Consider the following 72089-nt stretch of genomic DNA (forward strand, 5'->3'; position numbering starts at 1 on the left):
GAAGTTAATAGGCCGATCACCTTTAGATTCACTAGATGGGCAATTTCCAAGCTTGTAAACCCTAACCTAGGCCGATCACCCTTAAGTTTCCCTGGCCTGGGCGATTTCCAAGCTTATAAGAATTAAGGTTGGGCGATTTTCAGGGCTTCACCTCTAGGCATAGGCGATTTCCAAGGTTTCAGATCCAGGCATAGGGATTTCCAGGTTTGTAAATTCCATCATGGGTCGACCACCCCTAGGGTTTCCTTGCCTTGTGTGATTTCCAGGCCTACACATCCCATCATGGGCCGAGCACCCCTAGGGCTCCCTTAGCCTGGGCGATTTCCAGGCTTGTGAAGTTCATCATGGGCCAACCACCCCTAGGGCTTCCATCATAGATCAACCACCGCTAGGGCTTCCTTAGCCTGGTCGATTTCCAGGCTTATAGACCCTATGATTGGGCGATTTCTAGGGTTACAAAATCCAACTCTAGCCTGCATTCCCCATGTCCTGGGCGATTTCCAAGGTTCCCAAGCCTGGGTGGTCAGCCCAAACCTTAGCATAGGCTGACCACCATACTCCTTGGGCGATTTCCAGGGATCCAAGATCTAGGGTGGTCGGCCCAACCATAGGCCAACCACCTGGGACCCTAAAAAAAAATTTCCTTCAGTTTCTTCAGTTGTGCTCCTTAGTAATGGATATGCCCCCAGATATTGGCTTCATTATATTGATGTACTAACTTTAATCTTTATTTTTCCTTTATTGCAGATGTCCAGCTGCCATTCGTCAGATAAGTTTGTAAGTGAACGTACTCCACAGGAGTTATTGGAAAGGGTGAAAAGGATTCTCCCTCGCTCCACTTTATATTTATTCAGTGAGGAAGATTTTTTGAAAAGCTATAGCCCAATGGCGAGAGTAATACAGACAACTCAGCAACCCTCTGAAGATAATCCTCATATTGTCAGGCACATCACTCAGGGCTCTTCGTCTGGCTCTTCTCAGATCTCTTCTCAGCATAGTACTCCCCGTGGCTCTCAAGGCACATCTCAACAAAGTCATTCTTCTCAACGGAGTCTGCCCGGTCAACGAGAGTCCTTGCAACGCCCTTTTCATTGGGATACCAGTCGGGTTACCCATTGCAATCTTGGTGTTATCTGTGTTGTACATTATCTATCATCATAGAAAATGGGCTGGTTGTTGGAAATGTGCCCTGAAAGCATATGTAATAGACATTGTTTTATGAAATAAATAAATGAATTGAATTTGTTATGCATATATTTTATGGACTATATTATTCTATGATAATATTATGTAAATATCAGGAAAATTCCTAAGTTCATATATGTGATCTCAAACACGTATTGGTATGGGAGGATTGTGTTTGAGATAAATGAACTTGAATAGTTCGCAGTAAAATAAAGTTATGGAATCTTTAGATTAATTACTGCAAGTACGGTCCACTAGTATTATGAATACATATGATCTAGATCCAGATCACTAGTGTGGTAGGACACTTTAGTGGAGGTGCTTTATATATTAGAGAATATATAGAACTGGACCAGATATGTTTATTAATACTTAGTTAAATACCGTTTCGAAGTATTAATTAAATATATCAACTGATGATCATATACAAATAGATCTTAATCCTGAAGTTACTATGAACTCCTGTTTATGTTATATGAGTTCTTTGATTCACTTGTTAGGGTCTGTCAGAATGATCAGGCTAAAAACTTTTGTTTTGGGAACTCATTAATATAGATGACTGGGGACATAGTATACAGATATGGAATCTATACCTTCTCGCAAGAGATTGAATGATGGTTCTCTTAAGGGTTGACTTTTGGGACTGAAAGGTTATTGAGCTCAAATTCATAATTTAGTTATGAATTAACCTTCACTAGTAGAGTCAATGGTACTTAAGGAAACAAGAGATAATTAAAAAGGTAAAACGGTAATTTTATTCCCGATTAATTATGAATCATTGTTAGAGGGTCAAGTTGTATGCAATGATTATATCAATGGACACTTTATGAATATAAAGTACTCAGTAAATGAAATGTCTATAATTACAAGAGTGCAGTCTCATATTTATAGTGGAATAATCATGAGATTAATAAATTAAGATTATTTAATTAAAGAGTTTAATTAATAATCTCAAATTTATTGGAGCTTGGAATTATAGGTCCATAGGTCCCCATAGCGGCTCTATCAACGCTGTTCAAGGTAAGAGTTAATATGAAGGGAAAATAGTTTAAAGACATATTTAAGAAGAAATTTGTTCTTCAGGCCAAATATGCAATTATATGATAATAGTGATTAATTAATTAATTACAAATTAGTTGTAGTTAACAAAATTAATTAATATTTAATTATTGTATAATTTTCAAAATTATATTAAATAATTAAATTAATTTTCGAAATTTAATTAAATAATTAATTAATTATAATTTTCGAAATTATAATAAATTAAATATTTATTTTCAAAAAATTTGGATTTAATTAATTGGTAGAATTAATTAAATATCTTTATTTAAGTGGGAGATAATGATCTGATAAGTTCAAATTGGATTTGAATTTAAAAGATTAATATTTATTCAAATAATTAATTATATTTGATAATTAATTAAAAAGATAATTAATTTGAATTCAAATTTGAATTAGTTATCAGGTTGTTAGATCTTATCTGACAAAGTAATTTAAATAAATAATTAAATAAAATTTGAAAAACCAATATCCCTATAAATTAGTAAGCTACACGTTCACACATAGTCCAGGACTGTGTGTGGCGTGTAAGGCCAGCCTTTTTTAGGGATGGGATTTTCAATTTTATTTATTTAATTAATTAATTAATGGATAATTCAAAATTTGGTTTTTGGATTTTTTCATTAATAGAATAATTAATTAATTAAAAAATAAATTGTAAAATGGTTACAGATTTTTTTTTTTTTTAATTTTGAATATTTTCTGTTATGACTGATCAGAAAATTATTCAGATAACAGAAGTGAGTGTGAGACAACTCTGAACATTCGCTATGTAAAAAATAGAACGATAGTTTTCTCTCCCTGAAAATAAAGAACCAATTCTCAGGCATATTCTCTTGATCTCATGAGTTGAGTACATCAAGTAGAATCACAAATAAACTATCCTTCATTCTCTAAGTGCCCACGCATTTCTTGAGGTGTAGAGAACGCTTTGGAAGATCTTGGTGTGAGTACGTGGGAGCGGCTTGGATAGGAAGATCGTTCTAAATACGAAAAGATAGCAAGGACACTTGATAGGCTTCAAAAGGTATGATTTCTATTATTATCTTGCTTATGATTAATGTATGTATATTAATGGATCCGCATATTTAAAGGTAGTTTAAATATGTTACAAATTTTTTGTTGTACACTGGGCCAACCACACCACCATTCCGCTGCGTATTAGGAAACTCGTTCCTAACACTGCTCCAATACCTCATGAGATCAATTACTTATTTTATTTGAAGACGAACCCTTCTCAGCGCAACTTGGGGTACTTCCACTTCCACCATTATATGAGCAAGGGTACCGACACCTTCTTGGAAGAGATCTCTGGAAATATCAAGGTGTTTAGATATGTCAACAACTATTTCTTCACTAAGGATGATGAGGCCAACTACTCCAAGTTTCTAAGCACAACGGGCCTTTTTATAGACCACTCCTGACCCAGGCTATGACTGTTAGGGCTAAGGCATTGATTTCCATGACCCCTGAGAAGAAGAATGTCAAGACTCTCGTTACTTCAAAGAACCTTAGGATGGTCGGGTTGTTTCCTTCTACTATCGTTGATGTTCTGGATGAAGATAGTCCTAAGCCCGTGAACGCCAAGACTCCTCGAGACCTATTTATATCGAGGAGGTACCCTCTTCGCCCGTGCTAGCTGGACAGGAGGGTGTTGAGGTGGGTGCATCCGTGCACTCACTACTTGCTTTAGATGATTTTGATGAAGCCCTGTTCAAACTTGAATCTCATTCAGAAGGTTCAACACTTTTATCATCTTTGCTTTGTGTTTCATTTGTATTTGATATCCCGCTAATATTTGATCTTCTTTTTGCAGGTTCAGATATGTTCGACTTATTCACACCCAACAAAGGTCGACTCCAACTGAGACTAGCCCTTCCGTCCGAGAGGCCAAGAGGCTAAAGTTAAGGCTAAGTCAATAACGAAGGTTCCTCCTGAGGTGCCTCTTCTGACTCCTTTGGCGTCTAGTCCTGTCGCAGAGGTAGAGCCATCATTTCCTATGCCAGTTCCTCCCAGTATCATTGATGTGGATGCCTCCTCTTCTGCACCTGCTCCCTTATCTGAGCCACACCAGCCTACCATAAGGAATTTAGGTGCCATCATGGACCAAGCGTCCCATCTGGAGCAGACGACAAGGAGTTTTAATGGGATTAAGAATGAGGACTTGAGCACCATCCTCACGAAGTCACTCCTTGACATTCAGAGTGTAAGTCCTCTACAGTTTTCTTTTTGTCTGGTTAGCTTGTGTGCTGACGTTATCTAACACTTGTATGTTTTTTGCAGGCGTTGATGTTGGTCTCCCATGTCTGTGATAGGTCTATAGAGTATACCTCTACGCTTTCCAACCTTCATTCTGAGCTTGAAGCTGTCCTCCATGAGGTGCTGGACCTTAGGCGTGTTATTGGCTCTAGGGATGCAAACATTTCTTTGAAAGATGAAGAGATCAGCACTCTCCGCAATACCGTGGAGCTTAAACAATAGAAAGTGACTGAGTTGACTCTCAGAATAATCCAGATGGAGGGGAAACTTGCCGATCAGCTCAAACAGTCTGAAGTTGAGAAGGAGAAGTTGATTGTCGACATGGATCAACTACGAAAGGATGCTCTTGTCAAGAAGGAGCAAGAGGTCAAGGCTGCCCGGGACAAGGCTCGAGAGGAGTATTCAGAGACAGCTTTCTCTTGCTTCTACATGATATGAAAGTCCAACAAAGATCTGAACTTTGATTTCCTTCCCGAGAAGATGCGAGCGAAGGAGCTTAGGAAGTGTCTGACTCGTGAGGTTGCCGAGGTTCAGGGTGGTCTTTCAGATGATACTCCTCGCCCTAGTTAGTCTTCTTTTGGTCTCTTACTCTGTCTTTCCTTTAGTGCCATTGGTGGGGCACCTTAACTTGGCAATTTTTACATATGACATTTTATGCCTTTATGCTTTTTTGTTATGAGTACTCAGTGTATTGATTGAAAATTTTATTTCTAATGCTTACTAAGTATATCAACTCACAACCCTCATTGGTTCAGGTATCAGTATACTCTAAACTCATGTATTTCACATGCCATACTAACCTTGCTCCTTTACATTTTTCATGCTAACAACCATGGTAATGTGAGTAGTAACGATACTTCACCAAACCATGAACAAAAAGGTCAGGTTGACCACCCCTGGGTGATAGGTCGACCACCCTATAGGGTTGATGGAATGGTCGACCACCCTATAAGGGAGATGGCTAGGATTTTCCCTACCAATTCCTTTTTTGTTTTTGTTTTTTTCACTTTCAGAACATATGTTGAACAAATGTCGCAGAAAAATTTGAGCTTGCTTAGTACTTAGGGTCACATCCTCATTGCTTGTGTATACCCCAGTCGGTATGTACTATATGCCCCCCAAGTGATCATGGGTTTAAAAGCCTTGGTCACTTGCTACTTGATCATGCCTTGCTTCGAGCGTTTAGATACATAGTATTATCCTTTTCACCCAATGATGCAAGCAGCAAATGCTTGTCCCTCATTGGTAGTTGGGTGATGGTTTCATACTCAGTAGTAATGATACCTATACATAGATGCAAATTGTGTAGCAAGTCTCAATCACGATTCATGTAATCTCTTGTGTAGTCATTATAATGATTGTAGACAGAAGTGTCCAATTTGGACCAATCGGGTCTTGTTGGGCTAATCGAGCCTGTAACGAGTCTTAGCTCAAATTATCGATTATTCCCTCAAGAACCAGATTCAATTATGATCTGATGATGGCGACTGGTCTTCGGACCATTCTTTTTTTTTGATCATATGGGTTGATAGGTTCCTCAAGAACCAAGATCGATCGTGATCAAATAATGGCGACTGGTCCTCGGACCAGTCTCTTTTGTTGATCGTATAGGTCGATAGGTTCCTCATCAACCAAGATCGAACATGATCAAATAATTGGCGACAAGGTCCTTGGACCAGACTCTTGTTTGGATCGTATGGGTGATAGGCTCCTCAAGAACCAAGATCGAACATGATCCATAATTTGACGACAAGGTCCTAGGACCTGTCTCTCTTGTTGATCATGTGGGTCGATAGGTTTCTCAAGAACCAGGATCGAACATGATCAAATAAATTGGAAACAAGGTCTTTGGACCAGTCTATTGTTTGGATTGTATGGGTCGATAGGCTCCTCAAGAACCAAGATTGAACATGATCCATAATTTGACGACAAGGACCTAGGACCTGTCTCTCTTGTTGATCGTGTGGGTCGATAGGTTCCTCAAGAACCAAGATCGAACATGATCAAATAATTTGGAGACAAGGTCCTCGGACATGTCTCTCTTTTGGATCGTATGGGTCAATAGGTCCCTCAAGGACCATAATTAAACATGATCCGACGATTTGACGACAAATTCCTAGGACCTATCTCTTGTTGAATGTAATTTAAAGAATTAAGATAAACTTAAAAAATTAAATCATTCGTTCATTGAAGTCTAATGGATATTACATAGATAATTTGAAAATAATACATTTGCAAATTAAAACTTGTGTCGCTGCTGAACAACTTCACTGATAGTATCAGCGGAGGTGTTCGCCATTCCAGTAGTTTTTTATTAGTTTTCCATTCAATTGAGCTATCTTGTATGCCCCTGGTGGGATCACCTCCTCCACAAGGTATGACCATTCCCAATTAGGTCCTAGTACCCCTGCTGCAGTGTCCTTATTGTTTAGGAACACCCTCCTAAGTACTAAGTCTCCAACTTGTAATTTTTCGATCTTTCACCCTGGATTTGAAGTATCTAGTGACTTTTTGCTGGTGTACTGCTACTCTAAGACTCTCCTTTTCTCGTCTTTCTTTGATTAAATCGAGCAACTCTTCTATTAGTTGATGGCTCCTCCCTTGATCGTATGGTTCACGTCTATACGATGGAGGAGTGAGTTCAACTGGCAACATGGCTTCATACCCAAACGCCAAAGAGAATGGCGTATGGCCTGTTGCTGTTCGAGCTGTTGTTCGTTGTGACCATAGGATCTCCGGAAGTAATTCTGGCCAGGCTCCTTTGGCTTGTTCAAGGCGTTTCTTCAGAGTGTCTTTTATAGTCTTGTTCACTACTTCTTCTTGACCATTATCTTGGGGGTGTGCTACCGAGGAAAAGAACTTTGTGATTCCATGCCTCGTACAAAATTCGATGAACATATCACTGTCGAATTGAGTCCCGTTGTCCAAGACTATGTACTTCGATAGACCAAATCGATATATGATATTCTTCACCACAAATTCTAAGACTTTCTTCGAGGTGATGGTGGCGAGTGGTTCTACTTCAGTCCATTTGGTGAAGTAGTCTACGGCTACAACAACAAATTGGACTCCTCCTCTTCCAGTGGGTAGCTTCCCGATCAGGTCGATTCCCTATAAAACAAAGGGCCAAGGGCTTTGGATTTGTGTTAATTCATTAGGTGCCGCCTGGGGTATCTTGGAGAACATCTGACACTTGTGGCATCTTCTGACATACTCCATCGTGTCTTCGTTCATCATTGGCCAAGAGTATCCTTGTCTTAGGATGTTCTTTGATAGGCTCTGCCCCCCAACGTGATCTCCACAAAACCCCTCGTGTACCTCGATCATTAACAAATTTGACTAGTCTGGTGTAATGCACCTTAGCAGTGGTAGGGAGTACCCTCGTCGGTACAGGACCCCTTCGATTATCATATATCGTGCAGCTTGTCTCACCAACTTCCTTTCTTTGTTCTGATCACTGGGTACTACTCCTTAGTTGAGATAATTAATAATAGGAGTCATCCATGTATCTCCTAACTCAACAGGTAGTGCCTCATGCTCGGTTATGCTTCTTTTCGCCAAGTATTCAACGGGAACGACATTCAGGGTGTCCGCATCTTTGGCACTAGAAATCTTGGCTAAGGAATCAACATTGGCATTATGCTTCCTCGGGACTTGTGTAATTGAGTATCTCTTGAACTGTGTCAACAAGTCCTTCACCTTGTTAAGGTACTGCACCATCCTAAGTCTCTTGGCTTGATACTCCCCCAGTACTTGGTACACCACTAGCTGGGAATCGCTGAATATCTCCAAGGATTGTGCATGCACATCTCGAGAAAAGTGTAATCTTGCTAATAATGCCTCGTACTCAGCCTTGTTGTTTGAAGCGTTGAATCCAAATCTGAGAGCGCAATGGATTCGATAATTCTCTGGAGTGATCATGATCACTTGTTTAAAGGAGCCCCCGGCTCCAGTAGAGTGTTTCTTTCGACGTCAACTTCCATGTTGACAACTTCATCGGTTCCTTCATTCCCTTCGCAGCAAGTTATTACTATGTTGTTTATGCATGGTCCTTTCTATTCCTTGACCACTGACGCATTATAGCATTCATGTGCCTCACTTTGGTTACCATGTACGCATCCTTGCCCTGCGCTTGTGGGGAACTTCAAAGACAAATGCCAAGTAAACACTGCTGCATGTAATGCCATCAAGAGGGGTCTCTCGAGCACTATATTGTAAGCGGATGAGCAATCTACCACCAGGAACTCTGTCATCATAGTCTCCTGCCTAGGGGCATCCCCCACCGTGGCCGGTAGTCTAATAGTTCCTGCTGGTGCTAGGCATTCTCCCGTGAACCCATATATCACTTGGGAACAAGGTGTCAGGCCCTTGATCGTGAGCTTCATCCTCTCGAGGGATGATTTGTAGATGATATCTACTGAGCTTCCTATATCCACCAAGCACTTGGGCATTGGCGATTTGAATGGTAAGGACCAGAGGGTCATTGTGGGGGTACCTCACGTGCCTGGCGTCATCCTTCGTAAAACTGAGAGTTTCACTTTCATACTTCAAATTTTTTGGAGACCGCTCCTCGGCTGCCATGCACTGGGAAGACTCCCCTACCTCATGTCATTGTTATTGTTGCCTGCTATGTGGGGGCCCCACATATGGTGTCCAATGTGAAGTCCACGGCCGCTGGCTCTAGTGGTGGATTCATTTTCCTTCGGAACTCTGGATTCCTGCTTGGGGTTTTGGTCTTGACTTGGTACCTCGAGAGTTTACCTGATCGGAGGAGAAACTCTATCTCATCCTTCAACTGTTTGCACTCATTTTTTTTGTGCCCATGGTCATTATGGAAACGACAAAACTTGTCTTTGTCCCTCTTTCCTTTTAAGCGCAAGGGTGGTGGCTTTCGGTATGGTACCTCCTGGTACGTTGCTAAGTAAATCTCAGCCCTTGATGTAGTCAGAACAGTATAGTTGGTGAACCTGGGCTGGTAGGGTTGATGCTTAGGTTATTTGTCGGTTGGTGCTAACTTAGCCTTCTTTTCTCCACTTTGCTCGGCCCCTGAGGTACTCCTCTTCTTACCGTTGCCCTCATTGCTACCCGGAGGGTTTGCACCGTTCTTGCCTGCCTTGATAGTGGTCGGATGGTTTATGTCATTTTCTTCTTTCATGATAGCGTCACCTAGCTGTATTTGTCTGGTCGGTTCAGGAACTCCTACAAGGTGTTGATGGGGTTCCTATGTATGATATCCCACAAGGGACTACAATAAATTATTCCTGCCGAGATGGCAACGAGCTTCCCTTCATCTCCTACTGTGGATGCTCGGTTTTCCTCCCTCGTGAATCTTTGGATGTAGTCCTTCAAGGATTCATCATTCCCTTACTTAATGTCAGCTAGCTGATTGGCATAAACTGGTTGAATCCGTCTGGCACTGAAGACCTTGAAAAATTCTTTCCTGAACTGCTCTCGGGAAGTGATGGATCCAGGTTTGAATTTTCAATACCATTCTTGAGTTGAGTCAGAGATAGTGGTAGGGAATACCATGCACCTATAATCATGCTCCACACCGAGTAACTCCATCTGATCCTCAAACTTTCCAATGTGTCGTACTGGGTCCACCTTCCCAATGTATGCTGGAAGTTTCGTGGTCTTGTATTTTGGTGGTGGTTGAGCAACTTGGATCTTGGTACTGAAGCGACTTCCACTTCTATGAGTCAACTCGATGTTGGAAGGTTTCTTTGTCAGGTCCTGAACAACCATGGTGAGTGCATCTATTTGAGCCTGCACTACTAGTGGGATCGCTACTCCAGGTGGGGTAGACGTCCCTGGTACCCCCTCTTAAGTGTTGGTCATCCTGTTGATGACCTCCCTTAGATCCTGAGGTTGTGCATCTTTTCCAAGCCTATCGAACACAATATTGGTGTTGTTCATCAGTTCTTTTCCCTTGCGAGGCTGAGGGTGTAGGGGTGGTAGGTTCGCCTTGCCCTTGCTAGTGTGATCCTGCCCCCGAGCCTCTCCTCCTACATGACTTTGAGACTTTGATTGGTTGTTTCCATTCCTGTCACACCTCTCAGATGTCTGACCTTCTTCTCATGTGTTGTTTCCTCTGTCGCCCTAGGAGGGGGCCTTCGAGTTAGTAACACTCTTACTCCGAGATGAAGTGTTATTCTTCTTAGTCGTGGAGGAGGCAGTCTTAGACTGCGCCTCTTCATCCCTTCTCTAGGAAAGTGGCTCTAAGAGTGTCCTTGGGGTTCAACTCCTCCCCTGGGACTCCCTATTACTGTTGTCTTGCATCCCTGCTACTTTGGCCTGAGCCTCCCTCACCCTTAGGAGGTTTAGGCATGATCGACTTCCCTATAGGTCCTGGACCTTTCCATTTTTGTTCATCGGTCTTTTTTCAATGCTTTGTTGTTTTTCCATGACTTGTGATGCCACGTGCCGCTTTCTCATTCGCCACGTCATCTCTTGAATTTTGAGGGATAACAGGAAATATTTTTCAAGTTGTTTTTTAGTTTATTTTGGTATGTGTCTAGTTGTTTTGAAATATATTTTGAGTTAAATTTTAACACATTTAAAAATGCATGGATAAGTTTTTCGAGATTGCTTTTTTTGTTGGTTTTTAGTTTATTTGGGATGATGCAATAGGTTGATTTGTAATTGTTTTTTCAACACTGTATTGTTGTGAAGTTGCTATCTAGTTAATTTTAAATTATTTTTTCAACACTATTTGTTGTGGGGTTGTTTTTTAGTTGCAACTATATTTTTGTAATTGTGAAACTTTAAAATAGTATTTTTGAAAACTTAACTTAAGTTAGTAAAATTGAAAAAAAATGTCTTAAAAATCTAAAATATATATATATAAAATGTGTATTTATGAAAATATCGCAATTTAAAATATGAAAAATTTAAGATCTTAATAAAAAAAAATACATATTTAAAAAATGTTAAATTAAAACAAGTGAATTAGATTATGTATTTTTTAAATTAGAATATATAAATCAATATTATATATATTTAAGTTTATATAAATATTGTTATAAATATTACTATATTATAACTATTTTTTTAAAATAGTAAGATAGAGTTGTACATCAAATATAGGGGGACATTGTAGACAACACAATATATGATGTTGATTTTAGCTCTGGTTTGTAGGGAAAATAGGGGAATTTTGACACTATTTTTGGGATTTAGTGTCCCATGGAGTTGGCCTAAGATTGTTTATATGGGAAATGTAACAAACACATGGCATCGTTTGTCTTCTTATTTTATATTGGGTAGGTAATCATTTGGTACCATGTGTTTTTGCAAAGTATTATTTTGGTACTCTCTGTTTTCAATAATGCGCATATGGTATCCTGTATTTTAAAATCGTACATATTTGGTACCCTAAACTCAAATTTAATTAATAAAATTTTACCAATTTAATCAAACTGCTGTCAATTATGTAAGTTCCAAATTTAAATTTAATTACTTAATTACATATAACTGACGACAGTTTGATCATATTGACAAAATTTTATCTATCAAATCTGAGTCTAGGGTATCAAATATGTATAATTTTAAAATACATGGTACCATATGAGCATTATTGAAAACAGAGAGTACCAAAATAATACTTTGCAAAAACACAGAGTACCAAATAAGTAAATTCTCTTTTATATTTATAAAAGGTAGTTTGATTTCATTACTTTTTTATAATGTTGTTTTTCCTTCAAAAGATATACGGGTGTTGATTTTTTTTAATGTTATCGCCACAAATTATGAACTCAATTTTTTTTTTAGGTATAATTTTCTATTTGCGATAACAATATCACCGCAAATACAAAGGAGAAAGCAGCACCAATAATTTTGTGATTTAGTGTACGATGGAGTTGGCCTATGATCGTCTATATGGAAAATGTAACAAACACATAGCATCGTTTGTCTTCTTATTTTATATTTATAAAAGATAGTTTGATTTCATTACTTTTTTATAATGTTTTTCCTTCAAAAGAAATACGGTTGTCAATATTTTTGTCAGCTGACAATTTATCAACTATTTGCGGCGACACAAGCACATATTTATCTGTGTCGAAGTGAAATTCACTTGGTAACATTCCATTATATATAAATAAATATATTGCGGCTGGTTCGTTTTTCCGGCCAGTTCTTTTCATGAATTTTTCTGGCTTCAACTTTGCGGCTGGTTTGATTTTTAAGGCTTACTCATAGATGGAAATCTATTTGGTTGGGTTAATTGTTTGCCTTGAGAAAAAAGGGTTCCTAAATTTTTTATTTTATATTCCAGAGCTATGCAACAATGGAGATAGAGAACACCAGGGGGTAATAGAAGATACGGAGGAGAGGAAAGAGTAAAGAGCAGAGAATTTTTTAAATAATGATAAAACTAATTTCAAATTAATTAATTGATTATTTTTTTACTTTTATTTAGTTTTTACTTTAAAAACTATTAACATTTTTTAATTAATAGGTTACTTAATTAATCATTGAGGACAATTTTATCATATCCATTACTTTTACAAAATTCGCGATCGATGTACTATTTTTTTTTATCATTTTATCAAATATAAAATAACAGATCGTATTATCAATAACATCAGATTCAAACTTGTATTACGCTAAAACACATGTAACAAATAAGTATATTTCCTATATTTAACTTAACTTAATAATCAAAATTGAAGGGCTTAGGAGCCTATATGGCTTACAAAATCGGTAGAGTATTGGTCCTTGCCTGTTGTTTTTGCCAATATTTGGTGTTGATACCATCCTTAATGCCCCCAACTAGCCAGCTGTATATGTCAACCTAAAAGAGAACATAACATTTTGTAAGGTTGGGATGATGACTAATTAGAAAAAAAAAATTGAAATAATGACCAAAATCATCGACGATGTAACTGAAATCTGCTGTTCCACTCGTTACAATCTACTCAAAATGCAGTAACGAAGGGTTCCAGATCCCAGGCATCAAAGGAAAATGTGAGCTAACACACAGATTTCAACTGTAGATTCAACAAAATCACCTTTGAATTTCAAAGTCTTATCCTCATTTCACTTGGCCTGCATGAACTTGTTCTTGGACAGCTATTAACATATATCACTATGGTGCCTCATTTTACGAGTTATGGACCTGCCCATCCGGAGGCGTCGAGCTGTGAGAGCGTCTAACAGAACAGCTAAAGCATCCTCTATAGCTTCAGCTTGCTTATCCAAGCCAATTGAGCAAAACTTTGGAAGAAGTTGTAGCTCATAGAGAAGGCCAATAGCTGCAGCTGCTGTACAGGTACGATCCCATGATGGTTGGGGCCTGCAATCAAACTCTCCACAATGGGTTACAGATCAGCTTAAACATGAATGATAACTTGAGGTGGAATTAAAAATGATAATAATAAAAAGAAAAGATCAGAGTGCAAGAGAAAAAGAAGGCCCCTATATCAGAAATTTTATAATAATGTTTCAGTTCTCACCGAAGTTTATGCATCGCAGAGGCACCCGTGGCCAAGGATATACAGCAAATGTCTTCCTCTCCCCAGGCTAACTTAGCTTGATCCTGCATACTCAAGGTAAAATATTCAGAGAGCCAAAGGCAACTTAAAATAATATCGTTTAAGATGTTTTACTCGACTGATCCATTAACTTGAAGAAAATCAAAGATCAAAGATAGAGCTTTTAAATTTCCTCTCTTCTTTTGTGCCTATTGTCTTGTCTAACACCAATTGTATTACCTGAAACCTTAATTTTGCAAACACCAACTGATTTTTGCTTTGTAAAACCCCACATTTTCAAGTTGAACTTTTTCACTTTAAAAAAACTAAAACTAAAAATTAATGCTACCGCATGCTACAATTGAGCAGTTTGGCAGAAAGCATACAACGTTCTAATGGCCATTGGTGTCCAACAGGAGGATTTGAAGATCATTAGACTTCTGAGTGAAAAGAAAACTACAGTTCATCTACGGCATAAGGTTGGGAACTAAGCTGGCCAAGTCGCCATGGTGGCCAGGCCAACGTATAGATTGACAAATAAACAATAGTAACTCAACTGGCAAGCAAAAGAATTATATTATTTAGATAGTCCCATGACTTCTTCCTAAAATTTATTTGCAATTGAAGAACTATATAATAAAAGCACAAAACTAAAAAGCTTTCTAAGAATATCAATAATAGCTAAATCACCATACTAATTGATCTATCAGTATATATCTTTATTGTTAAAATCCCTATAAATTAAGTCAATGAAAATTGAAAGGAAAAAAATGCATTTAGTTAACTAAATTCTTAAATAATAAGAAATGGCATTAATATATACCACCATGTACTATTGTGGGTGCATTAAGAAATATCAACTCTTACTATGACTAATGTGGGTGCATTAAGAAATATCAGCTCTTACTATGACTATGCAATGCTTATTTCAATTTTTATCATGGTTCCAATTAAAGAAGTAAATCTAAAACTTTTGATCTTTAATTTATTATTAGTTTATAGAAAAATACTATCTTGGTCCTTTGCGTTTTAGCTAAATACAAGACTTGACCCTTCTTAACAGAAGACATCGTTAGCGAAGTGACTGCTCTGTGCTCGATAAAGAATAAAGAGAATTCACAATATTTTTTCATAAATATACTTTTTTGGTATTATTTTACTTTTTTACTGTCCTGAATTTTTTTTTTTTAAAAATACTACCTTGAGTTTTAAAAAATACAAATTTTAAAGTTTTTTATTTACAAAAATACGGTGTCAAAAAAGCAACAATTGAATAACAATTAGATATCAACCCACTGCATACTAACACGTTCAAAAGCAACTAAAAACAATCATTAGACAACAACTAGAAATCAACCCATTACCTACTAACACGTTTAAAAAAAATCAAAATATAAATGAAAACAACTAAACCACAATTAAACATCAACACAACAAAACAATTATACATGTATCTAAACAACTAAGCAACAACACAAAAACAACTCTACATAAACCTAAACAACTAAAAAAAATGAAAAATACAAAATAAGAAAAACTGACAAAACCGTAAAAATGTAAAAATTTCCTTAAAAATGTAAAATTGAAAAAAGTTTTGTAAGCCCGTAAAAAAGTAACTTTTTAGCGAAAATAAGTGTAATATGAAAATTTCCCAATTTTTTTAGTGGTTCGACCCTTTTGCAATAATAACCTATGTCCATTGTAGTTGTATTATCTATCATCCACCTCTGAGGATTAATAATGTGTACACATATTAGTACTCCTTGATTTCTTGTAAAATATTAAATTCCACGTCAGATAGGTTTACCATCTTCAAGCACTCAAGTACTAAGATTTAGTCGAGCCCTATATAACAAACATTTGTTTTCAAAAATTTAAATAATAACCCTCTATTTTATAAAACAAACCAAAATTACTCATGGTCCTGATTTTTGTCAAAAAAAAAATAATAATAAATAAGAACATTTTACCCATATATTATTATTATTAGTATAATTTTAATTAATTTTTTATTTTTTATTTTTTATTTTTGAAACTAAAACTATAATAATAAAAAAATGAAAATGGTGTCATGATATTTTTTTAAAAAATAGTTTCAAAAAATAAAATACATATAAATTAACTAAAATTTTATAAACTAAAATAAAAATATGATCAAATTCAAGAGCGCGTTTAATTTTAGTGGGTTTTGTAAAACAGAGTTATAGTTGAAATTGTCCAAAACAGAAAACCAAGCAGGTAGAAAAAATAGTGGGTTTTTTAGTTGAGGGAGAGAAGCAAGCAGGTAGGCAAACCGCTTGAGAAAAGGGCAACCCACACCCAATTCGCTCTCTTCTCTTGTCAACCGCCCACTTTCAGTAGGTTTTTTAATTGGGTCTGTTTAGTGCAAATTGGGTGGTCAGCACGGTTAACATTTTTTCTTTTTTAATTCAAGTTTTTTCCATTGAGTTCTTTGTAATTGGTTGAGCATAAACTTATGTACAGCAATGAGCAACAGTACATGAGCAACAGTACATGAGCAAAGAAATGTCTGATGATATTACCTTCAACCTCCTCACCATTGCAGCAGAATTACTCCATGTACCATCAATCAGAACAAAATTCAAAGTATCATCTCCATTTGTCTGCAGCAGAATATTGAAATCAACAGATAAATTACACTTTTGCTAAGCACATCAGATGGATTTTTTTTACTGCAAATGTGAAGTAGAATGAGTGTGTTTCTGCAATTTTCCTACAATTGTATCTTATTACCCAAAAAAAGCACTCCGTATATTATTCTATCAGTTCTTAGTAGGAAAAAAATATTTTATAATTTATTTCTAGATTTTACATCTTAAAGTACTTTGCAATCTTGTTACCAGCCACAGAAATGCTTAGTTAATCATTTACAACTACGTAACCAAGTACCAGTCAACTTTTAGGATTATTTCCCTGAATTTCCTAAAACTAGATGTCTTAGTGTTTAATTCATAAAGAGAACAAGTAATATATTAAAGTAGAATAAGGCAAGGAAAGAACATAAAAAACCTAGTGTCTTCATTCAATCACTTATAAGTGCTATGAAAGACCTTTCATTGCACAAAAAAAGGGTAGTTCACAATTAATGTTGAAGAAAACTTGGGCATGCCATACTTCGAAACAAGTAGACAATGATATAATGAAATATGTATATGAATGATAATAACCTAATGGGTGAAATAAAATCAGATTAGGGACATAGTCAAGACTAAAATTCAGGCTCTTGATTCATATTGCACAATATGCATGTATGAAAATTTCTAGCTATAGCAACCTAAAAATCATAGTAGAATACAACTTTGTTCAGCCAATGGTATCTTCAAGAAATGATTCTAAATGCTTACACAACATAATGATACAAATTTGTATTCTCATTTTACAAGCTAGACAAATGGTTTCACACTCAAAATAAGCAGCAAATATGTGATAATACCCAAAATGAAATGAATTCAATAAACCAACCAGCACTAGAAATTATGTAAAGAAAAATTCACCGTAGTTTCTGTGAATCCCAGGTCAGTTGTCAATCCTTGATCAAATGCTTCTTGAACTGATTTTACCACTGCATTCTTGTTTGGATAGAGGCACCAAACCTTGTCTTTTCCTAAATTTAAGAACGAAATGTGTTTTAACATTTAGTTACTCTAAAGTATAAAGTATTGTAAAGCTAGCAAACAAGATTAATAACTCCATTTTTCTTTTTGACTGCAAAAGGATTTAATAAACCGAGGTACAAATTTCTGCAATTATATTCAACATGGAGTTAATGTTAGGACCCAGCCATCCAGTGCCTTTACCCTTTTTCACTTGTTAACTTAACATTTTACAAAAAATGTCTACTAATATGTGTATATATATTTCATTTTATTCATTTATCTTTTCTTTTTCTGCTGGGGGTATTTGAAAATGACTTTCTTGGTGTAGATGCAGCATTTGTTGGACTTATTGATTTCATGGTACTTAAATCATGCCCACATAAGTATCAGTAAATTTTATTTCCAATCAAAATCTTAAAAAATCCATGTAGACCCACATTTGTAGAGATCACTGCAATGTGAGTATTGTACAATTTGAAGTTTAAGCTCGGTAGATTATAAAATTTGTCTAAGCACATAGGAAACATCTTTTCCAATAAGGAAATAATGTATACACCAGTTAGATGTGATGATTTCTTATCTAACTATTACACATTCATAAGCACAATTAAAACTATAAGTTTGAATGTATTCCACATGATCACCTCATGTTCAGCAAAATCTAGGAAGAACTGAAAATATTAAAAATACCTGCACACTTGAATGCATTCCACATGATCTCCTCATGTTCAGCGATGCCAAAAAGGCACAAAGTTGCTGCCTCAACACCAAACAATTGCCATAACAATTTACCAGTATTGTTTTGTCGTAAGAAATCCTGAAAATGAAATCTGTTATGTGAATGCATTACAAAACATGTTATATGAATCAAAACTGACTCATGAATAACCGAAACTCCTAACAGCCGAACCTTTGGGTGCATATACAACCACAACCTAATTCCATGCCAAAGTTTACAAGGTGTGACTTTTGAACACATACAATCTTCATGAGGTAGCCAGCACTGCATAGTGAGAGAAATGTAAAACAGGGTGAAAAGTGAAGAAAATTGTTAGACCATATTTCATTTCCCACCCTTTCATGTATAAACCATACCACGGCTGGAGAGAGATATGACAAAAAGTAAAGGAGCACCCAAAATATAATGTAGTACAGCCTAATATGAACATATTACCTTTTGACAAAGGTAACCTCTACTTCCAAGCAAGCGACATGCAATCTGTCGAGCTGAAAAGAATTGAAGTTTTTGTTCAGAATCACCTAGATCCTTATATGTCGCTCTGTGTTTCTTGTCCTCTTTCTTTTTAAACTCACCCTGAAATTCCCCCCCAAAAAAATTACTGTTAAAGAAACTCACCACAAAATGTAATGAATCATGCTCGGTTTTCTTCTTCTATTTTGTTGACATTGGGGGAGGGGGATTCGAACTTGTGATTGGGACCTTCTCCTCAAGGAGAGGTGAGGTATGACCACAATCATGCTCAGTTTTTAATATTTATTTAATACTCAGTGACATAAGTTTGAATAAAGACCATGACGAGCAAGCAAAGACACCCAAGAAAGAAAACTCAAATAAAAAGAGCTTGCTATCATAATGCAGGTGCAAAAATTAGTAGTTCACGCCACGGACAAATCTTATTTCTTAATGTGCCTATAAGTTCACTAAGTATCTTCCCAGAAAACAACATATTTTCCAGCACCTTCATACTACAATACAAAAAGTATTAAAATACATAAACAGTATGCATATGTAAATACATATTATATATATATGATCTTGAGCCTTGCAAAACCTCATCTTTTTACCACCCATCTCAAAATTTCCAGTTAACTGAATCCTAAGCTTTATCCGAATATTCCAAAACAAACAAATTAGAACTTCTAATGCAACAAAAAGAGAAATTCCCGCTAAGCTAAAAAGCCCTTTGAGTCATTTTATCGATTTCGGGATAGAATTTACCTGGAGTTTTCCACCTTTACCACCAAAGGTCATCTGGGCATCATTATCTTTCTCTAAATCCTTCAAATCGTCAGCGATTCTGGTAACAATGATGGGTAAAGGAGAGGTGGTACCCCAACCCTGCCATTCCTGCAATGTAATAACGGAACCATCTTCACCATCTTCGCTTATACGAACTTCCCTCGGAGGAGACCTTGAAAAAGGACTATGGAGGCTCCTGGGCTTGAAATCCATATGGATTTTGCTGCAGAATGCGAGAGCTTGAGGGCATTTGAATCCCAAGGTCCCGCTTAAGAAGACCATGGTTGGCTTGGCATTTCTATAACCTATATTTTTTTTTAGCTATTTTTAGCTACTAGAATTAAAAAAAAAAAGTCTTTTTGGTTAAAAAAATAAAAACTCTTTTGGAGAAGCTTCTAGACCCTGGCTTCACTTAAAAGAATTTTTAGAGAAACTGTTTTTTAAATTAAAATAATTTTTATAATTTTTAATTTCCTCACAAAAGATTTTTTTATTAATATTAAAACACTTTTCAAAATAACTTTTCATTAAGACAGATAGTTACATAATAGTTATCCCATCAAAAAAAATAAATCACAACTTTTATTGTTTTTATACTTTTTTTTTTTACAAAGGTATAAACTTTCAATAGAAATGCAAATCTTGCAATAATACAAATAATAGTTCAGAGGGTACATTAGAGGTACCCCAATGACGATCAGAAATTACACTTGTGGACCTCGCTAGAAAGTGAGCCACAGTATTGGCATATCGTTTAATAAACTTAATAGAAACAAATTTTGGTTTTAATTCTTCCAAAAGGCTCCTGCATTCAGTAATTATTCTTCCAAAATAGGAATACATGGCTATTGTACTCCGAATTGCTTGGACTGCAACCAAGCAATCGGACTCAATCTCTACTCTGCTCCAACGTTTATCCTTGACCCAACTTAATGCCTCTTTGATGCCTAAAGCTTCAGCCGCTTCAGGAGTTACAGCACCCCGATCATTCTTTGCAAAAGCCTCTATCAATGCACCAGTGGAGTCCCGTGCTACGCAAGAGAAGCTGAAAGTTTGGGAAGCTTCAAAAAGGGCTGCATCGGTATTAAGCTTAATCATGCCATCTGCAGGAGGGTTCCAGTGCTCGCTGCCATCAGTTTGAGTAACAAGCCCCATTGAGAGATCAAAGGATCTGTCTTGAGCACTAATCCATTGATTAAGCACAGTCTTTGCCAATACAATCACTTCATCCACTTCACTTCCACGTTGCTGCCAAACAAGGTCATTCCTGCTTTTCCACAATGCCCACAGTAACATGACAGCCCATTGCCTCTTCTCTCCTTAATACAGTGACAAGATAGAGGAAAGCCAGCTAGAAAATATACCTTGCGGGGTGGGGATACATCCAATACCGAGCCTATGCCAGCAGGCCTGTGCAAAGGAGCATGAAACTAGGACATGACAGATAGATTCGCGGTCAGTATTGCACAAAGGGCAGAGCACGTTAACAGCAACATGTTTCATTTGCAGTAGCGTTTTTGTTGGTAAGTAGTTTGAGGATGCCTGCCAGAGGAAATTTTTTATTTTTGGAGGTACTTTAAGTTGCCACAAATGCCTCCAAAATCCAGAATTATCACTGGCAGCAGTTGTAGTCTTCTCGGCTTGAATAGCAGCATAGGCACTTTTAACTGTATAGATGCCACGATGCTCAAATCTCCAATACCAGGAGTCTGTTTCTTCCTCATTAATTGGGATGCTGCTAATCAGATCCACATCTCTAGCAATAAAAAGATCCTGTAAGATGTCCTTGTCCCATTGGTTTTGTCCAGTTTTCATTAATTGAGAAACATTTGTGTTGACCAAAGAAGGATGAGATGAATGAATGTAGGGATCTGCAACATTAGGTAGCCACAGGTCCTCAAGAATTGAGATTGATCTACCTGACCCCACTCTAATCGATGCACCCTGCTTGACAATCTGTTGAGCCTCCACAATACTGCGCCATATAAAGCTTGGTGAGTCACCTAACTTAGCCGAGAGAAAGTTACCACGGGGGAAATAGCGAGCTTTATATACTCTGCTGACTAAAGAATTTGGATGTAGTAAAAGACGCCATCCTTGTTTGCCAAGTAGAGCTAAGTTGAAATCACGGAGCGATCTGAAACCGAGCCCCCCAATAGCTTTAGGTTTACTCATTCTATCCCAACTCATCCAATGGATGTTGTTTTTGTTTGCCGAAGATTGCCACCAATATTTACACATTAGTCGCTCAATATCTTTGCACAATTCAGAGGGAAGTAGAAAAACGCTCATAGCATAATTAGGGAGGGCTTGAGCTATTGTCTTGAGTAAAATTTCTTTGCCCGCGCGAGATAAGAAACGACCTTCCCACCCATGAATTCGCTGCTGAATACGGTCCTTCAAATAGCCCAGAATCACTGATTTTTTGCGACCTAAAATGTTAGGAAGCCCCAAATAAGTACTAGTATCATCGGCCTCATGAATCCCCAATTCTCCACATATACTATCACGTAATCCCACTTCGGTATTGCGACTGAAGAAGATAGACGACTTATCATAATTGATCTTTTGGCCTGACGCACTTTCGAACACTGATAGGAGGTGCAATATATGCTCGGCATCTTCAATAGTTGCTTTACAAAATATATAAGTGTCATCGGCGAAAAACATATGAGAGAGTACCGGGGCACCTCGAGCTACCTGAATTCCTCTAAACATCCTTCTGCGCTCATAATTTCTGAGAAGAGCTGAAAATCCTTCAGTGCAAATAATGAAGAGATATGAAGATAGGGGTCTCCTTGACGTAAACCTCTCTCCGGAATGATGTGCCCAAACTCTCGCCCAGCATGAGAAATCTGATATCTGGCAGAGGTGACACAATGCATGAATAAAGATACCAACTTTCTATCGAATCCCATTTTGGAGAGAACAGCTTTTAAATAACCCCACTCGACACGGTCATAAGCTTTACTCATGTTCAATTTTAAAGCCATATACCCCTTCTTGCCTGTAGTTTTCCTCTTCAAATAATGCATGATCTCGTATGATATCATTATATTGTCCGTTATAAGGCGACTAGGTATGAACGCGGACTGAGCTTCAGAAATGACACAGTCAATAACCTGCTTTAAACGGTTAGCCAATACCTTAGACATAATCTTATACAGTACATTGCATAACGAGATAGGACGTAAGTCAAGCATGGACATAGGCCGCTTCTTCTTTGGCACTAAGACAATATTAGTAAAAGGGAGCTGCGCATCAAAGGTCTCGGTTTGCTAGAACTTCTTCATCTCATGAATAACATCTTGCCCAACAATAGGCCAAAACATTTGATAGAAGCCAGGACTCATCCCATCCGGCCCAGGGGATTTGTCTGGGTGCATATGGAACAATGCCGATTTAACCTCATCATCCTCTATTGGAGCCAGCAGCATTGCATTCTGACTTGGGGTTATGGTCGGCACAACACGAGATACAACTTCGTTCCACTCATCAACCGAAGACTTGAACAGAGTCTGAAAATACTCCACCATGAGATGCTCAAGGCCAGACCTCCAATCCACCATCTCACCTGTATCATTCCGGAGACTCTCAATATGATTGGCACGCCTACGGGTTCTGGCCGATGCATGAAAATACTTGGAGTTTAGGTCCCCTTCGCGCAGCCACAACTGTTTGGATCTCTGTTTCCAAAATACTTCCTGCTGTGTAAGAATCTCAAACAATGATGAAGAGGCCTCTTGGAATTTCTTTGTAGAGTGGCTATCATGGAGAGGCTTCAGAAGCTTCAAGGTACGATTACATTGGTCCAGCCTTCTTCTAAAACTCCCTGTGATATCTTGACCCCAAGGACCCAATACTTCGGCGCAAATGGCAAGTTTCTTCTGTATAGGATGATGCCGATTAGCTTGCCAAACCTCTTCAACAATTTGACGACACATGGGCTCACGCAACCAAGCATTCTCAAACTTAAAACGCCTTACAATGGAAAATCTGGTATTGGGGATCGGGGACAATATAATGGGACAATGATCAGAGGTAGAAATTTCATGGTTGCTGAGTATGGCTTCTGGAAAGGAATGAATCCAACTAGAATTAGCAAGGGCTCGGTCAAGTCGTATTTCTATGAGATTTGAGCTGTTTCTACCTCTCTCCCACGTATAAGGGTACCCATGAAGCTCTAAATCAAACAAGCCACAATTCTGAATAGCACTCGCAAATCCGTTGATGAGCCACTGAGGATACGGATGGCCGCCTCTTTTGTCCTACTGGCTAAGTACATTCTTCATGTCGCCAATGATGCACAAAGGGAGAGGAGAGATGTTGACCAGGGATTCAAGTAAAGACCACGTACAATGGCGATTAGATCTGTTTGGCTCACCGTATAGACCAGTGAGGCGGTACTTGGGGCTGCCACGTGATTCAATGACTAGGTCAATGTGAGAGGTGCTAAAGTTCATGAGTTGGGCTTCCTCGGCATACCTCCAAAGAAAAGCAATTCCACCCTTGTGGCCCTGGGCCTCAACAACAACCATCCCAGCAAAGCCCAAACTAGTTTTTAGCCTCTCAACTTTATCCTTCTTACACATAATTTCACAAAGGAAAATGAAATTGGGTTTCTTGCGGAGAACTAACTCCTTTAGGAATTGAACGTTCCACGGGGTCCCAAGCCCGCGGCAATTCCAACTTAATATGCTCATAATTCCTGGCGGGACCGCGAAACGTGGCCCGCCGCATTTGAGTTTTTTTGGTGACTTTGTGCAATTTCCTGGGGTTGGGAGTGGTCTTCCGCAAAAGAATCAGGGCCCATTTCGGTGATCATCATGTGGGATGTACTAAGGCCCGCAAGCTGGGCAGTTCTTCTTTTTTTGGACTCCACTATAATGGGCCTTTGGCTTTGGTCCAAATTGGTCTCTGCCATCTCATTACTAGCTGGAATTAAAGATGTGGAAAGTTGACCAGGACCCGAACTAAATGAAGGATCTCCTAATAATTGCTGCCCACGATTTGGGGGCATTAAGTGTGAGCCCGGATTTGTAGGGATAGGGTGCAACCGACTGGATTCACTGGATGAACCACCATACACGGCTGCCGGAGTTGTACTGTGAGTAAATTGAGGACTGTCCTCCTCCCTCGGACTGCTTCTCAACCATTGAGCCCCAATGAGTTTAGTTTGGCGACGGAGAGGAGCTCTCATCCACTCACCATAAGGTTGAATCAACTCATCTTCTGGGATCTCAAATCGTTTTGGGCAAAATTTCTCTGAGTGGCCTATTAATCCACATATGAAACAGAAAGTAGGTACATTTTCGTATTTGAAATTCGTCCATAACCACTCATCACTACCTCTTTTCAGTCTCATTCTTCTCTTCAATGGGACGTTTAGATCAACAGAGACACGGATCCTCATATAGTCACGCCAAGTACCCATAAAATTTTTTGCACAGGATTCCTTGAATACTCCAATGTAGCCGCCTATTGCTTCCAGTATTCTAGATGTTGTAAAGCCAATAGGGAGATCATGGATCTGAACCCATAGATCCAGCATATTTAAGGGTATGATACGGGGGTTTATGTCGCAATTCATTCTTGCAATAACCAGGACCTTTCGATTAAAATACCATGGGCTACCCTCCACCACTCGTTTGATATTGATCTCATGGTAAAACTGAAATAGGAATTTGTTGGTGTCCAGTTCTTTAATATAAACCCCTTTACCTGGTCGCCATAACGCAGCCAATGTTTGCTGCATCGCCTGAAAGTCCAGTGCTCCAGGGGCTATGAAACTGCCTACTATACATAATCGCCAATCAAAGATAGCGTCTTCTTCCTATTCGCCTGCAAAATCCTGTAGTGCCAATCCATCAGTTTCTTCCTATGACAAACTGATATTGTCGATGGCTTGTTGGATATTACTGGGGGAAGCCATTCGGGGGTGTGAATCAATATACGACAAGGAGAATAAGGACAAGAACGAAGACCACTACAGACTATAGACCATGACAAAAGTCAAGACGGAGTACTTGATTTATTTTATTTTATTTAATCATACTAGTTTTGCTCTGTTTTGTTTGTTTTCTTTTGATGCATTTTGTTTTTATACTTTTAGTTAGAAGCAAAAGTAAAAAATTTAGCCAAACAAAGACTAAACTTTTTCTAAAAAAATGAGGGTAATTTGCAGTTTAAGACAACAAATTTGAGTTTCTATGCTAAAAGACTAATGTTACAAAAAAAATTATGCTTATTAGTCTCCATATTTGAAAAGATATGTTCAAAATTCAAAATTCAAAATTGGAGAAAAAATCACTAAACAAAGAAAACGCGAAATCGTTATTTTCTAAATTACAACACAAAATTAGAATTTTGATTAGGATATAGTTTTCAAAAACAATTTACCAATCAAATTGTGGGGGGGGGGGGGGGGGGGATTAGGACCTGCACAACATAGTCAATATAGTGCACAAAGAATAGCAACAAAGAAGAACAAGTAATAGACAATTTAAACAAACCCAAAATAATCAAAAGTAAAACACAAAAGAAAGAACACCAAGAATACTTGGTTCAGTTACAACCAGTTTGGTTGATCCTACATCCAAGGCTAGGCAGCAATGCCTAAGTCAAATCCACTATATCTGAAACTAGATTACACCCTCCAAGCTCTCAAGATTACAACAACACTCATCCTACTTCTCTTGAAGCACTCTCTCGCTAGAGTATTACAACACAGTTCTTGCTCTTAGCCAAAACTCTCAGAAATTGAATACACTTAAGTTGATCAGGCCTAAAACTATATATAGGGTCGAGATACAAGAACTAAAGAGACAAACAGAAACTAACTGTAACTAACAACAATTAGTTACTCTGTTACAACTTACTGGTGTCCACGCAGAAGCAACTAGAGAAAATGTAGATGCAACTAAAAACAGCAGATTACTGTGAGCTGTCATTTTACTAATCTTTTGATTGGTTGAGGAAAGAAGTCACAATCTTCACAATTCTCCACATTGACTTCTTATTCTGAAACAGGGTTCAGTGGATTAGACAATGCTGCCTTAGCTTTAGCTCTAAGGGATTCCCATCTTGATGCCAAGCAAGTTCAAGGCCGAAGTGAACTTGCTCACGGGTATGACCTTAGTCATCATATCAGCTGGGTTGATCTCAGTGGATATCTTCACAATCTTGACAAGTTGTTTTGAGACAATATCCCTGAGAAAATTGAGTTTAACATCTATGTGTTTCGTTCTTTCATGAAACACAGTATTCTTAGACAAATGTATTGCACTTTGTGAATCACAATGTACAATCACATGATCTTGTCTAAATCCCAGCTCACTCATCATCCCTTTTAACCAAAGAGCTTCTTTAACAGCTTCTGTGAGAGCTATGTATTTTGCTTCAGTCGAAGAGAGAGCCACAACATGTTGTAAATTAGACTTCCAGCTTACAACATTCCCTCCAACAGTGAAGACATACCCAGATAAAGATCTTTTATCGTAATCTCTAGCAAAATCTGAGTCACAATACCCCATAGCTTCACATTCATTCTGGTTTGACTTTGTGTACAAAATCTGTAGGTTTGCAGTGCCCTTCATGTACCTTAGTAACCATTTCACAGCTTGCCAATGTTCCAAGCTTGGTTTGCTCATAAACCTACTAACCAAACCAATTCCATATGCTAAATCAAGTCTTGTCGACACCATAGCATACATAATACTACCAACAGCATTAGCATAAGGAACTCCCTTCATCTTTTCTTCTTCAAAAGACGCTTCTTCTTCTGTAAGAGACTTTAGCTTGAAGTGGGCTCCAATGGGAGTGTTGACAGATCCGGCTTCCTTTTGATCAAACATTCCCACTACCTTCTTGACATATCCTTCTTGAGACAATCTCAACATGCCCTTATTTTTGTCTCTAGATATCTCTATTCCCAAAATCTTGACAGCTGCCCCCAACTACTTTATATCAAATTCTTGACTTAGCATCTCCTTAAGCCTTTCCATTTCTGATCTGTCTTTACATGCAATAAGCATGGCATCCACATAAATTAACAAGTAGATGTAGTTTCCATCTTCAAGAACTTTGAAGTAAACACAACTATCAAACTTTGATCTTTGAAATTTCTGTCTTAGCATAAAATTATCAAATCTGAGGTACCATTGTCTCAGTGACTGTTTCAAACCGTATAGAGATTTCTTCAGCAAGCACACCTTCTCTTCCATCCCTGGCTGTATGAATCCTTCACGTTGTTGCATGTGTATTTCTTCATCAAGATTACCATGAAGAAATGTTGTCTTCACATCAAGTTGATCCAATTCTAAATTCTTAATTGCAGCGATAGCCAATATAATTCTTATAGAAGTGTGTTTGACAACAGGAGAAAACACTTCATGATAGTCTATCCCTTCAACTTGAGAAAAGCCTTTTGCCACCAACCTTGCCTTGAATCGAGGTAGCTCAACTCCTTCAAACCTGGTTTTCTCTTGTAAACCCATTTTCACCCTATTACTATTTTGTTATTAGGTTTATCCACCAGAATCCATGTCTCATTCTTGGATAAAGAGTCCATCTCTTCTTTCATAGCCTTATTCCATTTACTCCATTCAACACTATTCTTGGCTTCCTTGTAGCAAATAGGCTCGTGTAGCTCTAGTAAATCAGCTACACTAAGGGCAAAAGCAGTAATATTAGCATGTGCAAATCTCTCAGGAGGTCTGATCTGTCTCCTTGCTCTATCTCTAGCCAAGAGATAATCTGAAGCTTGAGTATCTCTACCATCAGCTTCAGTGCCATCTGCATCACTTCCAGATGCATCTCCAAGTTCACTCTCCTGAACTCCACCTTGATTCTCATTCTGTGATGTTTCTCTCAATTCAATCTGCATGGTATCTTTCTGCTTAGCTTGTTTAGAGCTGGCTTGATCACTAAATTTCATGTTAGTTTTATAAAAGCAGTGCTCATTGAATATAACATCACGACTGATAATGCATTTTTTCTCATCTATTAACCAAAGTTTATAACCCTTGACACCACTTGGATAACCAAAAAATACACCCTTCATAGACCTAGGATTCAACTTCCCCTGACTAATATGAACATAACCTATACAACCAAAAGGTTTCAGGTGACTGTAACTTGGTTTATGACCGGACCAAACATGTTCAGGAACCTTACAATCTAATGCAGATGAAGGTGACCTATTAATGAGGTAGCAAGCAGTAGCAGCTGCCTCTGCCCAAAATGTGTTTTGGCAAACCTGAATCAGCTAGCATGCATCCAACCTTATTCAAGATTGTTCTGTTCATTCTCTCAGCAAGACCATTTTGCTGAGGGATGTTCCTAACCGTATGGTACCTAACAATGCCATTTTCAGTGCAATAAGAATCAAACTCAACATTACATAATTCCAAACCATTGTCAGTTCTAAGTTTCTTAACTTTCTTCATGGTTTGATTTTCTACCATAATTTTCCATTCTCTAAACCTTCCAAAAGCCTCATCCTTAGTTTTAAGAAAATAGATCCACACTTTCCTAGAATAGTCATCAATAATAGAAAGGAAATATTAAGCTTTACTGAGAGATAATGGAACTTGGGATGAACCCCATAAGTTAGAATGAATGCATTCCAATATTCCTTTGGTTTTATGAGTTGAACTTGCAAATTTCAACCTATGAGCTTTTCCTACAACACAAGCTTCACAAAACTTAATATATTTAGAGTTCAAGAAACCTTGCTTACCAAGCTCTACCATTCCCTTGTGACTCATGTGCCCAAGTCGTTTGTGCCATAATTCTGTGGTATTAGGTTCTGTAGTTGAATCTCCAGCAGACCCAGTTATGGTCTCTCCTTGTAGTATGTAAAGTCCTTGTCTTAGCTCACCTCTCATAAACACCATTGTACCTTTGGATACTCTCAAGACTCCACCTTCAGCTTTGTAGCTATAGCCTTTGGAATCTAAAACACCAAGAGACAACAAATTTCTTTTTAGTTCAAGTATAAATCTAACATTAGAAAGTACATTTATGGTGCCATCTCTCAATTTGATATTGATAGAACCAATTCCTTGAATTATGCATGTGTTGTTATTTCCCATCAACACTTGCCCTGTACTTTCTTCTTTTAGATCAAAGAACCAATATTTTCTTGGTGACATGTGAAATGTACACCCAGAATCCATAACCCATTCATCCTTAGGATCACTGGTTGACACAGTCAGAACATCAGCTTCCATAGATCCATCTGTGACATGAGCTTCATCTTTGTTGTCTTGCTTTTGTCCTTCATTTCTTCTCTGTGGACAGTTTCGTCTGAAGTGACCTTCTTGGTTACAAATCCAGCAAGTTTTCCTTGGTTTTGACTTGGATCTTGATCTCCCTCTGCTTTTTCCATTTCTATGGTTGTTTCCATCTTTTCTTTCAGATCTTCCTCTCACATTTAGACCTTCGGCTTGAGATCTTGATACCTAACATTAGCTTTTAGATCTAATTCCTTTGAGTATGCAGCACTAATCACTTCTTGCAGTGACAATGTATCTTTACCATACTTCAAAGTGTCCCTCAGATTATCATAGGCCTTCGGGAGTGAGTTCAATAGAAAGATTGCTTGATCCTCTTCTTCAATCTTTACTTCAATTAACTCCAAATCTGAAACTAGCTTGGTGAAGTCGTCTATATTATCATCAATAGACTTGGATTCCTCCATCTTGAATCCATAGAATCTTTGTTTGAGATAGATTCGAATTGGTAATGCCTTGGTCATGTACAACTGTTCTAACTTCTTTCACATATCATGAGCTGTTTCTTTTTTTATTACTTTCCTCAAAACTTGATCATTCAAACTCAGAATGATTGTGTTCTTTGCCTTTTTCAGCACCTCTGCCTTGTTTTCCATCTTAGCCATCTTACTTTCTTCTTGTAAGGCTTCTTCACATCCAAGATTACCCATATGAGCCATCATCTTTGCACGCCATAGACTAAAATCATTCTTGCCATCAAATTTCTCCACCTCAAACTTGGAAGTCGACATATTGAAGAGAATTTCTCCTGGCCAGTGAACAAGTTCTCAATTGCAGAAGTACGTCGAAGTTCTTAATCTTTCTTGGAGAAAATCACAATCGAAGATGGTGAAGAATCCAGCCACTCTAAACCTGTCACTAATACCAGTTGTTGGGGGGGGGGGGATTAGGACATGTTCAACATAGCCAATACAATGCACAAAGAATTGCAACAAAGAAGAATAAGTAATAGACAATTTAAACAAACCCAAAATAATCAAAAGTAAAACACAAAAGAAAGAACACCAAGAATACTTGGTTCAGTTACAACCAGTTTGGTTGATCCTACATCCAAGGCTAGGCAGCAATGCCTAAGTCAAATCCACTATATCTGAAACTAGATTACACCCTCCAAGCTCTCAAGATTACAACAACACTCATCCAACTTCTCTTGAAACACTCTCTCACTAGAGTATTACAACACAGTTCTTGCTCTCAGCCAAAACTCTCATAAATTGAATACACTTAGGTTGATCAGGCCTAAAACTATATATAGGGTCGAGATACAAGAACTAAAGAGACAAACAGAAACTAACTGTAACTAACAACAATTAGTTAGTCTGTGACAGAAGGAATCAGAAATTGTGTATTGTATTCCTTGAGTAAAAGTAGTACACAGAGAGGTTTGGTGAGGCAGTCGGTGACCTGGTTATCTGAAGGTGTGAAGCAGAGCTGAAGATGACCGCTTTTGACCCATTCCCGAACAAAATGGTAGTCGATTTCGACATGTTTGGTGCGAGCGTGGAGTACAGGATTCGACGCGAGATGGAGGGTGCTCATATTATCACAATGAAGTGTTGGTGGAGCTCGGAGAGGGAAGCCGATTTCTGCCAGTAACGATTGAAGCCATGATATCTCAGCTGCGCCATTAGCTAATGCACGATATTCCGACTCGGTACTCGAGCGTGAGACGACTTTCTGTTTGGCGGATGACCAGGAAATAAGATTCAAACCGAAGAAGACACAGTAGGCGCTTGTACTGCAGCGATCGTCGGGGCAAGAGGCCCAATCCGCATCCGTAAAACAGTGAAGCTCATGAGTTGGATCGGGTTGTAGCAGTGTACCAAGGTGAGCTGTACCTTTGAGGTATCGAAGGACTTGCTTGGCCGCTTGATAGTGAACACTAGTGGGAGCATGAAGAAACTGACATAGTTTGTTCACCGTAAAAGAAATGTTGGGGCGAGTGATAGTACAGTATTGCAAAGCGCCAACCAAACTGCGAAATGGGGTAGGATCCGAGAGCAACTCACCATCATACAGAGACAAGGGAGTCAAAGCCATCGGGGTGGCCACCAGTTTAGAATCAAGTAGCTGGGTCTTCGTGAGGAGGTCCCGAATGTATTTAGTTTGCGATAAATGAATGCCACGAGGGGACCGATGAACTTGAATACCAAGGAAAAAATGGAGATGCCTGAGGTCCTTGACCGCAAACTTGGTGTTAAGAAATGATAATAAGTCAGCAATAACCACATCAGATGAACCAGTGAGGATAATGTCATCGACGTAGATGAGGAGGATGATTACTTCATTGTTGTTCCTGTAAATAAAAAGAGAGGCATCTGCTTGTGATGCAACAAAACCCCAGTCAAGTATAGCTGTGCTTAACTTCAGAAACCAGGCGCGTGGGGATTGTTTTAACCCATAAAGAGACTTGGACAGCTTACAAACATGATGAGGAGAAGATGAGTCCACAAAGCCTGGAGGCTGTTTCATGTACACAGTTTCCATAAGATCCCCATGGAGGAATGCATTTTGAATGTCAAGTTGCTTGATAGACCAATGGAAAGAAAGAACAAGAGAAAGCACTAGCCGAATAGAGTTCGGCTTGATCACGGGGCTGAATGTTTCGTGGTAGTCGATGTCAGGTGTTTGATGGAACCCCTTTGCCACCAAGCGGGCTTTATACCTGTCCACAGAACCATCTGCACAAAGCTTGATGTGATACACCCACTTGCAACCAATAATACGCGCACCAGTAGGTGGAGGAACAAGAACCCAAGTGCCTTGAGATTGTAAGGCAGTAATCTCGGCTTTCATGGCCTCATTCCAGCGAGGATCAGCACTTGCTTCACGAAAAGTGGAGGGCTCAACTGGTGTACCTGCAGCCACACTAAAAAATAGATGGGGCTTATGGATGCCCGATTTAGCTCTAGTAACCATTGGGTGCAAATTAGTAGGGGCAATGGGAAGGGGATGTGGACCGTGCATATCAACCACAAGGGGAAGTGTTGGGGACGAGATAGGGGAGGATTGAGTAGGTGAAGGACTGGAAGATTGAGTAGAGGGAGAAAGGGAGAGAGGAGTGTCGGGGAAGGGGATGGGGGATCGAGAACGGGCTATGGACGTGGGGAATGGGGACCTTTGAGCCGAGGGCTGAGAAGATTGAGGAGGTGGGGAGATGGAACTTGGTTTTGGGACTGAAAAAGGGAGACAAGGGACAAGAGAATGAGGCTATTGTGGAGATGGAGGGGAGGTCTAGAAAGAAGAAAAGGGAAAATGGGATTCATTGAAGATAACGTGACGAGTGACAAAAATACGACCTGAAGTTTGATGAAGACATAAGTAGCCTTTGTGTTTGCTACTATAACCAAGAAAGGTGCAAGGATGAGAGCGAAACTCAAGTTTGTGATGATTATATGGGCGGAGAAAGGGAAAACATTGACATCCGAAGACACGAAGGAGTGAGTAGTTGGGGACTTTTTGATAAAGAAGTTGATATGGGCTGGAGTAATTGAGGACCCGAGTGGGAAGCCTATTGATTAAGTAGGTGGCTGTGGAAAAGGCATACGGCCAATATGTCAAGGGTAAATGAGCATGGGCAAGCATGGTTAGACCGGTTTCAACTATATGACGATTTTTGCGTTCGACGCGACCATTTTGTTGAGGAGTGTGGGGACAAGAAATTTCATGTTTTATACCATGAGTGGTGAAGAAGCGAGAAAGGGGTCGGTATTCACCACCCCAATCCGTGCGAACAGTCTGAATAGTTGAGTGAAATTGTGTGGAAACCAATTGTTGAAACGTTAGAAAAGTAGAGAAGGCTTCATCTCGATTAGTAAGCAGATAAAACCATGTAAAATGAGTGAAATCATCAATAAACAAGAGAAAATATTTAACACCAGTAATGGATGAAACCGGGGCTGGTCCCCAAATGTCTGAATGTATTAATTCAAAAGGCTTTGTAGCCTGAGATACAGAGTTAGGAAAACTCAGCCTATGAGATTTGCCTAATTGACAGGAAGTACAAAAGGATAGACTATCTTTTCTTGGAAATGAAAAATTACAAGTAGAAGAAACATGGGAAATAACATCTGAACTTGGGTGACCTAGCCGAGAATGCCACATATCAATGGACGACTTGGAGGAATAGAGTAAACGGGGAGGGGCCGAGCAAGTGGACTTGACGGAGGAAGCAACACGATAGATGCCTTGATCAAGTAGACCGGTGAGAAGTATTTGGTGACTGACCTGGTGTTTAACAAGAAAATGAGTGGGGTGAAATTCAACATATGCATTATTATCTTGACAAAGCTGAGAAACACTAAGAAGATTCTTTGACAGGGAGGGAGAATAGTATAGACGACAAAGTTTAAGTGAGGGAGAGAGTAATGAATGAAGATATGCAGAGCCCACGTGAGAAATAGGAGCAGACTTACCATTGCCCATAGTAATTTGGTCATTACCCGTGTATGGAGCAGCCGATTCCAGGAGGTTAAGATCAGGGGTGAAATGATGGGAGGCACCCGAGTCCATATACCAAGCCGAATCAGTTATTGAGGTGGGGGAAGGGGGAGTGGGCAGTAAAGGAGGGGCGGGTGGGGAGGATGACACATAGGATGGAGGCCTTTGTTGGGTAAAATAGGCATTGAATGGTCTTGGTGAAGTGGTGGGTTGGAAGTTGAGGTTTGCACGGTGATAACAAGTGAGGGCAGTGTGATCGATTTTGAAGCAAATTTGGCATTTGGGTGGGCGATTGGTTGAACGGGAAGGAGACGATAACCAAGGAGAGGGTGGACGGGATGGGGGTCGGGTGGAGGGATATTGGGGTGGGAAAGAGGCATTATGAGTGGAGGGAAAAGGAAACCGTGATGGGGTAGAGTGAGGAGGTGATTTGGGCTTCGGTTTGGGAAAGGGAAGCTTGGCGAAATTGGCTTGAAGGGAGCTAAGGGAGGTCGCAGCAGTTTGGCGTTCCAGACGAGCTTCATAACTGAGAAGCAGAGCATGTACTTCTTCAATCGTAGGGGGAATCGGTCGAGCTAAGATTGGTGTAACAAACGCATTGTACTCAGGACCCAGGCCATTGAGAAGGTAAGAAAGGTGTTCTTGAGGGGATACGGGTTCTCCAACCGAAGCAAGGGTGTTCCACAGGGACTTCATTTTTTGCAGGTATGCGGAAGCAGAGAGGCCGTCCTTCCGTAGCGTTTGCAAGGCAGTGCGAAAGTCGGAGCTGCGAGCAAAGGAGGTGGCGGTGTGAGTGCGTTCGAGAGAGACCCAAATTTCAGCTGCAGTGTTGAAGCTGACGATCTGGCCAAGTAAAGAGTCGGAGAAGGAGGCATACAACCAACTCATGAGAAGTCGATTGCATCGATGCCACGCCTGAAAATCTGGGTTCACTGCTGAAGAGTCGGAACCGAGGAACTGGGAGGGGCAAATCACCGTGCCATCTATATAACCTTCAAGTCCATTGGCCATAATAATATTCTGCATTTGCATTCTCCATACCAAGTAGTTTGAATCATCAAGTTTGACTGAAATGGAGTGGGTGAAAGTGGGAAGGGGTGAGGAAGAAGATGAGTAAGGAGAAATGGAAGGGGCGGCGGCAGCAGCAGAGATGTTTTCAGGGTTAATGATAGTAGGGTTTTGAGGGGGGTTTTGGGTATTTTCATCCTCCATTGGTGGGGTAGAGCTATTACTCCCTTTGGATGCCATTTGTTTGGCCTAATACCATGACAGAAGGAATCAGAAATTGTGTATTGTATTCCTTGAGTAAAAGTAGTACACAGTACAAGACTATTTATAATACACATGAATGGGTAAAAGGGACACTTGTCCATACAATAGCAAATAAGAGAAATGAACCAATAACAGAGAAAAGCAGGAAAAAGGTAGAAGGTATTTTCTATTGTTTAACAGTCTGTTACAACTTACTGGTGTCCACGCAGATGCAACTAGAGAAAATGTAGATGCAACTGAAAATAGTAGATTACTGTGATCTGTCATTTTACTAATCTTTTGATTGGTTGAGGAAAGAAGTCACAATCTTCACACAAATATTTTGGTCGGTCCCACAAATTTTGAGTTTTAAAAATCATAAAATCATTTCCAAATCAACTACCAATCACACCCTTATTTATTGCAAAATAGTTTGTTTGAATTGAATGTCTTTGATTTGTTTTAATTTTGATGTTTGGGTTCTTGAATATAGAAAATTGAGTTTTTTTTTTATAAATTCAATGGATTTCGATAGTTTTTTATGCCATTTCAATGTTTAATGTTTAACTTCGATTGGTTTTGATGTTGTTCAACATTTCCTTGATGGTGTGATTGGAATTATAAGAGTTACTTTTTCAATAAGTTTCGATAGTTTTTAATAATTTTCAATGTTTAGCTTCTTCTTTTTTTGTGTGCTTTGAGTTGTATTCAATGAATTTTGATATGTTTCAATGCTTTATTATGTTTTGTTATCTATCAACCTTTTCCCCAGTGTTCCATCACTCGCGAGGTGTTCCACGCAAGACATTGCCAAAAGTTACCCAAGCTTTCCTCTTGGGCACAAGGCAAGATAAGCATTTGGGCTCTCTTGCGAATCTACCTCTCGCGAATCACCACTGTGTGGGTTGAATGCTCTCTTGTGAGTATCATTCTCGCGAAGTTCCATCACATAGAGAAAAGGCTCTTTTACAAGCCCACACGAAGCACCTGAACGATGGGTGTTCATCAAACTGCCCACACCACACAAACTGCCCACACTGCACCACCATTTGCGGTTTAGGACCTTTCGCTGTGCAGTTGCAGTTTTGAATTTTAAATGTGGTTCAAACCGCACTGCACCGTATCGTTATATATATTAATTTTTTATATATTTTTTAATTTTACTACATTTAAACTTAAATACATATATATTTATATAGTAGAATATACACAATATCTAAAAAAAATATTATGTTTCATATGATGCTAACACAAATTCTACTTCAACATAAATATATTCCTCCTTAATCAAAACCTTTACTTCTATATCATATTTTTTATTTGTTATTAGTTTGTTGTATTTTTATTGTTTTGCTAAAAGTTTATCAGTTTGTTGTATATTTATTATTTTGTTAAATATTATTTAGTTATGAGCTTTATTATTAATCTTTATTAATTATAATATTTAATTGTTAAATTATTTGGCGATAGGTATAAACTACCCACACTGCAACGCACCACATCGCAGCTTTGTAGTGCGGTTTGAGATCTATGAGGTGCAGTTTGGAAAATTTCTTAAACCACATATGTGTTGTGGTCCAAAAAATTAGCGAAAAACTGCACCACCTGCACTGCGAACACCCCTAACCCAAACCTCACACCTTTTTCCTTGCTCACCTACGCAAGGCACCTGAGCCTCGCTCACCCACGCGTGAGGCACTGTCTCACATGACTCCTCTAGCCATGCTCGCCCACTCCTAAGGCCCCGTTTAACGAGGCATCTGAGCCTCGCCCCTCTAACCTCCCTCACATGTGTGAAAGGCACCGTCTTGCAAGGCTCCTCTTGCATCATTCACCTGCACAAGAGGGACTTGATGACCAGGAGCTAAGAGAGGGAACTGACTGCTCGAAGGGCGGTCGTGTTGTCCAGTTGTTTGATTTCCCCTTGGGATTCTTGGCTTTGACTCCTCGTAGTTATAACTATCTGGCTGATTTCAGTGGATTGGCAAACGAAGAAAATAAGATTTTGTGTTCCTTACATTCAACTCTCAATGAAAGCACCAAAATATTGACCACCGATTTGGTCAACGACATTAAGTCAATATGAACGATAATAATAAATAAGAGAACTGAATTAATTGAACAATACAGAAATTTATAATTGTTTGACCCCAATGTTGGGAATAACCTACTCCACTTAGAAACTTTTATTAATCAAAATGGTATCGGACTCAAGATCAGAAGAACAAGATTCAATTGAATTTTTTAAGACTGAGAGAGGGAGTACAATTTGACAAAGTTGTTGTATGTAAAGTATGCATCCAAAATAATAACGGTGAGAAATCTCTATTTATAGAGTCTCTGGCGGGCCTTGTGCCTTACAAGTATGAAATGGGCCCCACATGAATAATGTGGTCTTTTACAACTGATTATGCAATAAAAGAATATAAAAAATCACATTCAAATTATAGTTAAATAAAAAATCACATTCAAATTATAGTTAAATAAATATCCCCTAAAATTCGTGTTGGTCTGGTTATTTGAACTGGTTCTGGGGATTGTTTACGACCAAAGCTTCTTCAAGCAAACATAGTTTGTATGTAATCAAATTATAGATATTTTTATTCGATCAGATACCTTTAACCACATTGGATGAACTCAAGGATGGCAACTCTTCATCTTCTGGTTAAGCCTAATCGACCAGGCTATATAAAATGAATGCTCGTAAGCGCCACATGTCATTTTGAGATGCCACATCACAATGTCTATTTTTGGGATACAAAGATTATATAAGATTAGACTCAATAAGTATTTATGTCTTTATTAAAACATATACTATAGAGAGTTGTAATTGTTGATCCAACATTTTGGCTTGGTGATGTGGTATACTTTAGGAGGCTTATTTGATGACATGTTTAAGTGAAAAGGATGATATCGAGTTTATTCTGGTCGAGGTATCCAACATTTTGGCTTAGTGATGTGGCATACTTTAGGAGGCTTATTTGATGACATGTTTAAGTTAAAAGGATGACATGGAGTTTATTCTGGTCAAGGTATGTTGCATGCGAGCAAAGTGTGACTGCAAGCAAGAAGGTGAGTATGCATTTGATTGACATACACAGTTACATGAGCAAACTACGAAAGACAAGAAGATTGATCGATTGATGGTAACTATGAGCACCTTGTTTCGAATCTTATAAACCTATTTGTATTTTATTGCTTATAAATTGTAATTCATAGTGAAATGTCTCGCACCTGTTTTTACCAGATTAGTTATGTATTTTAATTTTAATGTAGCCTATGAATAAGCAAGCTCATTGTGTATTTAACTCTATGTTGGTAGAGAAGAAAAGTGAGAGGAAAGGAAATTCAAAAAGAAAAATGAGTTGTTTATAAGAAGTAAAAATGGAGATAATAGAAAAGTAAGAGGAAAAGTATTGAGTGGGACCCACCAAATTTTTGCCTCTCCAATTTGGAAAGAAAAATGAAGAGAAAAGTCTCATACAAATAATTAAAAGTAAGAGTCTAAAATATTCTTACAAAAAAATATTACATTAATAATTTTAAAGATAATATAGTGATTTTATATTATACCAATATTTTTTCCTTCCTACATACCAAACAACTAGGAAAGAAATATATTTTCATTGCTTTCTTTCTAATTTTCTATCTCCCTTTTTTTTCTTTGGTACAAAACATAAGGTAAGTGAGATTTAGATACTGAAACTCTATCAAATTGTAGAGAGATGCCATTGCTCAGTTGATTCAAGTTTATCTAATCTTGAGTATTTGAGTTATATCAATAAAAGTGTCATGTGGGCTCGCATTTATTTTCTTTAGGCCAAATCATGCAAAATTATGTGTTGTTACTCCACTCTTGAGATTTATTCATTTTTTGTTTTATATTAAAATCGTCATTGCCTAAAATGCGAGTCAGCAGTAATCATATCAATTGATGATCATAGACATATCAATTTGAATCTTAAGTGATCATGAACTCCTGTTTATGTGAACTGAATCTTTCGATTCACTCGTCATGGTTTATTTGATAAAACAAGCTAAAGACTTTTTGTATTAGAGATTCATTGGGGTAAATGGCTAGGGACATGATGTACAGATACGTAATCCAAGCCTTCTTCATTGAAAATTGAATAATGTCTCTTTTAAGGGTTATTTTGGAATTGAATAGTTTTGAGTTTAAATTTATGAATAAGATTATAAATCAACTGTTTACTAGTGAATTAATGATACATACTTAAGGATAAAGAGATTAATAAAGGAGCACAACTAAATTTGACCTAGTTTTAATTATGAATTATTTATTGGATGAATGAATTGTATATAGTGATTACATCAATGGACTGCTAGAGATAGGTGAGTAATTTATTCTAGAATTACAAGAATGTAGTATTGTATTTTTAGTGGAATAATATTAAGATTAATAAATATGATTGATTGACTTAAAGAGTTTAATTAAAAAATCAAATTTATTCAAGCTTGACATTATAGGTCAATAGGTCCCAACTAGGCTTTATAAAACATTGTATAGGATAGAAATGACAAAAAAAAGGAAGAAATGGTATATTTGTAAAGAAAATAGTTTTATGGGCAAATATGGAATTATAAGATAATTTTTGTTAATTTGTTAATCAAATAAAATAAGTTTATTATTTAAATGTAATTTTAAAAATTATGATTTGAATAAATAAATTAATTAGTTAATCATAGAAAATTTAAACATGGACAACTGTTATCCAATAAAAACCATTGACACCCAACAAATTGAGTGTGCATCGAATTCCATCGTAATCCATCGAAATATTATAAATTTTTCTTCTTCACTGACTTCACCGGCTATCGAGATCAATCGAAGCTAATAAAAAATAAATCTCAAGAAAAACATCTATTATCCATTGAAAACATTTGTAGATTTTGATGCCAATAAAAATCCATTAAATTTATTTATCACCATAGATTTTGATATCCATTAAATACCATAGAATATCATCATGTTTTCATACTTTCATAAAAAATTTCATTTCGTCAAATTCAAGCAACACCCATCCAACCTACAGATTCCTCAAATGACTATGAATTCCTAGCAACACCCATCATTCCCAAAACTGTTTAATTATTTTATAGAAAATACAAATGATCACATTTTTCATTCAACTAAAACACACAATCAACATAATCCACTGGAAAAGCATACTATTATCTCACAATATAGGCCCAACAATTGGTCTAAATACATGCAAAACCAATAAAAAAAATTAAGAGAATGTTTTCATGATTTCACCCGTTGATTATCAACTAATAAGCATGTTAACACAAATTCACTAAACTAATTAAATATACTACTGTTGGGCCCAAAATATTTGGCCCGAAGTACTTTCCTCATTTATCGAATATTCAAAACGGATCGTTTTGATCTGCAGAAGCTACGAGTCAATGGCGGTCTGCGCCTCTAACCTCTGAATACATAATTTAAAATCAACGTATTTTGGAGGGAAATTCGGTTATTTTTTCCTCCACCAGTCAAGGGTTCGGTTGAACCAACTAACCACTTTACATTTTTGTTCTATAAATATGAGATTCTTATTCAAACAAAGGCATCGAAAAATTTACTGACTTAGGCATCGGAGTGTCTTTCTTGCAGGTATCCCCGACGAGTCAAAGGCGATCTTCATCACAGGAGCAGGATCGGAAAACCACATATTGTCGGCTCATACCTCCAATTATAGAAAGGCATATTTGTTACATCAACAATTGGCACCGTCTGTGGGAAACCAACGTTTCCGCCTTAGCCACATCGTCGAATCAAGAAATCAAGAACTCTTCTTTTGCAACCAAGATCCTCTCAAACCTTGGAGCCATGCCACCAAAGGGCAATGGAGTGGCGGGTCCAGTCACCCAGGTCGTCCCACCAGTGGACGTGAGCGACCAAATCGACAGGATGTGTCACCTACTGGAGACCAACTAGCAGAGATCCAACGAAGCCATTAAAACGTTGACCGAAGCTCAAGCTAGGCTCGAAGCTGAGATCGCTGAGTTGCACAAATCCGCCGATGCTACATGCAGCACCCAAGGCAACAACAATCTCGACTCTGGTAGACCCGAAGTTCTAGTCGACCGCATCAATTCCCCTCAACGAACCACGCACCTCGGCAGCGAAGGATCCCAGGGTCCCCCACCACCCTCCCCAACCCATCTTGGTCTAGGGGCCGAAGAATGACGAGCTCCGCTCTGTGACACACATGTGCGAACCGGAACAGAGCCCACCCGGTCAACTCAGCCGGCCGCTGAGATCAGGCCCCAACAGACCGCACAACGAGCCGTGCATGACTCACCAGCTGAGGACCGTACCTGTAATGCCCCAAATTTCCTAATAAGGTTTAGGACCTTGATTAAGAGGCCGGGAGGGCCATAATTGATTTATTATGCTATTTAGTGATTATATGCATGTTTATGTGAATTATATTATTATATGATGGTAAATGCATGCATATGGGTCTACATTTTATTATAAGGGCATTTTGGTAATTTGGCCCGTTGATGGCGTGATTGTGTATTTTCATGCATATGAGTGAATTATAAATAATACCAGATTATATGTGGATTAGTTCGAGCCATTCGGCATGAGACGATCATGGAATGCAAGTTTCCGGTCTAGTCATAACGGGATTAAGTTCGGGGCTCGGAGTGAGTCTCGAGGTAATTTGGTGATTAGAACGTTGCCGGGAATTAAAGGGTAACGGGATAAGAATTATTGGTATTTGAGAATATTGAGAATAACGGGAATTGGAGGGTGTTAATTATAATTAACGAGATAGGCGGGAAAGGACGTTTTTACCCTTGGGGTCTTTAGAAGCTTTTATTTGACCTAGGGGCAAAATGGTCTTTTCACCCCTAAGATATATATCAGCCCTTTGAGTTTAGAAGGCTGTGGAATTATATGAAAACAGAGCATCATCCTCATCATCCTCATCTCCTTCTCTCCCTCTCGTACATGTTCTTCCCTCCTTCTTCCTTTCAATTTTTGGGAGCCAATTTGAGGTAGCAAGCTAGGAGAGCAAGGCTTGAGGGCTTAAGACCTTATTTCATCCATTGAAAAGGGTCTAAATCAAGCTTGAGGTAAGAATTCATCCTTGAATATAGGCTATACTCTGTTTTTCCTTATGGTTTTTCAGTTGAGAATTTGAGGTGTTAGTGGTGAGAATTCATGGAAGTTATTGTGTAAGTTTGATTGGGTTTTGAAGATGTTGTGATATGTATGAAGCTTAGGGGTTGAATTGGATGTTTGGGTGATGTTTGGGATAGGTTTGGAGGGTTGGTTTCAAGGGAAATCGCAAGGAGGGAAAACCAGAAAGTTTCTGGTCTGTGGTTGGCGCAGCAGTGCCATTCAGGGCACAACAGCGCTAGGCAGGGCAGAGAGCTGGGCCTCTCTGACTTGAAATAGCGCCTCAGTGCCATTTAATAGGGCTGCAGCGCTGGTTCATTTTTCAGCAAGCCTATTTTAGGGCTCAGGGTGACTTTTAAGGCTCGAGGATGGGTTCCTTTGCCCCGTTTGGGTAGATTGAGATTCCCGAGAGTGCGGGATGGATCCCAGGAGTGTGGTTTTAGATTATAAACCTTTTTATGATTTATTTTATTGATGGGATTCCATATTTGGTTATGACTAGGTGACCGCTAAAGGATCAAATGATTGATCGTTCTCAAGGGTTGTTCTTTTACTAATTCTTGCTCGAACCCGAGGTAAGAAAACTGCACCCTATGTATATGTGACATGCATGGTTATTCTTGATGCATGTTGGATGTCTAAATGTGATGCATGTAATGCACGAGAAACATGTGATTAGGGCATGCTATGAATATTGAGTATGAAATTGTTCAGAGCTTGAGCCTCTGTGTTTATGCATGATCCTAATTGTGTTAGTAATTATTGAGTAAGCATGCTGAATGCCCTTTATTTGGATATTTGACATATGATATATATTTGGTGGCATTTCTTACTTGTATATGGTACTGACTAGTTAGGGATACTGACCTAAGAGTTAGAAATGGCATAAGCGTCCTGAACGCAGAGCCAAATGAAGATTAGATCTAATCGATATCAGCGTTGAATGACTCTAGGAGCATTAACATTGGACTGACCCTAAGGTCGATGAATCTTATAAGCGCTTGCCTAGTCTAAGACTAGTTACAAGAGTCAGGGCCTAAGGCCTAGGTGGCTGCTTGTCACATGGCTAGGGAACAGAGTTCCATGGTTATGACTCTATGGTCATGAGGATGGTTATGTTAGTGACTAGTCATCATGCACCTATCCTGTTTAAGCTAGTGAAAGGCTCACTTATATATAAAGCCCCGGTGACCCTATCGTCACATGGCTATTGGGAATAAACCCACCTTAGTGACTATTACAACTGTCACTCTGCTATTTGGGGCTAAAATCCCTGGATGATTATTATGATCACTGGTTGATGTGTTATACTCAACATTACGTGGACTCATTTGCCTGCTTGAATAGGGCTATATCTGCTAGGCGTGTGCCTTATGATTTGATGACATGTTATTACTGTTCATGAGCATATTAAGTTTTCTTGCTGGGCTTCGGCTCACGGGTGCTATGTGGTGCAGGTAAAGGCAAAAGAAAGCTGGACCATCCTTGAGTTGGAGAGCTTAGGTGATGATGTGTACATATGCAGCTGCTTGACCACCACGGCCGAGGTTTGAAGGGGAATTAGGGTTAAACCCTGTTTTGCCGCTTAGATCAGCTGGTTGTAAATATTTTCTTGTAATAGACTTTTAAATTATATTTTTGGGATCCCAATGTATATAATAAACGTTCTAATGAATCGTTACATCTTAACCAAAAAATTTAATCCCTAAACCGCTAATCATACTTAGTTACACGATTTTGGCCAAATGGCTCGATTAGTGAGTTTAGCATTGTTTATAAGGCACACTGTAACGATTCCTGGAGTTGAGGCGTTACAGTACCCCCTCCATTCGGTTCTTAGACAATTGGAAAGAAGAAATGATGAGGGAAATGATGCAGAAGTTCTCAGACGGGAGGTCCGTTCACGCAACCGAGCACATGGATCTGGTATCAAGAACCACTGAGAAGTCTCCCTTCTCAGAGTGGATTCAGAACGAGCCTAAACCACGAGACTTCATAATCCCTTCTCTACCTGCGTTTAATGGAAAGGGAGACCCGTTAAACCACTTGTTTCAATTCCAGCAGAAAATGGCACTAGAAGCCAACAACGAAGCCATTCAATGCAAGATCTTTTCCACGACTTTCTCTGGGCCAGCTCTGATATGGTTCAGACAATTAAAGCCTGGTTCCGTCAACAGTTTTAGTGACCTCCGACGAACTTTTCTCCAATAGTACAGTACAAACCGTGAGGCACCAAGAACAATGGCAGACCTCTATCGGATCGAGCAAGGGGAAAATGAACATCCGAAGTTGTATCTACAGCATTTCATTGACCTCGTGCATCAGATCCATGACGTCGACCCAGTTATCGCTGCCAATCTCTTCGTCAAAAGCTTGCAGGTGGGATCTCTCTTGCACGAAAATCTCACCATGACACCGCCTTATGACATGGCTGAGATCTAGATCCGAGCCGAGGGCGTCTTCAGAATCCTAGAATTTCGAGAGTGTGCGCAGAAGAAATCTGCACTTATCTCCGCTCCACCAGCGAATAACCCTCCACCACCTGCTAGAGATGACAAGAGGAAGAGGCAACAGACGGACCATGCAAAGGATGGGAAGAGACCAAGACAGAACCGAGAGTCACCATGGTATCCTTCCTTCGAATACACTGTCCCACCGGAAGTCATTTATCAAGAGAATAAAGATAGACCTATCTGGCATGAGTCGTACAAGATTACCACTCCTCCAGACAGAAGAGATAAAAACAGATACTGCCTCTTCCACAAAGATCACGGCCTTACGGTCGCTGAATGCCACAACCTGTATAATCAGATCCAGGCCATCACGAGAAGTGGAAGGCTAACCCAGTACATTAAGGAGGCAGGCAGACCCGGCACCTCGCAGCATAATCCTGCTTCTGCCCCAACACCACAAGCAGCCGACCCCGTGCGTACAGCCTCTGCAAGCCCACAAGAACCTCTCAAGCAAGTCCCCATGATACATGGGATCGTGGAGCTCACTGAAGACCAAGAGCATGCCACCAAAATCCACAAGAGGATGGAGGAACGGGTGAAGCGATATAGATCATTAGGCCACACAGTCAATCTTGTCACTTCGGAGGACAGATGTTATTCAGCCTCTGTGATCACCTTCACCGACGATGACTTACAAGGAGTGCACCTACCCCATGACGATCCTCTCGTCATCTCGCTACAGGTCGACCATTGCCAACTGAGTAGAGTTCTAGTTGATGGGGGCAGTGGGGTTGACATCCTTTTCTGGGAAGCCTTCCAGAAGATGGGCCTCGAGGAAAATCAGATTCGGACCTCCACTACACCCATTTTGGGATTTAACAGCCAGAGGGTATACCCGAAGGCGTTGTACAATTAACCGTGGTAGCCGCAGAACGTACCTTGCCAGTGGACTTCCTCATTATAGATTCCATCACAAGCTACAACGCCATCATGGGGAGAAATTGGATCCACAGGATGCAAGGGGTAGTCTCAACTTTGCATTAGGTGATGCGGTGCCACTCACCCAATGGACGCTACACCATCGACATAAAGGGATGTCAGAAGCAGGCCAAGAAGTGCTTCCTTACCTTGAAAGAAATAGACAATTCTGGCACCTCCAACCCTGATGACAATCCTGACAAATAACAATTACAACACAACCTACCAGCATGCCTCAGAGGCATCGATCTAGAAGAAGACCAAGAAAAACCCCAAATCACTCTCGATGACCTAGAGAAAATCTGTCTAGACGACGCTGACCCATCTAAAATAGTGCTGGTAAGTACCAAACTTTCTGAAAAAGAAAAACAAACCCTAGTCCACTTTCTCAAAGCCAGAGTTGGAAATTTCGCCTGGTCTCCACACGACATACCCGGAATAGACTCCTCCATCATGAGTCACAGCCTCAATATATCAAACAGCTTCCCACCCGTCAAGCAAAAGCAGAGGAGGTTCGCTCCTGAAGTCAACCAGGTCATCCAAGAAGAGGTACAACAGCTTCTGAGCACAGGGGCGATCGAAGAATGCCTATATCCCAGTTGGCTAGCCAACCCTGTCGTGGTCCCAAAGAAGAACGGGAAAAAGAGAGTATGCATAGACTATACCAACCTAAATAAAACATGTCCAAAGGATAGCTACCCTCTACTGAAAATCGATCAGATGATAGATGCCATGGTAGGGTTTGAAAGAATGAGCTTCCTCAATGCCTACTCCGGATACAATCAGATCCCAATGAAATTAGAAGATCAGATCCACACAGCTTTCATAATAGAAGGTGGATTGTATTGCTACAAAGTTATGCCCTTCGGGCTAAAGAATGCAGGAGCAACGTACCAAAGGCTGATGCACAAGCTATTTTCCTCATTGCTTGGGAGAAACATGGAGGTCTATATCGACGACATGGTCGTCAAATCTAAACAAAGCTCTTCACATGTGGACGATTTGACCGAATGCTTCGACATCCTTGACACCTATAAAATGAAACTGAACCCCTCTAAGTGCGCCTTTGGGGTATCCTCTGGACAGTTTTTAGGATATGTGGTCAGCCAAAGGGGCATCGAGGCCAACCCAACACAGATTGCATCCCTCTCAGAATTTAAAGAACCTAGAACACATCCACAAACACACCAAACAACCAACGTGAACAAAACTCAATTTGTATTGATAATTTGTACTATTACATCTATAATTGTCTACATATTAATGGCCAAAAAAGACCAAAGAATGCATATACAAGCATCAATCAAAAAATAAAAAATAAGGAAACAAAATAGAAGAGAGAATGTGTCGTTCATTCTATGGCACCTCTTTCCCCAGCTAGTCTGGCTTCTACAACTGGAGCAGGTTCAATCACCATCTGTTCAGAAGTCTCAGCCACATCATCTTCTTCCACTGCTTCCCCATTAGAGTTGTAAATCGACCCCAAAGCGTTGCCTTTCAGCTTCAGCTTCTCTAGATGATGCGCTGGATAGGTGATCTGCAGATCCCCGAGCTCATTCAGATACTCGTCAACGTTGTATTCTCCCACTTTCACATCGACACTTTTATAGTACATCTCAAGCTTTGCCCATTTCTCCTCTGGGGTCTGCTTCTTATTACGTAGTGCCAGATCAAGGTATTTCGCAGTGTCCACCTCAGCCATCCTCACAAACTTCCATTCAGTGATCTCACGATCTTGGATGCGCTGCCTCGTGGCTTCCACTGCCGCCTCTTCTGCCCCCTGCAAAAATAAAACAATCATGTCGTCAACACATGCGACATATTAATCCACCATCTTGCCAATACATCAATGACTACAGAAATAACACACACCTCAGCCATCTCCTTCAATTGCCTCTCGGTTTTGATGACCACCTCCTCTTTTTCCTTCAGCCTCTTCTCTAATTGGAGTTCCACCTCCAGCTTCTGCTTCTTGGCATCTTCCACGCTCATTTCCAGCATCTTTGACTTTCATTGCAGCTCTTTCTTTTCTTTCTCCAAAATCTCTTTATCTGTTTGCAATGACACTACATCCTCATGAAGGTCATTTATCATGCTATCGAGCTTCTCCATTTGGGCTTCATGTTGAACGTAGACTTGGTTTTTCTCCATCCACTTATTGGTCATCACCAACAGATCATCTTTCAGTTTGTCTCGCTCCACCTCGAGTCCGACAGTACCTACTAGCTTCTCCTCTATGGCGGCCACCTTCTCTTTAGCCTCTTCCAGCTGTGTTTCTAACTTCTTGATGGCTTCCACAAGCACATTTCGATTTGCTTCGGCCATCATTCTCCCTGCTCGCTCCTCTTCCAGCTTCACTGCCTGTTTCGCCAGCCTAGAGCTCTTTTGCACAGCCGCTGCATACTCCCGCCTCGCAGCAGAGGCACATACATAGCTCTGCAAAACATCAATTACACTTATCAAAAATCATACTACATACGTATCACACGATACTCGCTCTATTCTGTAATAACAAATCATGCTAGTTTTCAACCAACTTACCATCCAAATATGGTCTGACACTTGTTGCAGCAAGTCCCCTTGCCCACTCAGCGATCCAATAGCTTCTGCAGGAAGATGAGGTCTGCTTATGCGTAGCATCTCCTCCATCACCTATGTAGACGCAGAAGGACCATATTCGGACATGACTCCCGCTCTGTCATTTGCTTCTCCCCCCTGCTAATGCAGCAATAGAAGCAACGGGGGCCACCAGCTCCCCACCTTCTGCTAGCATTGACACCATAACACTGTTAGATGTTAATGCAATTGTTCCCACTCTAGAAAGATATGGCATGGAAGGGCATACAAGTAACCCATCTCCAACGTCTTCGCCCAAGTCACTTGGCAGGTACACCGGCGTCTGCACTGCAAAGGACATTAGTTGCTCTAGAAAAGCACTAGGAGACTCAAAAGTACTCGTACCCTTCGGAGATACAATGATGACCTCTCCTGGGTGGGACTCAGAAGCCACTGGTGGTGCTGCGAAAACATCAACATTTAAAGTGTGAACACCTGTGACTTTGGCAGTCCCCAATTTTTGACATACGGGGAGAATCTCAGAAGTGACGGTCGGACCTTCCTCAACTGGCTGAGAATGATTGTTCACGAACTCAAAACCATCTCCGAAAGCATCCTCCAGAAGTCGGTTCTTACGGGAGGCAGAAGAAGGGCATCTCCCCTCTGATCCATGCTTACGGCCAGCGTCAGAACCCCCATCCAAAGAAGAAGCAGAGGGTAACGCCTCTGACGACTTCATGCAGACGCTAGGAGACTTCGCCTAGACTGGTAGGCCACCTTGCGCACCATCTACAGTCGCCGCCTCTGATGGTTTGGCCAGTGTAGAAGATACAGCCGCAGCATGCGCCGCTCCTTCTGGACCTGCCTTCAAGGAGGATCCAACTGCATGCAAAGAAGAAGACTATGCAAGTAAAGAGTCAACGGGGGCAGACCCTTGAGGCTTCTTGCACAACGTTAGAGCCTGGCCAGTTGGTAACTTCCCTGGAGTAAGTTTGGGGATTGCTAGGGGAGAACCCTTAGTAGCAGAAGCAGATCCCTTTTGGATCTGAAGCTTTGACGAAATACACTTCCTATTGTCCGAATCTTCATCAGAGGACTCCTCACGTGTCTTCCTCTTCCCTAAGGCATCCTTAGGCAGAGGCACCTGTTGAAGAGGTTGGATTTGGAGGGCGTCAGAAGGCGTAGAGGATCGCCCATGTATACGAGAAGATCTGCGCGCCAAAGCAGACTTATCAGGAGATAATTCTGCAACAGGAGCTGAACCAGACCCTTCTTTATTTTTATTCTCTGGGACCCCTTGGCGCTTGGAACATGCCGCAAAGGTCTTGGAGCACGCCCTCTCATACTCAGTCTTCGACAGCGACAAAGTTGAAGGAGCAGGGGGAGACTTCTTCAAAAAAGCTCCAAGCTGTTTCGCGCAGGTAGCTGTTATTTTGCCTAGGGATATGTCGCCCTTCTACAACCTGACCCACATGGCCCCAAGATCGGTTCAATCCATGAAGCAGAGCCGAGTCATGATTTGCATATAGTAGGGGTTCATCACACCTCTGATGCTAATGGCGTTTTCCTTGGACTCGTGCATAAGCCCATTCTCTGTCAGCAGGCTCTGTAGCTCAGGACTCATGCTAACCTGAGGCCATGAAAAATCTGATACGAGGAAGTAAAACAGTAATACGCAGAGTTAGATTAATAGGTAATCATCCAGATATGATTAACTCACACTAAAAGCAAAAAGGAACAAAATAAAAACATAACTCACCTTTTATGAACACCCTGGCCAAAGGAAAATTTTCTTGAGGCAGAAATTCAGGATACCGCGCTCCACCAACGACGAAGAAATATTTATCCCAATTTCGGTGGGAGCTGTCAAAATCAGTAAAGATCGTTCGATCCTTTTTGGGAGAGAGACAGAAGGTCTTCCAGGGTTTTCCCTCTATCGCCTTGTTCTTCGACTTAGTGAAGCATGCGTATATGTCATCTGACTGAATGTCGACATTCCTGGGAGTTCCTATCATCTGAGCACCAACTATGGATTGGATAGCGTTTGGAAGAAATTGAGAAATGTGTGCTCCAGAGTTTGAAATTACTTGCACCAACAGAGCAGGAAGAGGGAAACGAAGCCATTCGATGTGTCTCAGACTCATAACAATTTCAGTAGGCTTGACTACATCCTTGAATCGCCATTCCCGAAGTTCGGCGTCCGAAAGCATCCGAACCGTGACGTTATTAGGAATATCGAAAAATTTGCGTATGCGTTCATACGCATTTTTGTATCCATCGCAATCCATAGGTTCAGGAGATGAACGTGGAGACATGATAGAGAAGATTGAGATGATCGCTGTAAGAATAGAAGGATGGTTATCTTTAGGGTTTCTTCCCTTCAAGTTCTTTCCTGGGAAATATAGAGTAAAGTTTGAAAAGTCTGAAATGAGAATTATTTCGAATTAGAACTAGTTAAATGAGAAGTAAAATTCCTGAATCGAGTGCTTCACTCGGTAATTGTGTTTGCATTAAATTTCAAATGTAGCTTGTCAGGAGATTGGACGATCGTGTACCTACGAACCACCTCGATCTACGGAGAATGACGACTTTGGGCGAAATTTTTGGCATTGGAGAGTCGGCCCAAGGTTCGAGTGAATAAGCATGCCTCGTCTGTTTGAAGCTTGGGCTAGGGGGAAGCTGTTGGGCCCAAAATATTTGGCCCAAAGTTCTTTCCTCATTTACCGAATATTCAAAATGGATCGTTTTGATCTGTAGAAGCTTCGAAGGCAGAAGCTACGGGTCAGAGGCGGTCTGCGCCTCTGACCTCCGAATACATAATTTAAAATCAACGTATTTTGGAGGGAAATTCGGTTATTTTTTCCTCCACCAGTCAAGGGTTCGGTTGAACCAACTAACCACTTTACATTTTTGTTCTATAAATATGAGATTCTTATTCAAACAAAGGCATCGAAAAATTTACTGACTTAGGCATCGGAGTGTCTTTCTTGCAGGTATCCCCGATGAGTCAAAGGCGATCTTCATCACCGGAGCAGGATCGGAAAACCACCTATTGTTGGCTCATACCTCCAATTATAGAAAGGCATATTTGTTACATCAACAAATATATATATAAAAAAATATCAAACTAAATTTATTAGTTATTTCACAGTTGAAATTAAAAAAAAAGAAACAAATAAACTAAAATTTAAATCTAAAAAAATTGCAACCTAAAGCTAAATATACTAAACCTAATAACAAATTGGAAAACAAAATATCATTATTCATATTAAATAAAAACTTAAAATAATCCTAATAACTAAAAGGAAACTTAAACCAAAACTAAAATCTCCTAGGGTTGGTGTGGCGGCAAGGCAAAGCCACGGAGGTGAGTGGAGCATGGATCGAACGTGGCAGAGCAAGATAGAAGAGTGAGGAAGATACTGCGACGATGACCAGTGAGGGGCAAGGGTGATAAAGGCAAGTAGAAAAGTAGGTGGGCAGAGTTGGTTCGATGTTGGGGGTGATGAAGATGTGAAGGACTTGAAGCTAAGTTTTGGGTTGGTTAAGAAGTGTGCAATCTGGGTTCTAGGCTACCTCTTGTATTCTTGATTTTCTATATGAGGTCACAAGTGGCCCATTTGGAGTTGAAGACAGTGTGCAAACAGCTGGTCCCCTCTTAGCCTTTCTTGGTGTTTTGGTTTTTGCACTCATGTGGAGTGTTCCTGAGGCCTTGATAACAACTAAAATGCCCTACCAAGTTTTCGAAAAATGGTGAATGTGTTGTTTGAGTTTCATCAGCTTTGGGTCCTTAAGTTGTTTGAATTGATTATGTTTTTCAAAGATTAAAAAATATATATTTTTTGGGAGATTGTGTATAAGTGATTCATTTTCACCGTAACCATACAACATGCTCTTTATATGGATAAGTAAGGGTGTCTTGACCGTAATTTTTTTTCATGATAATGTCCATTATATAGCGAGTCTCCTGCAGATTTTCGAGAAATTCGTAATAATTAACGTGTCAAAAATAAAATTCAAATTACTTGTTGTACGCGTGCTTTTATTTAATATTAGTATTATTTTATATGATTTGCATTCATTTTTTTTTATTATATACATTTTTAAGATTTTTATATTTTTAGGGTAGAAAATTTATAAATCATGACCTTTTGCATAATCACTCATTTTTTAATTAAATATTTTTATTAATTTAATTAATAATGTTCTTAATCAAATTAATATCATGATATTTTTTAATTGTTAAGATATTTTGGTTTTAAATTTGAAATATCAAAATAATAAATCTTGAAGATAAATGTCAATTTATATATGATTCATTTATTATTATAATTATTAAAAAATTAGTTATTCCTAAATATTTTATTTAAATATAAATAAAAAATATTTTTATTTTAAAATTGAAATGTGAAAACAATAAAATGATAAATACATATGGAAAATTTTGAAATAAATGTCAATTATATATGATTATTTATTATTATAATTATTAAAAAATTAGTTATATATAAATAAATTAAATGTAACGTCCTGGGTAACCAAGACCGTTACACTGCGTGTTTAAAATAGTGCAAGACTTGCTAACCAAGTCATTTAAACAAAATGTGAATCTAACGTCATCAACGGATTAGGAATAAAAGACTTTGGTCACAAACAGGCTATTTTCATTAAAAATGACAATTTAATACATGGAAACTCAAACACATGGTTTAGATGACTTAATTACAACAAATTCCAGAAGTTATAAATAATTCAGGCCACTCTAATGGAAAAATACACATTTTAGGTTTCCGTCCTTGTACAATCCCTCGACCGTAGCGGCCGAGCAGCTGACAATGTACACCTTGCCCCTAGAGCTCTCCAACTCATGGTTAATCCAACCTACCCTTGCCTTTACCTGCACCACGTAGCACCCGTGAGCCGAGGCCCAGCAAGAAAGCATAATATCATAGCAAGATCAACATCAATAACCAAATATTCCACAACGCATAACCAAGAATACGGCAATTCATAACATTCACCCAATCAGTGATAACCCTCAACAAATTAACCATTTGTCATCCAAACAATCAACAAATCATATTCACAACACAATATTCACACTCATAATCAACAGTTTATCACAACCTGTTACACCCAGATTTCGAGCCATGAGAATTGTGACCTCGAAAGCTGGATTTGTAATGAATGGACTCGTAATATCTGGAACACGTCCGAAGTCTAGGCATCGAACCTGCGAAGCAGAGACGACTTTGAAGATGGTAGCCTCGAGATCCTCACAAGCTCGAAAGACAGACCCCGAAGTACGTCTATCTCGGGATGACCTCGGATCAGGGCTCCGAGCCTGACACACGTATGAGCTCGAAGTCATGTGATCTCGGGAATATGCTATAGCTCGAAATTCAATAAGATACCTAGGTGAATAGGGCCTTGGCGATATAAGATAATAACTTTGAATATCTCAGTGAGTCATCAACAAGAGACGCGGTCTACATTGATTGTTATATATCCCCTATAATCAAGGGATATTAATTGTTCAGTCATACGCCCCCTGATCTTCAGGGGACGTTTCCTTGTATATAGGATTACAGGCTTTGAATGCCGTTAAATTTATTTGCATATAAAGAATAACTTCCCGAAATATGTGGGATAGTATTCTGAAATCTTCTCTATAAATAGAGAGGTCATGCACCATTGTAAAGGACCGAATTTTTTGTTATCTTGAGAGAAAACTCTGGAGAATTCATCCTTGAAGAATTTTCAGAGATCATCTTAAGTTTAATAACAAAGACTCGTGGACTAGGCAGATTTAACTGCTGAACCACGTAAAAAATCTCGTTTGTGTTATCATATTTTTATTGGCCATAACTGATTATTGTTTTTGTGCTCTTATTTCACTGTTGATGAAAAACGGCGTCAACAGTTTGGTGCTTTCATTGAGAGCCTTAAGCATCCAGTCCCTGAACAAGTTATGGCCGCTAATAATCAGAACATTTCTGAAGAAGATTATCCAAGACGTCCTGGGAAACAGCCGATGGAAAACCCAGATGTCGAAGAAAGAAGTGGATCCTCCGATTCTCGGGGACCACCTCCTCCACCGAGAGATGAGGATATGTATTACAATCCTGAGCGATATGTTCCCATTGTGGAACTTGAGAACCGGCAGCTGAAACAGCAGTTGGCAGAAGCCAACAAGCGGAATGAGGAGTTAGCGAGGATAGCCGCAGAGGCGCAGGTGGCTCAGCCCCCGCCTCCACGTGAAAACCAAGCTCTTCCTCCTAGGGACGTGCATGTCCCTCCCCGCAGGCCCCGTGGGCGTCCGCGAAAGAATGCTGCCACAAGAAGGCAGGCATAACCTCCGGCACCAGCATCCGCTCCCCCTAGGCCCCAGAGAAGTACCCGGGCTAGGGCCCCGATTAATCCACCTGTGGAAGTACCTGTGGGAACTGAGAACAACCGAGCCCCTGTAGAGGCTCGGACTCAAGTCCCTGGGAGCACACCAAACGCAACCAACCCATCTCGGGCAAACTCCGGACCATCTAGGCCGCGAAGTGGGTGGCAGCCACCGTCGCCCATACGATTCCCTCCATCGCCTATAAGATATCCTTCACCTCCTCGCAGGAATACACAACCAGTTAGAGATCAAGACGAAAGGCGTGCGGAGAGGAGACAAGGAAACATGGGAACTTTTCAGGAGCGGAGAGGTGCCCTATCTGAAAGGAGTCAAACATCTCGGTCTCGCACGGCGGAAACGAGGCGGCATGGAAAAGACCCATCTCGAAATAACCATGCGACAAGTTTTACTAGTGACGACTCTGGAGATACCAGATCGGTCAGCCTGCATGATCAAGGTCGTAAGAATACTGGGGGCCGCAGGAATCGCTTCGACCTACGAGAACATTTGAATCAAAGTTGGGGTAATGTTGACCCGATAAACCCGGACCTGAGGGATCGCTTGAATAGGCGTAAAGATCCCCTACGGAGGTGCGAGCCTGGAATTGTGATCGACGACAACCGATTCCAGACAGTACCCCTCGCGGACCCAGTCCAAGAAAGAATTGATCAGCTGGAAAAGGCCTTTAGGCTTTTGAAAAACAAGCAAGGATAGGATCGATATGAAGATTCTGATGAGGAGCTTGAACCGTTTGCTCCCCATATTTCCAACACTCCATTTCCCCAAGGGTTTTGGATCCCTCACGTCCCAACGTTTGAGGGAAAGACCGACCCGTACATCCATCTGAGTACGTTCAACACCATAATGAGAGCCAGTAATGTGGGTTACGAGCTCAGATGCATGTTATTTCCAGCATCATTGACTGGACCAGCCAAAAGTTGGTTCAAAAAATACAAGAGACACTCAATAACTTCTTGGGAGCAGCTGTCTAAAGACTTCAAGAAGCAGTTCAGAGCCATGATGGGGGTTAGACCTGAGGCGTCAACCCTAACTAACGTTCGGCAACAGCCGGGTGAGACATTAAAAAGTTACCTTACAAGGTTTAATCTGGAAGTTTCCCGAGCTCGGAATGTGGATGACAGTGGACACCTAATGGCTGTCCAAGCAGGAGTAATGCCTGGAAGTGCTCTCTGGGACTACATGTAGAGAAAACCAGTGAGGTCCCTAACTGAGTTTAATAGACGAGCGCATAGGTTTTTCAATGTAGAGGAAGCGAGGTCGACACTTAATGCGACTTCCCAGCCCGAAACTACAACGATAAACGTAAACTCTGCCTCAACCTCGGCGGACCCAGTAGCTTCAAAGCCTGCTGTGGAAAACCCTTCCAAGAGAAAAAAGAATGAGGGGAATAACCCCGAGGCCGAAGGAGGAAAGAAAAAGAAGGGGGAGAGATATTTCTCCGTGTACAAAGTGTACACCGAGCTCAACGAGTCTCGGGAGAACATATACTTGGCTAATGAAAACCAGGTCCCCTTCAGGCGTCCGGACCCAATGAGAAATCAGAAGTCCAAGAGGGAATCCAGCAAGTATTGCCGATTTCACAGAGACACCGGGCATACTACTGATGAATGTCGACAGCTGAAAGATGAGATCGAAGGATTGATCTCGAGAGGTTACTTCAGACAATATGTTAAGAACCAGAGTACTAATCAGGCGACCACGAACCAGAGAGCAGCCGCGTCGTAGCCCACGCAAAACAATAATTCCCGAGCTAGGGAAGAAGATAGGCCCCCACCGATAGATGGAGAAGACGTGATAACCATCTCGGGAGGGCCTCATCCTGCAGGCACGGGCAGAAATTCCCAAAAGAGATACGTCAACGAGCTGAAGACTAGGGACGGGTCTCCCTATGAACCCGAACCTAGAGCTCCAAAAAGTCAGAGGATTGAATCCCAACCAATAACCTTCACTGAGGAAGACGCGTCCCATGTTCAGTTTCCTCACCATGATCCGCTGGTCATCACTCTCCAGCTGGCTAATAAAAGGGTCCACCGAGTTCTCATAGATAATGGGAGCTCAGTTAACATTCTCTATAGGGCAACCCTCGAAAAGATGGGACTCTCCCTTCACGACCTGAAAGCGTGTGCGACCACTTTATACGACTTTTCAGGAGATGGGACCGCCTGCATGGGATCCATCGAACCTTGGGAGACTACTCGGTCTTAGCAACCAAGATGATGGAGTTCGTGGTAGTGGACCTACCTTCAGCCTACAATGTGCTGCTCGGGAGACCCGCCCTGGTTAGGCTGGGGGCAGTCACATCAGTAAGGCATCTGGCCCTTAAGTTCCCGACCCCTAGCGGCGTCGGGACATTGAGGGGAGATCAGTTAGCTGGGAGGGAGTGCTACAACATTTCCTTAAGAGGAAAGAAACAGACGAGCGCACAAGCACTCGTCATTATTCAAAGTAAAGACGGGACGGTCTTAGAGATTGATGAAGAGATCAATCCAAGGGTTGAGGAGAAAGCTGACCTCGAACCCTTAGAAGAGCTCGAAGAAATTCAGCTCGAGGAAACCGATCCCTTGAAAAAGGTAAAGGTTGGAAAACACCTCCAGGAAGAAAAAAAATAGCAACTTATTTGCTTTTTAAAGAAAAACCAGGACGTCTTCGCATGGTCACATTCGGACATGGCGGGGATAAGTCCGAATATAGCAAGCCACACATTAAATATAGACAAAAGCTTCCCTCCGAAGCAACAAAAGCGAAGACAGCTGGATGAAGACAGAAAGAAGGCGCTGAAGGAGGAGGTCGACAGGTTAAAAGCAAACCGATTCATTAGGGATGCCTTTTACCCTGACTGGGTAGCCAACTCGGTGTTGGTCCCAAAACCTAATGGGACGTGGCGGACCTGTATTGATTATTCAGACCTCAACAAAGCTTGCCCGAAGGACTGTTTTCCACTACCAAGGATTGACCAGCTAGTGGATGCCACGGCGGGGCATGGACTGATGTCGTTCACGGATGCCTATTCTGGATATAACCAGATTCCCATGCATGCCCCCGACCAGGAACATACAAGCTTCATAACGGATAAGGGGCTATACTGCTATAATGTCATGCCATTTGGGCTCAAAAATGCTGGGGCCACATACCAGCGGCTCGTGAACATGATGTTTTCAGAACAGATAGGGAACAGCATGGAAGTTTATGTTGACGACATGCTTGTCAAATCTCAACTTAACAATAACCATGTTGATGACCTCGAAGAGTGCTTTGGCGTGCTCCGAAAGTATAACATGAAACTAAATCCCCAGAAGTGTACTTTCGGAGTATCTTCAGGAAAATTCCTGGGCTTTATCGTGAACGCTCGTGGAATAGAAGCCAACCCTGACAAGATCCAGGCCCTGATTGACATGCCCTCACCTCAAAGACACAAGGATGTCCAAAGTTTGACCGGCAGGATGGCGGCCCTAAGTAGATTCATCTCAAAATCTACGGACCGTTGTCTTCCGTTTTTCAACCTTTTGAGGGGAGGTAAGAAATTTGAATGGACGGAGGAGTGCGAGCTGGCTTTTCAGGAGCTCAAAAAGCACCTCGCAGAACCCCCCATCTTGTCAAAACCTGTTACAGGAGAAGTACTGTACCTATATCTTTCCACCACCGAACACGCGATAAGCGCAGTGCTCGTGCGGGAAGAAGAGAAGGTACAGAGACCTGTTTATTACATCAGTAAAAGGTTACTGGGGGCAGAATCGAGGTATCCCTTGATGGAGAAGCTGGCTCTCATCTTAATACATTCATCTCGTAAACTTTGACCCTACTTTCAGGCGCACCCCATTCATGTGTTGACGATCAACCACTTAGGCAAGTCCTTTCTAAACTAGAGGCTTCAGGTCAACTTCTTAAATGGGCGATTGAACTCGGACAGTTCGAGATCACCTACCACCCAAGGACGACCATTAGGGCACAAGCCTTGGCTGATTTTATAGTGGAATGTACTGGCATGGCCAACGACGAGGTTATAACCCCGGCCCACGAACTGTGAAAACTTACGTGGACGGCTCATCCAATGAAAATGAATCGGGGGCAGGGGTCATTCTGGTTACCCCCATAGGGAGCAGATTTCATTCTGCCTTAAGATTTGGCTTCAGAGCGTCGAATAATGAGGCCGAATACGAGGCTTTACTAGCGGGACTTTGTATAGCCAAGGAGCTCAAAGCTAAAGCTATACATTGCTACAGCGACTCCCAGCTCGTGGTTAATCAAATCTTGGGAGAATACCAGGCTTGTGGCACGAGGATGGCAACTTATTTAGAGAAGGCAAAATCTGCATTAGAGCGTTTCGAGTTTTATGCGATCGAACAGGTTCCCCGAGAGCGGAACTCAAATGCAGATGCTTTAGCTCGACTCACCACCTCCGCTGAGAATGATAAACTAAATGTTGTGCCCATAGAACACCTCTCGGCACTTAGCATTAACAAGCCAGAGGAGGAAGACGTGTGTATGATTGAGTCCGAGCCTACCTGGATGACCCCGATAGTGGAATATCTCGAGACTGGCGTCCTTCCAAAAGACCGGAACCAGGCTCGAAAGTTAATGTATCAGCCTCCCAGTTACACCATGATGGACGGAAAGCTATATAGAAGGGGGTATTCCATGCCATTACTACAGTGTGTAACCCCACCCGAAGCCAGGAAAATCATCGAAGAAATTCATGAAGGGTTCTGTGGAGACCATACCGGGGGGCATAGCCTGTCCAAAAAAATCATACGCCAAGGATATTTCTGGCCTACCATTAAGTCGGATTCTTTCGAGTACGTAAAGAAATGCGACAAATGCCAGAGATTCGCTACAATTCCTCGAGCTCCACCATCCGAGCTAACCATGTTGACATGCCCATGGCCATTCGCGGTATGGGGAATTGATCTCATAGGCTCTCTCCCAACTGGCAAGGGCGGTGTGAAATATGTTGTAGTCACTGTAGATTACTTCACAAAGTGGACGGAGGCTGAACCGCTGGCAACAATAACTTCCAAAAAGGTCCTCGACTTCGTAATAAAAAACATCGTATGCTGATATGGGATACCGAGGAAGATTGTATCCGACAACGGAGCCCAGTTCGATAGTGACTTGTTTACCAACTTTTGTGAGAAGAATGGAATAATAAAGAGTTTTTCGTCAGTAGCTCATCCTCAGGCGAATGGCCAGGTCGAGGCTGTAAACAAAAGTCTCAAGAGTTCACTTAAGAAAAAGTTGGAGGAAGCAAAAGGACGATGGCCCGAAGAGTTGCCCCAAGTCCTATGGGGGTATAGGACCACAGCTCGAACATCAACATGACATACCCCATTCTCTCTGGCATACAGATGTGAGGCTATGTTGGCTCGAAGAAACCTTAGACTTGATTGAAGAAAAAAGAAACGAAGCTCAGTTGAGGAACGCTGCCTACCAGCAATGAGCTACCAGGTACTTCAACAAGAGGGTTCGAGATCGAAAGTTCAGTGTGGGAGACTTGGTGTTAAGATGCGTATTTTTAGCAACCCGAGATCCAGCAGCTGGTGTGCTCGGGCCAAATTGGGAAGGACCATATCAGATAGAGTCCATCATCCGGCCCGGTGTTTACAAACTAGCGAGGTTGGATGGGAGCTTGGTACCGCGAGCATGGAATGGCAAACACCTAAGACCTTACTATCAGTAGTACAGGAAGAGTGTTGCCTGTAACCATGATTGTTTATCTGTACTAATTTGTCAACTTTTGAATTCCATCAAATAAAGATCTATTTCGTTCAATATGTTATATCTCTTTTTATTTTTGCAATCTCTCTTAATTTAATAACCTATGGTCACACTCATAGGATATTAAGGGGGCATCATTGGTATATATACCATGAACTCGAAAAATAAAATAACACACGAAATACATGCAAGTGTTTGGATGTAACCAGATGTGCGAGCTTGGATAGTTTGGACATAACCGAATTATCAAAAACATACAAGTATTTGGATGTAACCAGATACACGAGCTTAGATAGTTTGGACGTAACCAAATTATCAAAAGATAAAAATGTTTGGATATAACCAAATATGGGAACTAGATTAAAAATATAAGTGTATGGATTACAAACCAAACATGACCTTAATAGGTTTGGAACAAACCAGCTAAAACTAATCGACAAGTTGGAATTTAAACCTACTTCGAGATAAGACGAGATTGAGGCTCGAATATCTTATGGGAAAATAGTTTCGAACTCATAACCTCGGAGAAATAACCGAGGATGAGAAAAAGTAACTAAGCAATAGGATATAACTAAACCGTTTGTATTACACACCATACAAGTACTTTCGGGTTCATGGTTAAAGTAATATCCGACCTTGATAAATAACGAGATCCGAAGCGGATAATTCGAGCAAACGATGCATGAATGCGTTGAGTCTCGAGCCTAAATCCAAACTATGTTTGTATGAATAAATAAACATAAACGATTCATTAATATAAAATGTGCAAAATATTTCGAACCAAGAAATGTAAAGCATATGTGTAAAAAAAAAGAATTGTATCAACCCTACGGGCATTAATTAAAGTAATTACAAAAATAAGGGGACGCAGCCCCGAGATGAGATTTCCCCCGAAATCAGATTCAAGAAGAAGCACCCTCCTTGGCCTTCTCAGCATCAGCAGCATCGGACCCCTCAGGACGAATAGCATGACTATCCTTCTGAGCACCCTCGGAGGCGGCTTCCCGAGCAGCCTCTTTCGCCTCAAGCCGAGCATTCCACTTATCTAGAAGCTTCGCCTCGTGAGGACCTAGGAAGCTGGTATCGAGATCTTCGTTGTTGGGCCACAGTCTGTACATGGCCAAATCAACCGCCTAGTCCTTCTTCTCTTTATACTCAGCAAGGTGGCGAGCCTTTTCACCCTCAATTATATCAAAAGTAGCTGCCTGGTCCTCTTCGAGCTTTTTGTTGACCTCTTGGAGCCGAGCGTTCTCCTTCTCAAGCTCCGCGAGCTTGGCATTCTCTTTCTCGAGCTCCGCGAGCCTAGCATTCGGCTTCTCAAGCTCGAATGCCTTGGCCTTAAGCTCCTCGGCTCCTGCCTCAAGCTTTGCATTTTCTGCCTTCAGGTCATCACTTGCTTTGAGTTGAAGATCCTTCGCCTCCTGAGCATAAGACTTGCTCGAATGGATCTCGTTATTCAACCTATGGTTGAGTTGGGCAGTAACAGCAAGAGTCTTACAAAAGAAAGAATCGTCATTAACACCAGGACTGTATAAATATAACTAAGAAGTAGAAGAAAAGTTACCGCGGTGGCAAGCTCGATACTCTTCTCGTAGAGGGCAGTGCAGTCTCGGGCGTTGTTCAAAAATTGCCATTGAGGAGCGTCAAGACTGCTAAAACTCTAGCCGATTTGGGACATAACATCCGAGCCCAGCATTAACCCATGGGATCCAGCTGCATTGTCAATTACATACTCCTCAACGTGAGTAGAAACTGACAGCTTGTGAGTTCGAGAAGCATAAGGCTTTCTGAGAGGTGGACCAAATGTCGGCTGGACCACTACAGGAAGTTGGGGCTCGGTCATAATAGAGGCATCAACCTGCGAAGTGGGCGCCGCGATGGAGCTCGTAACAGGCGGAGTCGGGGGATGAGGTGTTTTCTCGGTCCTCTTGGGGACTTTGGCAGGCCAGTCAACCTTTCGCGACCCCGCCCTGGGACGCTTGCTCCTCTTGGCACCGCCACTCTCGAGGATGTTGTCAAGGTCGGAATCCATCTTGCCTACACAATCACGCCACAATGTGAATAAAAAAAAGCGGGGAAAAAGTATATAAAGTGTTTCAGCATCGCATAGATATACAAAGTAATGATAGAAGAAACCTAACTGGAACTCTCCCCCGAGCTCGAGCTCGGAGACCATGAAATTCCCCCATCTTCAGAAGAGGCGGGGGGAGTACCTTCCCTATAGGTGGACGTCAACCTCAAGAGGTCCCTATAGTCATTGGTCCCATATTGGACGGCTATCTCGTCCCACACCTCGTTCAGACTGTACATGGTGTCATACTTCCCGAGCCAACTATCAAACCTATGAACTCGGTCATCTACCCAAGTCCATATATAAAAGTGGTCCCTATCATCCGGGCACAAGACTAACCTATCAGGTTTATGCTTTAGTAAGGTGGGGGACCACATTTTCGAGCTAAGGATGACTTTACCTTGATCATCCGAGTTTGAGCTCGAGGCTTCATCATTAGCCTCGTTCCCCGATGGCAGGCTTCTTCGGCGAGCTGGAGGCGAGGGCCTCACCTCTCTCCTTGGAGGGAGGATGCTTGTTGGCAAAGGCACAAGCTCCCAATGGTCGTACTTTTTATTGGACCAGTCCGAGGTGGACTGGCCATCTCCCAAAAGCCCGCAAGCTCGGAGCTTACTCTCATGCAAAAGGTATGAGAGAGACCTCCTGTCGTACGGGAGTTGGAGCAGAGTCTCTCTATGCTCCTTCATTGCGTCATTGGGAGTAGGACGGTGAAAATTGGCTGGAAAATAAGATACATTTCAACTAAGTACAAACCTACAAACAAAAGCCCAAGCACAGAGATAAAGAAGGTTGGAGTACTTACGAATCCGTCTGAATGAGTAGCATCGAGACGGTGACAAGCCATCTGTCCAGAAGAAGGCTTTCTTAAAGTCAGGTGGATGGTTAGGAAGGTCCTCGAATACCTTTTTCTCTTTGGGATAGCTTGAGAGATAGTAGAAGCCATCCCCTCCCCGAGCTCGGGAGGGGTTGCTTTTCAGACAGAAGAGATATAAAATTTCCTGTGGTGAAGGTCCTTTCCACTTCAGCTCGTGGTATAACGACCTCAGGGCAGACAGAACCCTGTAAGAATTAGTGTTGAGCTAGAACAGGGCCAACCCAACAAAGTCCGTGAAGTCCTTGAAGAAAGACTTCAGAGGCAGTAGCGCTCCTGCCTTCATGTGCTCCTGGCTCCATGCCGCATACCTCAGCCTGTTGTCAGGGTTTCCATTCCCTGGAGCGTAGCAGCTTCGTTCACCAGAGGTTGGAGCTCGACACCTTAAGGAGCTTGATAACCTGAGGCCATGGAAGGCCAGGATATCAGTTACCTGATTTATCGAGGTAACCGAGCTCCAGTAGTGCTCGGCCTCGAAGAATTCTCTCCTCGGCTGCGAGGTAGAAGGCTCCCCCATTAGTGAAAATTGGAGCTCTCCCGGACTATACGCGATGGTGACTTTTAATTCAGGGTCGAGGGGGATCGGCCTGGGCCCTGAATTAGATTCTAGATAAAGAGCCTCTCGAAGGGTTCTCCTCTTCTTTTCTATGACCTCGATGATTTGGCGGCGATAATGAGCTCGGGTTTCCTCCTGTTCGCGTGCGAGATCGTATTCACGAATCAAACGTTGATTCCAAGCAAACAGCGACTCTGGGCTCGGGGTTTTTGGCGAGTAAGGGATTGCCAGCAACGACCCCCACCATCTTTCCAGATTCTGTGACATCTAGCGAGAAAGAAAAAATGGTGAGGGCCATGCATGCAAGGGCTCAAGAAATGCGAGCTTGACAAGACAAGCTCAAAGAATGCTTGAATACGAAATGAGCTCGTTACTAAAAGCCCAATTAAAGAGTCGGAACGTGTACTCTACGAGGAAAAGGAGGAGAGTGGATAAATTTTTTTGAAAATCCCGAAATATCAGGAAAAAAGGGTGGCAGTTATTTAGAAATGGTAATCTTGGGAATCGTGCGTTCTTTAAAACCAAGATTTTATACCCGATATCTTGGTGTGCAAGAAATGTCTTTTAAAATTTTGAAACCCAGAAAAAAGAGACCTTGTTCTACACCAAAACTGGATTTGGAACCAGTGGTTTAAACCTAGTATGGAGGCTTAAACGTGAAAGCCTATCGGTAAAAAATTCCGAGCGTATCATACTAAGAAAATAAACTAGCGCATTCCCAGAAATAACAAGAAGAACATAGACAGAAACTGGCATAATGGAAAATAAAAAGACAATCAGATACTTACACAAGGATGGCGATTGCAGAGAAATCGTTGATTGAAGGAGAGGCTGCAGGTATGAGCTCACGATCTCAAACAAACTGGCGGTCCTCTGTTTCTTCGGCTGAGAAAACATGCACAAGCAAGAAGTTCTCAGGGATAGTTTCTGGTTTTGCTTCTTTTCTTTCTTCTGATGAGCGCAAAATAAAAGGAAGACGATGACTGGGGTCTTATATATAGATGGTAAAAGGGGATTAATCAAAGCCATTGAACAAAACCCTTATAAAATCCAATGGATAGGGATTAATGATATGATGGTACCAAAAAGGTGGCAGACGAACGATCGTGGGCAGATTTCCAAGGTACTCGAGTACCCTGAATGAGCAATACCCAACTGACACGTGTCCATTTTCAAGTATGTGACGGTGCGGTTCCCGAAGAAAGTAGTTCAAAAGTTTCCTTCTCATAGGATTCGAACAAATACTTTTGAGGGGGCAAAATGTTACACCCAGATTTCGAGCCATGAGAATTGTGACCTCGAAAGCTGGATTCGTAATGAATGGACTCGAAATATCTAGAACACGTCCAAAGTCTAGGCATCGAACCTGCGAAGCAGAGACGACTTCGAAGATGGTAGCCTCGAGATCCTCACAAGCTCGAAAGATAGACCCCGAAGTACGTCTATCTCGGGATGACCTTGGATCAGGGCTCCAAGCCTGACACACGTATGAGCTCGAAGTCATGTGATCTCGGGAAGATGCTATAGCTCGAAAGTCAATAAGATACCTAGGTGAATAGGGCCTTGGCGATATAAGATAATAACTTTGAATATCTCAGTGAGTCATTAACAAGAGACACAGTCTACATTGATTGCTATATATCCCCTATAATCAAGGGATATTAATTGTTCAGTCATACGCCCCCTGATCTTCAGGGGACGTTTCCTTGTATATAGGATTACAGGCTTTGAATGCCATTAAATTTATTTGCATATAAAGAATAACTTCCCGAATATGTGGGATAGTATTATGAAATCTTCTCTATAAATAGAGAGGTCATGCACCATTGTAAAGGACCGAATTTTTTGTGATCTTGAGAGAAAACTCTGGAGAATTCATCCTTGAAGAATTTTCATAGATCATCTTAAGTTTAATAACAAAGACTCGTGGACTAGGCAGATTTAACTGCTGAACCACGTAAAAAATCTCGTTTGTGTTATCATATTTTTATTGGCCATAATTGATTATTGTTTTCGTGCTCTTATTTCACTGTTGACGAAAAACGGCGTCAACACAACCATCAAATGATATTCAGGGTCAGCGCCCTTAGGTCGCACCCTCTATTTAACCCACTGTCTTCGGCCCACTTAGACTGCCCCCAGTGTTATACCCACTGACTCCGGCCAGCTTAACCGAGCTCAATGATTAATAAGCTGCCTCAGCTACCAGTGGCTGAGCCGCGCCCTGTGCGCAAATATTGATTCCGACACCCTTAGACCGGTTCTCACATGTCCCATGGCATAATACCATCTCATGACATGACATACAATTATAGGGAGCTCTTAGTCCCAACATGTTCACATGGCTAATCATATTCACATAACACTGCATACAAATATAGGGAACACTTAGTCCCAACCTAACCACATAATCGGGTGCATCTTTCTTACCTTTAGATTTTGCTAGCTCGTTCAATTGATCCTCCAACATGATCTCATCTGAACCTTAGCGCGCACCTAGTCACAGCCATGGATCAGAATCATCACCAAATCTCAAATCCAAAACCTAGCCTCGGGACCAATCCCGAGTCCTCAGGTAGCCCTAATTCCACCAAACGGGGTGGTGGAATCAAACCCCGAGCCCCCGGGCAAAAACCCTAAGAAATAACCCAAAAACCCCTTTCTGGACTTAGGGTAGCGCTACAGCGCTCTAAGGAGGGCACTACAGCGCTACAAGCAGAGCCAAAAATGCCCAGAAAGCCCAAGCCTAGCGCTGTAGCACTCAAAGGCTAGCACTACAGTGCTAGTCACAGACCAGCAACACCCTGTTTTTCCCTTCTTCGACTTTGTCGAACCAAAACCAAACCTCAAATACACACTAAATTGAGTCTACCATCACCTATATCTCATCCCAAATGGTCCAACAACCCAAAACTTAGCCACATGCATCATCAAGCTAAGAAAACAAACATTGAACTCAAAAACTCAAGAACTCATCTGAAAACCAGCAACTACCAAGCAATTCAAGATGACAAAACCCATAAATCCTTACCTTGTATGGAGAGCTCAACTTAGGTTGTCTCTAATATCCCTCCAGTCCTTAACTCCTCAATCCCCAAAGCTCAATTCCCTTAAGTTCCATCCAAGGCCTCAAGTTAGAAATCTATTCTAGCAAAATTCAGAAAACTCAACAGAACCCTTTAAACCTTACCTCAATTGAGTAACCAATCCCTGTTAACTCCTTAGCTTCACCAAGGTCTTTAGCCCCAACCTCCAGTCTGAACTTTCTCTAAAATCCCAGCTCCAAAACTCACAGGAAATGATGAGGAAGAGAACAAACCGAATGGAGAAGAAAAGTCCCTGTTTTTTCTTCTTTCTTTCCTTCTTTCCCTTTCCTTCAGCTTCTCACACTTTCTAACAATTCCACTAAGGCATAAAGGCAGATGTTACTTATCCTTTATAGTCAAATGACCATATTGCCCTCCCAATTAAACCAAGCTTTTAAACATTCTAAGGGCATTTTGGTCATTGCTCCCAATTCCCACTAATTCCTCAAGTGTCCTAAATATTTACCATTTAGTTCCCATCATCTAATTATTCACCAACTATTTTTCCTTATTATCAGATAATTTCCAATATGTTCTCCAAATTCTCAGATACATCCCCAAGCTTACCCCGAGCCGGGTATAAATCTCCGTTGTGACTTTCCCGCTAAACCGCTTGTTAGGATCGTCTCGAGTCACAAGCTACAAACATATCCACATAATAATGTGGTCTCAACATTAGCCTACCAATATACACACAAATATGCAATTACGCTCTCAACGAGCCAAATTACCAAAATACCCTCACAACAGAATATATATCTCCATGCACGCCTTTATCATCATATAATAATATGACCCACATAATCATGCATATAATCATATAATAGCACAATAAATCAATTATGACCATCCCGGCCTCCTAATCAAAGTCCTAAACCTTATTAGGAAATTTGGGTCATTACATTAAAATACTTTAAATTTTGAATTTGAAATATGAAATAATAAAAAGATTATCATAAATTGAAAAATCTTCAAGATAAATGTGAATTTATATATGGTTGATTTATTATAATAATTATTAGAAAATTAGTTATTAATAAATATTAAAAAAAAATTACGGAAGACGTATTGCCGTATTGATGATTTTAGATATTTTTTTAAAAAATTATTTAATAATCATAAATCAAATAAAATAGAATAAAAAATGTAGAAAAATTAGAAATAGATTAGAGATTTTGACTTCAATTCTCCTTTTATTTTATTTTTTAAAAATTGTGTGATATTTTTCAATTTTGACATTGTCATCATTTAAAATATATTTGACGAAGAATTTTATATGTATTATTTATGTTTTTGCCAAATAAAATTGCTTCAATTGGCTCATCACATTATTATCAAGGCAATAGTATCCTAGATTTTGACATGTTGATTATTTGAGCTTAGGAACAAATGGAACTTGAATAGCTTAATTCTATAAAGTCAAGTTCTAAGGGTTTTTTGCTTCCACTATTAAGTTTCCTTTATGCATAAAAGACGTTTACTTTATTTAGATTTGATGAATTGAATTTCTGGACATGATTATTGTTTACCTTGTATGGTAACTTCCTAAATGTGTGAATATGAATGACATTATTTGTACTTGTTAATTTTAGAAATTGGCAGGTGTGATAAGTTATTATATATTATTGCTACTAAAAGATATTATAATACCTATCCATATATTAAATTTTCTATGTAGCAACATATTTTAATGGGATGGTAAATTTAGATTTTGTCCATTTTATTTACTCGTATCTCTTTCAGAAAAAAGGGAAGGATTATTGAGAGATTATAGACTTTTATATCATAATTATAAGATTTAATTCAAATTGTACCAAAACTTCACATATAATAATAATAATAATAATAATATATGCAATAATATCTATTAAACATAATATTTAATTAATTTAAAAAATAATTATTTAAATTTTAATTTATATTCATATATAAAAAAAATTATAAAAATATCTTTAATTTAAAAAAAATACAAAAATAGATATGAACATATTATTATAAGTAAAAAAATTAATCTTATTTAAATTTAAAATAATAATAGTAAATTAATTAACCACAAATAAGCATATACAAATAAAATTGTTATATCAATTTTATTATTTTTTTTCAAATTTTTATTAATTTTAAATGACAATAGTAATTAAATTAAATATAAATATATTTGAACTCGCAATAGCTTCCACACCATTGGAGATGGTGGAAAATCTTTCGATTAATGATGCTACAGAATTTATTTGAAAATGTATCGATTAACTTATACTTGCTAATTTGTTAAAACTTTGATGTCTCTTCTTTTTCAACCACCTTCAACAATCTCAATATCACCTACACAACATAAACATCCGATAACATCTAAAACATGATAGAAAATAAATATGAAGATGTTATAATATCAAGATCAATAATTTAAAATAAAAACTTTAAAGATTAACAAACACTAATAATTGAATAAATATCCGAGAGGATTGTATTATCATTAACACGTAAATCAAAAAAATTTGGAGATATGAATTGGAATTCATTGAAAAGTGAAATTAAAAGAATTTAGAGAGAAGAAGAGAAAAAAAAAATTAAAATAGAGAAAAATATGAGATTAATAAAGAATGTTTAGAATATATATATAGATTCACAAAGAGATATATATTTATTTTTAAATAATAATATCTTATAAATATCTCATTTAAATTTAAAAAAATACATTTATTATAATTATATTATATAAAATGAATAAAAAATTAGATTAAAGGAGAAAATATATAGAGTGGTTTGAAGAGTTTTCAGAGTGTGACATCATCTACTTGGTGCTCTCCTTTATATATATATATATATATAGATTTTTAAATAATAATATCTTATAAATATCTCATTTAAATTTAAAGAATTACATTTATTATTATTATAATATATAAAATGAATAAAAAAATTAGATTAAAGGAGAAAATAGCTAGAGTAATTTGAAGAGTTTTTAGAGTGTCACATCATCTCCTTGGTGCTCTCATTTATATATCTCTTCTATATAATAAGTGTGTAGATAACGAAAATGATTGGTTTTAACAGTTTTTTATTTAATTAATGTTAACTTTAACGGAATATTCTTATGTTTAACAGAATATTCTTATATTTAACGGTAGTTTGTAAGCACTTAAATTTAAATAAAATAAAATAAATAATTAAAAAAATTAAAATATGATATTTTTGAGATATTTTACAATGATAATTATTTAAAAATAATAAATAATTAAAGAAATCAAAATGGGATATTTTTGAGATATTTATAATGATAATTATTTAAAAATAATAAATAATTAAAGAAATCAAAATGGGATATTTTTGAGATATTTATAATGATAATTATTTAAAAATAATAAATAATTAAAAAAATTAAAATATGATACTTTTTAGATATTTTATAATGATAATTATTTAAAAATAATAAAATCATACGTTTTATAACTTAAATAAAATTTAATTAAACTTAAACTCACTTATTATTATAATAATATTATATTGAACATACAATATAATCTACTGTCAATTAGCAACAAATTATTTTTAAAAAAAAAACTAGCAAGAAACTTAAATTTAAAATCCACTTATAATATTTAATATTACATTAAACATATAATATATAATCTCTAGTTGTTACCCCCAAATTCAAAAACTAGAACAAACATAAACTTAAACAAAAATAAATAAATAATTTAATTAAAATAGGATATTTATTTGAAATTTATATGACATTAATGTAAATTAAATAAAAATAATTAATAAATTATATAAATAAAACCCAGCAAACGTGTATATTGCACGTTGTTTGTATCTAGTATATCTCTTCTATATAATAAATGTGTAGATAACAGAAATTCTTAGTTTTAATGGTTTTTTATTTGTTTCCATTAACTTTAACGAGATATTCTTATATTTAACAGTAGATTGTAAACATGACTCAAACTTAAATAAATAATTAAAAAATATTAAAATAAGATATTTTACAACGATAATTATTTAAAAATAATAAAGTCATACATTTTTTAACTTAAATAAAATTTAATTAAACTTAAACTTAATATTATATTAAACATATAATATATAATATTTTGTTGCCACTACCAAACATAAAAACTAGAACAAACATAAACTTAAACAAAAATTAATTAATTAATTAAAATATATAGGATATTTTAAAGATATTTTATGATAATTTAAATAATTAAATCATATTTATTTAAAAATAATAAATGTATACATATCATTTTTTTATCTTATAAATTTGTGTGATAGTTTGTTTTTTATCAAGTGATTGAAATTCTTTTTCTTCATCAAATTCACTAAAGGACATTGCGAAATACATTAGAAACTAAAAATAGTTGATACATATATACTACTGTCTACAACTTAGAGTTTATTTCAACACTTGAAAAATGTTTATATATACTACTATGACTTTTTCTATTCTTATTTTATTTTTATTATTAATTTTTTTAAATATTATTATATTTTATATATATGTCATGTAGCCATGTAAATATATGTATATATATCAATATTGTGTTTAGATGTCATATATATAGAGATTATTAATATAAGTATTTATATATACTATAGAACTATAATTCATTCTATTATATATATTTTAAAAAAATAATGAATCAGATTTTATTAAAATTATTGACAA

General features: G+C 39.4%; 3 protein-coding genes across 4 annotated transcripts; 1 reads left to right on the forward strand and 2 right to left on the reverse strand.

Moving 5' to 3' along the window:
* Positions 1–13015: 13015 nt before the first annotated feature.
* On the reverse strand, positions 13016–19891 carry LOC133818464 (uncharacterized). 2 transcript variants are annotated; one of them, XM_062251348.1, is made up of 9 exons: positions 19554–19891; positions 18768–18908; positions 18504–18596; positions 18284–18410; positions 17492–17601; positions 16520–16600; positions 13959–14041; positions 13515–13798; positions 13016–13297 (listed from the first exon to the last, which is right to left on the reverse strand). In XM_062251348.1, the coding sequence occupies exons 1-8, from the start codon at positions 19854–19856 to the stop codon at positions 13579–13581; spliced, it is 1158 nt and encodes a 385-aa protein (XP_062107332.1). In that variant the 5' UTR covers positions 19857–19891; the 3' UTR covers positions 13016–13297; positions 13515–13578. The 2 variants fall into 2 exon arrangements, with proteins under 2 accessions (XP_062107332.1, XP_062107333.1); XM_062251349.1 differs by lacking the exon at positions 18768–18908.
* A 2961-nt stretch (positions 19892–22852) lies between these two features.
* Positions 22853–24166, reverse strand: LOC133814696 (uncharacterized). Its single transcript, XM_062247626.1, has 2 exons — positions 23959–24166; positions 22853–23757 (listed from the first exon to the last, which is right to left on the reverse strand). The coding sequence occupies exons 1-2, from the start codon at positions 24164–24166 to the stop codon at positions 22853–22855; spliced, it is 1113 nt and encodes a 370-aa protein (XP_062103610.1).
* A 20794-nt stretch (positions 24167–44960) lies between these two features.
* Positions 44961–46088, forward strand: LOC133814697 (uncharacterized). Its single transcript, XM_062247627.1, has 2 exons — positions 44961–45098; positions 45162–46088. The coding sequence occupies exons 1-2, from the start codon at positions 44961–44963 to the stop codon at positions 46086–46088; spliced, it is 1065 nt and encodes a 354-aa protein (XP_062103611.1).
* The last annotated feature ends 26001 nt before the right edge of the window (positions 46089–72089 follow it).

This window comes from Humulus lupulus, chromosome 2, assembly GCF_963169125.1.
Source record: "Humulus lupulus chromosome 2, drHumLupu1.1, whole genome shotgun sequence".
NCBI lineage: Eukaryota > Viridiplantae > Streptophyta > Magnoliopsida > Rosales > Cannabaceae > Humulus > Humulus lupulus.

What these genes read in the sequence shown, in the direction of transcription:
- LOC133814697 (XM_062247627.1), top strand. Translation starts at nt 44,961, where the DNA reads ATGGCAGACCTCTATCGGATCGAGCAAGGGGAAAATGAACATCCGAAG. An exon ending in TCTTCGTCAAAAGCTTGCAG is followed by an intron (nt 45,099 to 45,161) that starts GTGGGATCTCTC and finishes GCTGAGATCTAG; the next exon opens with ATCCGAGCCGAGGGCGTCTT.
- LOC133814696 (XM_062247626.1), bottom strand. Translation starts at nt 24,166, where the DNA reads ATGTGTAAGAAGGATAAAGTTGAGAGGCTAAAAACTAGTTTGGGCTTT. An exon ending in CCGCCTCACTGGTCTATACG is followed by an intron (nt 23,758 to 23,958) that starts GTGAGCCAAACA and finishes TGTTTGATTTAG; the next exon opens with AGCTTCATGGGTACCCTTAT.
- LOC133818464 (XM_062251348.1), bottom strand. Translation starts at nt 19,856, where the DNA reads ATGGTCTTCTTAAGCGGGACCTTGGGATTCAAATGCCCTCAAGCTCTC. An exon ending in GGTTGTATATGCACCCAAAG is followed by an intron (nt 18,411 to 18,503) that starts GTTCGGCTGTTA and finishes TTTCATTTTCAG; the next exon opens with GATTTCTTACGACAAAACAA. An exon ending in TGGGATTCACAGAAACTACG is followed by an intron (nt 16,601 to 17,491) that starts GTGAATTTTTCT and finishes ATTCTGCTGCAG; the next exon opens with ACAAATGGAGATGATACTTT.